General features: G+C 46.5%; 3 non-coding genes across 3 annotated transcripts; all 3 read right to left on the bottom strand.

Annotated features, from left to right (window-relative positions):
• Positions 1-1,301: 1,301 nt before the first annotated feature.
• On the bottom strand, positions 1,302-1,373 carry trnat-ugu (transfer RNA threonine (anticodon UGU)). The gene has a single exon. It is a non-coding gene; the product is annotated as a tRNA-Thr (tRNA).
• A 43,445-nt stretch (positions 1,374-44,818) lies between these two features.
• trnal-uag (transfer RNA leucine (anticodon UAG)) lies at positions 44,819-44,901 on the bottom strand. Its single transcript has one exon. It is a non-coding gene; the product is annotated as a tRNA-Leu (tRNA).
• Positions 44,902-48,617: 3,716 nt separating this feature from the next.
• On the bottom strand, positions 48,618-48,700 carry trnal-uaa (transfer RNA leucine (anticodon UAA)). Its single transcript has one exon. It is a non-coding gene; the product is annotated as a tRNA-Leu (tRNA).
• Positions 48,701-72,089: the final 23,389 nt, after the last annotated feature.

The following is a 72,089-nucleotide window of genomic DNA, read 5'->3' as shown; positions in this document are numbered from 1 at the left end:
ATGCACTGCCAGCGGTGGTAGTAGAAGCAGATACATTAGGGACATTTAAGCGACTCTTGGATTGGTACATGGATGATAGTAGAATGAAGGGTATGTAGGTAGTTTGATCTTAGAGTAGGTTAAATGTTCGGCACAACATCGTGGGCCGACGGGCCTGTACTGTGCTGGACTGTTCTATGTTCGATGTTCCAGATGAAAGGATTGCATTAATCAATGGATTAGAATGTGGAGAGGCAGGAGAAAATGATGCCATTTTAAGTAGGGGGCCGGGGGTTAGTAGAAACAGACCAGGGCTATTTTACTCTCTAACTCACTCCTTTCTTCTATCTGGCTCATTATCACATCCTCTCTCTCTCAGCGCGGTGGGAATCACTGGAACCCACACTTGCTGCTCAGATTGTTTGGTTCCGGGAAAATACAAGGTCCACATCAGATTGACAGGAAGGATAAATGTGATTCAGAGCCAATCATATTCCTGGGTCACTGACCCGAAACGTTAACTCTGCAAAGAAGGGTCACTGACCCGAAACGTTAACTCTGCTTCTCTTTCCACAGATGCTGCCAGCCCTGCTGAGTGAATCCAGCATTTCTTGTAAGAAGGGTCACTGACCCGAAACGTTAACTCTGCTTCTCTGTCCACAGATGCTGCCAGCCCTGCTGAGTGAATCCAGCATTTCTTGTTTTTGTTTCAGATTTACAGCATCCGCAGTATTTTGCTTTTATATTCCTTTTGGTGATGTGTGCTCAGCCTTGTTATATCAGCAAAGGCAGCAGGAAATGCAAATCCTGAAGAGTTTTGAAAGAGTAAAGAAGGAGAAAGTGTTGCCAGTGACAGAAGGGTCAGTAACCAGAGGAAACACATTTAAAGTAATTGACAAAAGAATTCGAGTTGTGATGAGGAGATTGTTTTTTCAGCAGTGTGTTGTTCTGGTCTGGAATGCAATTCTGAAAGGTCAGTGGAAGCAGATTCAATGTTAACTCTGAATGGAATTGGATATGTACCTGACATGGAAAATATAACAGGGCAATGGGGGAAAGGACCGGAGAGCGGGATGTGGGATTAATAGAATAGCTCTGTTAAATATCCAGCAAATGCACAGTAATAAGGTTCAGTGCTTGGACCTCAGATATTTTCACTCTATCAATGGCAGAGAAGGCTCGAGGGACCATGTGGCTACTCCTCATGTTCTTCCCAGTGTCCAGGATAAAGTGTAACATGACACTGATTTCCAGATGGCCGACACAAATGCAACAGACATCTTTTCTGGAAACATCACATTTAAAATGAGAAACTAATCAGAAGGCACGTACGGGGATTGAAGCCGTAATCTTCAGTTTACAAGACTGACGCCTTACCACTTGGCCACCATGCCTTTTCTTAATGGACATCTGAGGCTCCAGAGGAGGATTTGTGATTCTTTTTCAATTTGGTTGAAACAGCATCGAGAAACATGCACAGAAATAAAGAGGGATTGTGGAATGGGAAACAGATCAGCCTCATTTACATCATCAGCATCATGAAATCTTCATTCAGACGTTCCATTCCCATCCTCAGCTTTTCTCACATCTGTACAATAATATAAGAGTGGACATTGGTTTGTTACTGGGCAGATTATATAAATAGACTATGTGCATCATCACAGGAAGTGATGTAATATAATCTGTGCAGCACCTCATGGAGAGTTGTCGATGAAACCTTCAATGCAAGATGTGCAGAGTAAACTCAGGTTATTTTAACCGTCAGATTCTTATAAATTGTGTACTAAGCCTTGACAGATATCAGAATATTATATGGGGGCCACAGTAAACCAAAGCGAAGATGGAGAAATCTTTGCCTGCACCTTTGAAAAGGTCACTGGACTGAACCAAGCCGAGGAGTGGCCGAGATGGTTCCAGAGGTTTGCAAGGTATCGTACTGCATCGGGTCTCGTGCAGAAGCCAGACATGGAGCAGGTCAGTACGCTATTGTCTGCAATGGAGGGAGTGTGCAGGCAACATTCTCATGAAGAACAGAAGGCTACATGTGAAGAAGTTATTAAGGCACTCAAGACCTATTTTAATTGAGGAAAAAAATGTCATCGTGGAGCCAAAGTTAAAACGCTGCATTTGCTGACAACGCAACCACCAGGTGACGCTGTACTAGCACATGCGCAAATGCAGCCTCTTCCACTGAAACGTCACTGTCTGTGACATTCAGGCAGCTGCCAGGATTAAAGATGGAGCTACTCAATTTATCACAGAAAACAACTTCGACCCAAAAATCCCCTCAAAGGTTGCCATCACCGCCTCCGTCCCACTCCAACAGTCCCCCGCTACCTCTTGCTCATTCGCCAGTTATATAGTACCAAGTCATCTTAATTCACCTAAAGTGAATTACTTTAGGAGCAGTGACTGTCGTTTCATAAGCAAATATGGCACATATCTACACAATGGACATGTTTTGGTTGATACTCGGAGAACGTTGCGCTATTTGAAGTCTCATTAGAAGGACAGCACCTCTGACAGTGCTGCACTCCTTCTGTAATTCAGTGAGGTTTCATCGAGTCATAGAGTTATACAGCACAGAAACAGGACCTTCGGCCATCATGTCCGTGCCGGCCATCAAGTACCTATCTATTCTAATTCCATTTTCCAGCACGTGGCCGTAGCCTTGTATTCTGTGGCGTTTTGAGTGCTCATCTAGATACTTCTTAAATGTTGTGAGGGTTCCTGCCTCCACCACTCCTTCAGGCAATGTGTTCCAGATTCCAACCACCCTCGAGGTGAAACATTTTTTCCTCAAATCCCCTCTAAACAGTGCCATCCCATTCTCCGGACGATCATTCCCCGCTTCCCCCCATCCCACTCTCTCACTGCTCACTCCCCGCTTCCCCCACCACCACCCCCATCCTGCTTTATGGCCGCTCACACTCCAGGCCATTGTCTCTGCCACTTCCCTCCTCTCGGCCACTCGCTCCAACATTGCCCCATCTCCCCTCGAGGCTCGCCTTGCTTTATCGGGTGGTGCGGTGAAGAATGATCGAATGTTGGAGCGAGAGGCCGAGAGGAGGGAAGCAGCATGGCTTAGAGCTAGTGTCTGGAGGGACGTGGGGGGGAAGCGGGGCGTGAGTGTACGGAGAGAGGGCAGTGCGGGGGTGGGGGGGTAGCAAGCGGCCGGAGGGCGGGGGAGCGGGGTAGCGAGGAGCGGGCTGTGAGCGGCCTGGAGTGAGTGGCTGAGAGGAGGTAGAGAGTTTTCCCGCGCATGCGCCACTTCGTCCTGGAAGACGTAGGCAGGGCATGCGCAGCATCTCAGAGCGCAGGAGACTGTTTGTGCATGTGCGAGCTTGGAGCACTCTGATGACGTCGGCTGGCTGCTGCATTGTCAGGAATCACTTTGAAATTAATAAGCGTACAAAACAGAGAGTATTCATTCATTTATCAATGACTTGTACAAACTCACGGAGGATTGTGAATACCGCAACTTAAGAGAAGAGCTGAATGGAGACAGGATTGTGTTCGGGGTATTAGACAACACCCTTTTAGATCAGCTGCAGTCCAGGGCTGATCTCACATTAACGAAAGAGTATCAATTGAGCAGACAAACAGAGGTTAGAAAGTTTAACCAATCCGTTGTTCGAGGGGACAGGGAGAGTCTGATCTCGAGAGTAGCAGACTCAATTGAATTTGTTAAGAAAACAAAAGGAAAAATTAGTGGTGAAAGACAAGAAAGACGGGAAGAGCATCTAGTGGTAGCTGCAACCAATTGCAGTAGGTGTGGCCGAGAGAGACACAAGTGGGAAAACTGCCTCGCCAAAGAAGCTGAGTGTTTTTCCTGCAGAAAGATGGGACACTTTCAGTCAGTGTATGGCAGTAAAATACCAGCACTGAATATAATTAAAGGGAAATCCCCAGAGAGCAAAAACATTAATGAAGTACAGGATATCCAAAGTGTGGAAATACATTTTTTAGGTGAAATCCAGGAAATAAAGTGAGAGTTGCTGGACGACAGAAATTCTGAAATATTTTAAGACAGAGGTAGATAGATTCTTGATAAACAAGGGGGTGAAAGGTTATTGGGGGCAGGTGGGAATGTGGAGTTGAGGTTAAAATCAGGTCAGTCATGATCTTATTGAATGGTGGAGCAGGCTCGAGGGGCCGAGTGGTCAACTCCTGCTCCTAATTGGTATGTTTGTATGTAAGAAAACATGTTCTAGATACAATGAGAACTATCATTTGTTTGGAAATGGATTTGAACCCTTTTATCAAAAGGTTATAGAGCTTTATTTTTTCTACAATTAACAGGCAAATCCTTGTGGAGTTGAGATTGAGAGAAACAATGGGCTGGATTCTATAGAGCCCTCGACGTCGAGATCTGTGGTGGGGGTGGGGTGGGGGCCGCCTGAAGATGGCCCCGGATGAGACCCGCCACGGACCTCAACGCCGGCAGGGCCTGGCTCGATATTGCCGGCGACGGCGAGGCCTTGTGGGGGACCTCCACCGCTCGGCAACGGGACCACAAACCTGCATTAATTATTATCCCATCACTTCCTGATGTTCCGCTGCGATCTTCAGCCCAGTGGCCGGCACTACCGTGCCTTCGGAGCCCCACCCGGGAAAATGAGGTGCAACACTGGTGGGGAGGGGGGAGAAGGTAAGTTTCTCAGTGTGGGGGTGGGGGGACGGAGTCAAATTAATGTCATGGGTGTTGGGGATGGTGGGAAGGGTTATAGTTTACAGTTTGTGCAGTTTTGGGCGGAAGGTCAGATGGTAAAGGTAGGTTTTGGGAGGGAAGGGCAAATAATTAATTTAACTGTTATTGGGGGGATGGGAGAGAGGCAAAAGCAATGTATTTATTTCATTTCATTTAATCTTCCTTTAAATATTTTCCAGTAGGACTAACAGCCCTTTAAAAATGGCTGACACTCCAGTTCAGTACTAAGGCAGTGCTGCACTATCAGAAATGCAGTTTTTCAGGTGAGACAGAAAATTGAGGATCCCTCTGCCCTCTCAGGTGGATGTTAAAGGTACCATGACACTATTCCAGAGAATAGAAGGGGAATTATTTCTGGGATGCTGGTCATTGTTTAACCCTGAATCAACATCACTTCAAAACAGATTATCTCGTTTTTATCACGTTGTTGTTTCTGGGAGCTTGCTGTGCGCACATTGGCCACCATGTTTCCTACACGACTACAGTGACTACACTTGGAAAGTCCTTCATTGGCTGTAAAAGGCTTTGCAATGTCCTGTGGTCGTGAAATGCAAGTCTTGCTTTTTCCATTGTCATCAGTGTCATTGTGATCAAAAGATAGGATTCGTGAACACAAAGTTTAAATCAATTTTGATTAAAATAATGTAAAAGCATCTATATTCTTGCACTGTACTTAATAATCTCCATCTTCCTATCCTTACAGAGTGCAATGTCATCGACCCTGAAATTGATTCCAGAATCTCATAGAATCTTAGACTCATAGAAAGTTTAAGGCACAGAAAGAGGCCACTTGGCCCTCAGACAATTTCAGCCCAGTTCTGATGAAAGGTCACAGACCACAAACGTTAACTCTGTTTCTCTCTCCACAGATGCTGCCAGACCTGCTGAGTATTTCCAGCATTTTCTGTTTTTATTTCAGATTTCCAGCATCTGCAGTATTTTGCTTCTGTTTTAATTTGAAAGTTAAAACTGAACCACCTGTTTACAATTCACACTGGGGTCTCCCATGAAATGATTCTGTATAATATTGATATAATGAATACAGATTCTGACACAGAGCTTCCTGTGGGGAATTGGGGATATGAAAACCAGCAGACTCTGCAGGGATTTCCACTGGGAGCACAAATTCACAAAATCTACCTTTTATATATCGATTCATTTTGATTGTCCTTCTGGAAAATTATTTTGCAACAATTTAAACATCAACCCACAGCTCCATGACTGGGTCAATTATGAGGTCATCCTCTGACAGGTCATGTGACAGCTGGAGCCACAAGACATCAGAACCAGATTTGTGACTGGATTAAAACCCGGAATCCTGTCCCAATAGATTTTCAAATAAAGCTGTTGCTGTTTGAAAACACAGCAGTTAAACGTTCTGCCTGACCATGAGGGGAGCTAGGGAGAAATTTACAAAACTCAATCCTTCAACAAAATAGTTCAAAAATCATTCATATCGAAATCATGTGATGATTCATATGCAGTAGAGAAACAAGCAAATACAGAAAGTACAGAGGAGAGCTGAAAAAGGAAATGAGATCAGCAAGAGAATGTATGAGAAAAGATTAGCAGGTCACATAACTGGGAACACTGAAGTCTTTTACCAACATATGGACAGACAGTGAAAGGGGGGATCAATTAGGAGATCCTGTGGAGACAGAGGGTGTGGCTGAGGCACTAATTAAGTATCACAAAATAAGCGGATGCTGCAAATGTCACAGTGAAGGAAGTGAAGAAATTGGACAGGATGAAAATAGATAAAGAGGAGACAATTACAAGGTTGGCAGCTCTCACAGTAGAAAAGTCACCCAGTTTGAATGGGTTGCATCCTGGGTTGCTGAGGGAAGTAAGGGTGGAAATATCAGAGACTCGAACCACAATCTTTCAATCCTCCTTAAATATGGGAATGTTGCCAGAGGACTGGAGGATGCAGGTAAGCTTGGGTAGTTCGGTCTAAGTTTAATTTGACCATTTTTATAATGTATCCATTGCAATAACGAACATGGTCAAGAAAGCCATTTTATAATTAACACATGACCAAAGGAGCCATTTTGTGTTCAGTCCGAACGTGCCGTGCAGAGGACAATATTTGTGCTTAAACATTCGCACAACACGGGAAGAAACGGTTACCGATTATAAGCTCTCACTCAATTGGTGCAGAGTATGAGCGCCAGGGGTTACTTCTGACAGTTGAAGAGATCATCGCATCTCATTGGATAGCTACCACCCACTCCAAGCTGGGCAGCCCCCAATCAGTTAGGTGCTGTCCTGCCACGACCTGCTTGCTTCAATGGGTGCTTGGAGCTTAGAGAGTCATCTCTCAACAGGCGGATCGATAATCAATGCACCAAGAAAAACAAGCTCAACAAAGAAGACACCAGTCCTTCGCATCGCAAGCTGGAATGTGAGGACCATGTGTCCTGGCCTTACTGACACCCTTCTGCAGGTTGATGACACACACAAGACAGCTGTGATGGACAAATAACTCACAAGGCTCAATGTGGACATTGCTGTGCTGCAAGAAACTAGACTCGTCCAAAGTGGATCCCTCAAAGAGAAGCACTACACCTTCTTCTGGCAGGGGAAAGCCCAAGAGGCAACTCGTGAGCATGGAGTGGTTTTCACAGTAAAAAACACGCTACTTGAGATGAGTGAACCACCCACAGTAGGCTCAGAGAGACTTCTTACTCTTCACTTGTCAACAAGCGTGGGCCCAGTTAATCTCATGTGCATCTATGTCCCGACACTCACCTCCACCCCAGATGTCAAGGATCAATTCTATGTGACACTTGATACTGCCATCAGTAGAATTCCCAGCACTGAGGGACTGTACCTTCTAGGAGACTTCAACACAAGCTTGGGTACTGACTACACAGCTTTGCCAATGTGCATAGAGCACCAGGGGATTGGCAAGATGAATGAAAATGGACAGAGTTTGCTGGAGCTATGCTGTCACCATGGATTCTGTGTGATGAACAGCTACTTCCAGGTCAAGCTGTGCCACAAGGTGTCCTGGAGACATCTGAGATCACGCCACTGGCACCAGCTAGACCTTATCATCACCAGTGCAAACACCCTCAGCAGTGTCCTCATCACTCATAGCTATCACAGCGCTGACTGTGACACTGAGCACTCCCTGGTGTGTAACAAGGTCAGGCTTCAGCCAAGGAAGCTTCATCCATCCAAGAAGAACGTCGTCCTCAGATCAACTCTTGACGAACCACTGATCCAGAACGGACCCAGGAGTTCCTCAACATCCTCGATCAGGCTCTTTCAGACAACAATGCTCAAGGTCTCAGTGCGGTGTCAAAGTGGAATCATCTGTTAACAAGCAGATGGAAAGGTGAGTGGAGCATTACCTTAAACTCTACATAACGGAGAATATTGTCATTATAGTGGCTCTCAGTGCCATTCCAGACTTCCCTGTCATGGAGGAGCTGGACAGTGACCCCACCACAGTGGAGCTCAACAAAGCCATTGACCATCTTGCCAGTGGTAAAGCCCCGGGAAATGATGGTATTCCACCTGGAATCATCAAGAGTGGAAAAGCGGTTCTACTGCAGCATCTTCATGAACTTCTGTGTCTCTGTTGGAAGGAAAGATCTGCACCTCAAAACATGCGTGACGCAAACATTGTCACCTTGTGCAACAATAAGGCGGAATCGCAGTGACTGCAGCAATTAGCGAGGCATATCCTTGCTAAGTATTGTGGGGAAGGTCTTTGCTCGCATTGCTCTGACCAGATTGCAGACCCTGGCATCACACATCTATCCTGAGTCTCAGTGCAGCTTCAGAGCTGGTAGATCGACAGTCGACATGATTGTCTCACTTCGGCAGTTACAGGAGAAGTACTGTGAACAGTACAGACCACTCTACATTGTCTTTACATATGAACATACGAATTAGGAGCAGGAGTGGGCCACTCGTCCCTTCGAGCCTGCTTCACCATTCAAATAGCTCATGGCTGAACTGATTACTCTACATTTCCATCTACCTCCGATAACCTTTCACCCCCTTGCAGATAAAGAATCTATCCATCTCTCCCTTAAAAATAGTCAAAGACTCTGCTTCCACCGCCTTTTGAGGAAGAAAATTCCAAAGACTCACGACCCTCCGAGGGGGAAAATTGCTCCTCATCCATGTCTTAAATGGGTGACCCCTTATTTTTAAACAGTGACCCCAAGCTCTAGAGTCTCCCACAAGGGGAAACATCCTTTCCACATCCACCCTGTCAAAACCCCTCAGGATCTTGTATGTTTCAATCATGTCGCCTCTTTCTCTTCTAAACTCTAGTGGATACGAACCTCGCCTGTCCAATCTTTCCTCGTAAGACTGCCCACCCATTCCATGTATTAGTCTAGTAAACCTTCTCTGTACTACCTCCAATGCATTTACATCCTTCCATAAATAAGGAGACCAGTACTGTACTCAGTGTTGCAGAAGAGGTCTCACCAATGCCCTGTATAGCTGAAGCATAACCTCCCTACTATTGTATTCAATTCCCCTGGCGATAAATGATAACATTCTATTAGCTTTCCTAATTACGTGCTGTACCTGCAGACTAACCTTTTGCGATTCGTGCACTAGGACACCCAGATCCCCTGCATCTCAGATCTCTGCAATCTCTCACCATTTAGATAATATGCTTTTTTATTCTTCCTGCCAAAGTGGACAATTTCCCACTTTCCCACATTATTCTCCATTTGCCAGGTCTTTTCCCAGTCACTTAACCTATCTATATCCCTTTGTAGCCCCCTTATGTCCTCTTCACAACCTACTTTCCTACCTATCTTTGTCATCAGCAAATTTAGCAACCATGCTTTTGGTCCCTTCATCAAAGTCATTTCGAGAATTGTAGAATGTTGAGGCCCCAGCACAGATCCCTGTGGAGCACTCGTTACTTCTTGCCAACCAGAAAATGACCCATTAATGCTGACTCTCTGTTTCCTGTCAGCTAGCCAATCCTCTATCCATGCCAATATGTTACCCCTGACACCATGAGCTTTTATTTTCTGCAATAACCTTTGATATGTCACCTTATCCTTCTGGAAATCGAAGAACAATACATCCACCGGTTTCCCTTTATCCACAGCACATGTAACTCCCTCAAAGAACTCCAATAAATTGGTTAAACATGATTTCCCTTTCACAAAACCATGTTGACTCTGCCTGATTACCTTTATTTTTTCTAAATGCCCTGCTATAACATCCTCTGTAATAGCTCCAAACATTTTCCCTAAGACAAATGTTAAGCTAACTGGCCTGTCGTTTCCTGCTTTCTGTCTCCCTCCCTTTTTGAATAAATGAGTTACATTCACTCTTTTCCAATCTAATGGAACCTTCTCGAATCTAGGGAATTTTGGAAAATTAAAACCAGCGCATCAACTATCTCACTAGCCACTTCAGGACCTGGCGACTTGTCAGCCCGCAGCTCCAACAATTTGTTTAGTACCACTTCACTGGTGATTGTAATTTTCTTGAGTTCCTCCCTCCCTTCCATTTCCTGACTTACAGCTAATACTGGGGTGTTATTTGTATCCTCAATAGTGAAGACCAATCCAAAGTATCTGTTCAATTCATCGGCCATCTCTTAATTATCCATTATTAATTCCCCAGACACACTTTCCATAGGACCAACATTCACTTTGTTAACTCTTTTCTTTTTAAAATATCTATCGAAACTCTTACTAGTTGTCTTTATATTTCTCGCGAGCTTTCTCTCGTACTCTAATTTTACCTTCCTTATCAATCTTTTAGTCATTCTTTGCTGTTTTTTATATTCTGTCCAATCTTCTGACCTGCCTCCCATCTTTGCACAATTATAGGCTTTTTCTTTAAGTTTGATAGTATCTTTAACTGTTTTCGTGAACCATGGATGGTGAGTCCCACCTTTGGAATTTTTCTTTCTCGTTGAAATGTATCTATTCTGTGTATTCTGAAATTTTCCTTAAATATCTGCCACTGCATCTCTATTGACTTATCCCTTAACCTAATTTGCCAGTTCACTTTAGCTAGCTCTGCTTTCACGCCCTTATAATTGCCCTTATTTAAATTTAAAATACTCGTTTGGGACCCACTCTTCTCTCCCTCAAACTGAATGTAAAATTCAATCATATTATGATCGCTACTACCTAGGGGCACCTTAACTATGAGGTCATTAATTAATCCTATCTCGTTGCACAATGCCAGGTCTAGTATAGCCTGCTCTCAGGTTGGCTCCAGAACTTATTTTTCCAAGAAATTATCCCAAAAACATTCTATGTACTCCTCATCTAGGCTACCTCTGCCCATCAGAATTTCCAGTCTGTTTGGAGATCAAAATCCCCCATAATTATTGTTGTACCTTTCTGACAAGCTGCCATTATTTCTTTTTTTATACCCCATCCTACAGTGTGGTTAATGTTCGGTGGCCTGTACACCACTCCCACAAGTGACTTCTTGCCTGTATTATTTCTCATCTCAACTCAAACTGCTTCTTCATCGTGATCTCCTGAACTTAGGTCATCCCTCTCTATTGCGCTAATACCATCATTAATTAACAGAGTTACCCACCACCTTTTCCAAGCTTCCTGTCCTTCCTAAATGCCATGTCACCTCCAATATTCTCATCCCAATCTCTGTCGCCCTGCAGCCATGTCTCTGTAATGACTATCAGATCGTACTTATTTATTCTATTTGTGCTCTCTGTTCATCTGTTTTGTTTCGAAAGCTCCATGCATTCAGATACAGAGCACTTAGTTTTGTCCTTTTATTATTTTTGTAACCTCTAGCCTTATCTGTTGATTTACTCTTAGATTTGTACATTCTGTCCCTTCCTGTCACAGTCTGTTTATCATTTCCCATATTTATACCTTTCTCTCTTGCCTTGCCTCTCCTCCTTGATTCACCATATCTTCCCAAATTTGATCCCTTGCCCCCACTATTCAGTTTAAAACCGTCTCTACGTCCCTCGTTATGTGGCTCGCGAGAACACCGGCACCAGCACGGTTCAGGTGTAGACCGTCCCAACGGTACAGCCACCTCTTTCCCCAGTACTGGTGCCAATGCCCCACGAACCAGAACCCACTACTACCACACCAGTCTTTCAGCCGCACATTACTTTCTCTAATCTTATTTGTCCTATGCCAATTTGCACATGGCTCAGGTAATAATCCAGAGATGATTACCTTTGAGGTTCTGCTTCTTAATTTGGTGCCTAGTTCCTCATACTGACTTTACAGAACCTCTATCCTTGTCCTGCCTATGTCGTTGGAAGCGACATGGACCACGACAACTGGATCCTACCCCTCCCATTGTATGTTTCGCTCCAGCCCTGAGCAGACGTCCTGAATCCTGGCACCGGCAGGCAACACAGCCGTCTGGACTCTTGCTCTTTGCTGCAGAGAACAGTGTTAATCCACCTTACTATACTGTCCCCTACTACCACTACATTCCTTTTTTCTCACTCTTTGAGCCGCAAACACATTTTGTATTTTCAAAATATACTTTATTCATACAAATCTGCAAAAATTACATTGCCAAACAGTTTCAAACAGCACCAAAATATACAAACATTGCAAGGGAGATCAGTTTCCTTCTCTCCTATCATGAGTTTCTTCGCAACCCTTCCATTTCACTATTGTCATGCCAATTACAGTTTTACATTGACAGCAAAAGAAAATATCAACGATACAGTTCGAGGGATTTCCCATGGATCCAGCCCCTCAGTTCAGCTTGGTGGGGGGACCTTACACTGTGGTCTTTCCCCATTGAGCCTTTGCTGCGGCTGCTCCAAGTTTAGTGCGTCCCTGAGCACGGAGTTCTGGACCTTGGAATGTGCCAGTCTGCAACATTCGGTGGTGGACAACACTTTGCGCTGGAAGACCAGCAAGTTTCGGGCAGACCAAAGGGCGTCTTTCACCGAATTGATAGTCCTCCAGCAGCAGTTGATGTTTGTCTCGGTGTGCGTCCCTGGGAACAGCCCTGAGAGCACAGACTCCTGTGTTACAGAGCTGCTTGGGATGAACCTCGACAAAAACCACTGCATCTCTTTCCACACCTGCTTTGCAAAGACACATTCCAGGAGGAGGTGGGCGACCGTCTCTTCCCCACCACAGCCAACGCGGGGGCACTGTGCGGAGGGGGCGAGACTTCGGGTGTGCAGGAAGGATCTGACGGGAAGGGCCCGTCTCACCACCAGCCAAGCTACGTCTTGGTGCTTGTTTGAAAGTTCTGGTGATGAGGCATTCCGCCAAATGACTTTGACGGTCTGCTCGGGGAACCATCCGACAGGATCCACCATCTCCTTTTCCCGTAGGCCCTTGAGGACATTCCGTGCAGACCACTGCCTGATGGACCGGTGGTCAAAGGTGTTTTGCTGCAGAAACTAAACACTTACTGCAGACGTGTTTGCCCTGGATCACTCTGGCATCCAGGAGCTCCCACATGCTGCAGCTGTGACACATCACCTGTCCTGTCATCCTTAACGTGTTTCAATTCACTACTTAATTATTTTATTCAATTGTTTATTTTGTTGTATATTTTATTAAGCTTACCACTAGTTTGTTTACTATTTTAAACATTAGGACTAAAATGGACCTTAATCACTTACCAGATACTCATCAAACATGCAGCTTTTTCCAAACCAATCAACTACCTGCTTGCCTGTGATGTCACAGCTCAACATCAAACAGCTCCTTCTGCTGCACCGAAGCAAGAACCAAATCCTGTAAACTCACCCCAGCGGCTCTCTGTTTCCCTACTCTCACTCTCCATTGTTATGTCACCCCTTGATTTTTTTACCACAGCTCTGCTCCTGCTGTGCTCCTCTCTCTCTCACTCTGTCTCTGAGTCGGTGCTTTTGACACACTTGTTAACTCTCTGTTCCGTCGTGCTCTTCTGTCTCTGGTCCAAAATCTGACTCTGGTGGGATGTGAACCCACAACCTTTGAATGCCTTCTTTATCATTATTTAGAAGTTCAACAAGCTATCCATTGCGCCACAGAGCCGCACATACTTTAATAAACATCACCAAGGCCTTTGATCTTGTCAGCAGAGACTGACTCTTCAAACTGCGATGGAAACTCGGCTGCCCTCCTGAACTCTTGGGCATCATCTCTTCTTTCCACGAGAACATGCACAGTTCCATCAGTTACAATGGAGCAACATCAGACACTTTCAAGATCAGCAGTGGGGTAAAGCAAGGCTGCGTGCTGGCGCCAACTCTCTTAGGAACAGAGGAACATAGGAGTAGGCCATTCAGCCCGTCGAGCCTTTTCTGCCATTCAATTCGATCATGGCTGATCATCTACCTCAACGCCCCTTTCCCGTGCTCTCCCCATATCCCTTGATGTCATGAGTATCAAGATTTCTAACAATTTCTGTCTTGAACATGCTCAATGATTGAACAGCCACAGCTCTCTGGGGTAGAGAATTCCAATGATTCACCACCGTCTGAGTCTAGAAATTCAACTCGATCTCAGTTTTAAATGGCCTACTCCTTATTCTGAGACTTGGTCCCCTGATTTTAGACTCACCAACCAGGGCAAACATCCTATCTACATCCACACTGTCACGCCCTATAAGAATTTTATCAGTTTCAATGAGATCACCTCTCATTCTTCGAAACTTTAAGGAATGCAGGCCCAGTTTCCTCACAAGACAATCCCACCATCCCAGGGATTAGTCTGGTGACCCTCTGTTTCACTCCCTCTATGGCAAGTATATCCTTCCTTAGATGAGGAGACCAAACTATACACAATACTCCAGCGCGGTTTCACCAAGGCTCTATACAATTGCAACAAGACATCTTTACTCCTGTACTCATGACCCCTCGTGTGAAGGCCAACATACCATTTGCCTTCCTAATTGATTGCTGCACCTGCACAAGAGCTTTTAGTGTCTCATGAACAAGGACACCCAGGTCCCTTTGGACATCAACACTTCCCAACCTCTCACCATTTAAGAAATACTCTGTCTTTCTGTTTATTCCACCAAAGTGGAGAACTTCACACTTACTCACATTATATTCCATCTGCCATGTTCTTTCCCATTCACTTAGCCTCTCCAGGTTCCCTGGAAGCCTGTCTGCATCCTTCTCACAGCTCACACTTCACCTAGCTTTGTGTCATCTGCAAATTTGGAAATATTACATTTAATCCCTGCATCCAAATCATTTATTTCGGTTGTTCACAGCTGTGGCTCCAACACTGATCCTTGCAGTACCCCAATAGTAACAGCCTGCCATCCTGAGGAGGACCCGTTATTCCTGCTCTCTGTTTTCGGTCTGTTAACCAATTCTCAATCCATACCAGTATATTATCTCCAATCCTATGTGCTCTAATTTTGTTTACTCACCTCCTGTGTGGGACATTACCAAAGCATCCACTGGTTCTCCTTTATCTGTTCTCCAGGTAACATCCTCAAAAAACTCAACGGGTTTTTTCAAACCTGTTTTCCTTTTCATAAATCTATGTTGACTCTGCCCAATCATATCATTATTTTCTAACTGTCTAGTTATCACATCCTTTATAATTGGTGTATTCTTCTCCATGCTGCTATTGTACACTTTCAGTGACTCAGATGGGGGTGTTCACCTGGATATCAGAGCTGACGACAAGCTGTTCATCTTGGCAAGACTCCACTTGGACGTAGACACTTGGACGTAGAGACTCCACTTTCCATCAACATTGACAACATCACTTTGGAGGTTGTCAACAGCTTCACATACCTTGGATCAACAATCACCAGCAATCTGTCCCTTGATGCTGAAATCAGCACCAGGATTGCCAATGCTGCAGCTGTCATGTCAAAGTTGAGAAGACGGGTGTGAACCGACAGCAAACTGACCGTAAATACAAAGCTCCACGTGTACCAGGCTTGTGTTCTCAGCACCCTCCTTTATAGTACTTATGCAAGCCAAGAAAAGCAGCTGAACAGCTTCCACCTCCACTGCCTCAGATGGATATTGGACATCTCCTGGCAGGACAGAGTGCCGAATGAGGAAGTACACCAGCGTGCAGGGATCCACAGCATGTTTGCCCTCTTGAGTCAGAGGCGGCTCTGTTGACTGGGCCAAATGAATGACAGTCACATTGCCAAATACATGCTCTGTGGTGAGCTTGCTATAAGCACAAGCCCAACAGGTCAGGGAAAAAATCAAGTTATTTGGAGAGGTTTGAGTTAATTAAGGAGAGTGGGCATGGATTTATAAATGAAAGTTCATGCTTGATGAATCTAACTGCATTTTTTGATAAACTATCTGAGAAAGTTGATGAAGGGAATGCAGTGGATGTTGTTTATATGGATTTTACAAAAGCATTTTATAAAGTACCACATAAAAGGGTGGTTAACAAAATTGAGGTTCATGGATTAGGAGGGTCAGTGTCCATTTGGTTAGGAAATTGTTTTAAGGACAGAAAACAGCGAGTCATATGAAATGGTTCTTGGTCAGACCGGAGGATAGTCGACAGTGGTGTTCCCCAAGGGTCAGTGCTCGAACCATTGCTTTTTTTTGCTACAGATTAATGACTTGGATCTTGGAATATCGAGTAGAATCTCAAAATATGCCGATGACACCAAACTTGGAGGAGTGGCAAACAGTGAGGATGATATGAACTGCCTGAAACAGGATAGTTGTCGGCTAGCAGGATGGGCAGGCAGGTGGCAGATGGAATTTAATAGTGACAAGTGTGAGGTGATGCATTTTAGCAGAAGGAATAGGGAGAGGCAATATATACTCAATGCTACAGTTCTGAAGAGTGTGCTGGAATAGAGGGGCCTGGAGTACATGTCCATCATTCTTTGAAGTTGGCAAGACATATTGCGAGAGTGGTTAGCAAAGCATGTGGGATCTTGGGCTTTATAAATAGAGACATTGAGTACATAAGCAGGGTTGTTATGCTGAACTCTGGTTAGGCCCCAATTGGAGTGTTGCATTCAGATCTGCTCACCAATCTTTAGAAAGGATGTGCAGATTCTTGAGAGGATGCAGAGGATATTTACCAGAATAGTTCCAGGGATGGAGGGTTTTAGTTTCAAGGTTAGTTTAGAAAAACAGGGTTTTTTCTGCCTGTATCAAAGGAGATTGAGGGGAGAATTGATAGAGGTGTCGAAGGCTATGACAGTTTTAGATAAGTTGGCAAAGAAAAAATGTTCCCATTAATATTGGTACAAGGACTAGGGGATTCAGATTGAAGGTTTTGGACAAGAGATGCAGGGGGAATGTGCGGAAGAGCTTTTTTACACAGTGATTGGTAATGATCTGTAACTCGCTGCCCCCGAGGGCGGAGGAAGTGGAGACAATCGTTGGTTACAAAAGGAATTTCGATGGGCATTTGAAGGAAATAAATTTACAGGGCTACGGGGATCGAGCAGACGAGTGGGACTGCCTGGATCGCTCCATGGAGAGCTGGCCTGTACTCGATGGGGCAAATGGCCTCCTTCCATACCACAAATGACCGAATGACTCGATGAGTCTATGTCACTCTCAGAATCAAGACAACAGAGTGACAGATTTAACACAACATTATAACATATGTTTTGTTTGACAAATTCAATAATAACTCGTCTCCACTCCTAGTATTTCTAAATCCCACACATTCACTATAATGTCAACAATTATTTCCTGTTGTGTCTCTCTCAGATTTGTAAACTTCACTATTTTGGAGTGAGGTGACATCTACTGGCGGGAAGCAAGAACTGCAATCAAGCAGCAGAAACTCCACAGTCTGTCAGGGTTAAAGAAACATTGCAATATGAGGAAATAGTGAAGGGGTTTGATCGGGTTGATGGAAACATGATTCCACTTGTGGTATCGTATGAAGCAAGGGCCGGAAATATAAAATTGTCGTTAATAAAAGAAATGAGGAATTCATGAAAAATGCATTTGCTTAGAGAATGGTTATAGAGATATCCAGCACTGACAAAGGCCCTTTGGCCCACTGAGTCTGCACTGACCATCAACCACCCATTTATACTAATCCTATGTTAACCCAGAATTCCCTACCACATCCCCACATTTCTCCTATCACCTACCCTGGGGCCAATTTACAACAGTCAATTTATCTATCAACCCACAAGTCTTTCGTTGTGGGAGGAAACCAGAGTACCTTGAGGAAGCCCACATAAACAACTTGCAAACTCCACACAGGCAGTATACAGAACTGAATCGGGGTCATTGAAGTTGTGAAGCTACAGTGCTCACCACTGCACAACCCTTAGAATGTGGATAGAGTAAAAAGTGAGATTGGATGGACAGAAGCAGTCTGAAAAGATGGCTCAAACAAAAGGTGAAAACCCTGAAATGTTAACTCTGTTTCTCTCTCCACAGATGCTGTCAGAGGTGCTGAGTATTTCCAGCACTTTCTGTTTTTATTTCAGCTTTGTAGGATATAGTTTTGATCTGAAAAAAATGCATGATCGGCTGTGGGTGCCAGTGAAATTCCACAGGAGCGAATAAAAACCATGCCAACGGTGGCTCGTTGGTCCAGGGGTATGATTCTTGCTTTGGGTACATAAGTGATTAATATGTGAGAGGTCCTGGGTTCAAATCCCAAACGAGCCCTTCTCTGTTGCCATGTTTAGTTTAAGGTCATCGATTGCTTTCAGTTTTCCAGAAAGCGGAATCGATTTCCAAACTGAGCCTGCTTGAGGACCGGGGAACTGGATTCAAAGAGCTTGTCGACAAAATTGAAATGAACAAAATATACATATTGTCAAGTGGGAATATAAGGTTGCAACAGTAACTAAAGGCCTGCTCGGGTCAGCAAATGAAACCCGACCCAAGCCTGACAGCACCACATCCGACCTGGTCCGAGTCCTTTAATTTTTTTCCCGTGCCCGAACTGACCACCAGAATGTTCAGTTAAACTTGCTTCCGTTTTTCACTTTTTAAGCTTGAGCAGGTATGGCAACAAAAACTGTAACTGGACTTGAAAGGTTGTTGAAATGTACATTAAGATTAGAGCTACGTACCGGAGGTGATGAGCTGAAGATTGTTACCATAGAAGTTAGTGATTGTGAGGTCACTAGTTAAAGAGAAACTCATGGAGTTGTGCCCAGACAGATTGTCTCACACTGTATTGATTAAAATATTGCCCGAAGGATAGAAAATATCATTATACATTCCCTAGACTCCTGCTTTACAGGTTGAAATACTTTCTGCAAGTTTATCCAGAGAGCAGCTGAGATGCAGAGACCAGGAAGCTCTTGAGTGATTAATTATTATAAAATATACATTCTTATATTAAAGAGATTGTGCTCTACCTTCGATGGAATCGCTCACTGCAGACTAGTGCGGAGTGTTTCCCGCCTTGACGTCCTGGCTGTCACTGGATCTTGAGTCCAGGCCTCTGGATTACTGGTCCAGTAATCTTTGAAATTTCTCCCTTGATCTAATATTTTAATCTGGTAAGTCAGATTTTACAAAATAAAAATCAATGATTTAAGACTGCTTCATGTTTAGCAGTGCCAAATGAATAAAGAAATTCAAATATATTCAAAATTATATATCAACTATTAAATACTAATGCCCAGCTTTGAATACAAAAAATGCCTCTAATTGTGTTCTGGTCTGGAATGGAATTCTTCAGTGTTTCTGTTTAGCTTGGATTGACTCATCAATTTTCTTGTTTTTCACTTTGTCGATGCCTTTGAATAATTGTGGATCCTTCTTCAGGGTGTCTTCTTTCACCAGGTAGTTCTGACCTCTGATGATGTTGATCGTAACCAGCTTCAATTTGCTGATAGTTTTGGAAGTGAGCAGATTTCCTTTGCTTGAGTTTACAACATGGAATTTAGTCTGACGTATGGACCCATGGGAGGATTTGAAAGCTGCCCTTGCATTGGAGCATACAGTTGCATCCATCCAAACAGAGGTACAGTAGAAGGGACATATTTAGTTCAGTCTGTCGATCATGGGACTTTTAATCTGAAGGTTGTGAGTTTGAGCGCCATTTAGTTTTTCCATTTTTTAGGCTTCATTAGCAGAGAGTACAAGGAGTGTTTGAAATGAAATTCAACAACAGTATGAGAAACGCTCTCTTTCATTCGGGACTCTCGCGAGCGAGGAGTGAACAGCTGGGAAGTCAATTTCATCGGGAGTTTCGGTGGAGCAGGGACTGCTGGGTAAGTAGAAACCTATACATTTGGGCTGTGTAAATTCTCTTACCTTTTCGTTGTGCAGCTTTTCCAGGAACACAGGCATTGCGAGCGAGGAGTGAACAGCTGGGAAGTCAATTTCATCGGGAGTTTCGGTGGAGCAGGGACTGCTGGGTAAGTAGAAACCTACATATTTGGGCTGTGTGAAATCTCTTACCTTTTCGTTGTGCAGCTTTTCCAGGAGCACAGGCATTGCGAGCGAGGAGTGAACAGCTGGGAAGTCAATTTCATCGGGAGTTTCGGTGGAGCAGGGACTGCTGGGTAAGTAGAAACCTATATATTTGGGCTGTGTAAATTCTCTTACCTTTTCGTTGTGCAGCTTTTCCAGGTGCATAGGCATTGCGAGCGAGGAGTGAACAGCTGGGAAGTCAATTTCATCGGGAGTTTCGGTGGAGCAGGGACTGCTGGGTAAGTAGAAACCTATATATTTGGGCTGTGTAAATTCTCTTACCTTTTCGTTGTGCAGCTTTTCCAGGAACACAGGCATTGCGAGCGAAGAGTGAACAGCTGGGAAGTCAATTTCATCGGGAGTTTCGGTGGAGCAGGGACTGCTGGGTAAGCAGAAACCTAAATATTTGGGCTGTGTAAATTCTCTTACCTTTTCGTTGTGCAGCTTTTCCAGGAGCACAGGCATTGCGAGCGAGGAGTGAACAGCTGGGAAGTCAATTTCATCGGGAGTTTCGGTGGAGCAGGGACTGCTGGGTAAGTAGAAACCTATATATTTGGGCTGTGTAAATTCTCTTACCTTTTCGTTGTGCAGCTTTTCCAGGAGCACAGGCATTGCGAGCGAGGAGTGAACTGCTGGGAAGTCAATTTCATCGGGCGTTTCGGTGGAGCAGGGACTGCTGGGAAAGTAGAAACCTATATATTTGGGCTGTGTAAATTCTCTTACCTTTTCGTTGTGCAGCTTTTCCAGGAGCACAGGCATTGCGAGCGAAGAGTGAGCAGCTGGGAAGTCAATTTCATCGGGAGTTTCGGTGGAGCAGGGACTGCTGGGTAAGTAGAAACCTATATATTTGGGCTGTGTAAATTCTCTTACCTTTTCATTGTGCAGCTTTTCCAGGAGCACAGGCATTGCGAGCGAAGAGTGAACAGCTGGGAAGTGAATTTCATCGGGAGTTTCGGTGGAGCAGGGACTGCTGGGTAAGTAGAAACCTATATATTTGGGCTGTGTAAATTCTCTTACCTTTTCGTTGTGCAGCTTTTCCAGGAGCACAGGCATTGCGAGCGAAGAGTGAACAGCTGGGAAGTCAATTTCATCGGGAGTTTCGGTGGAGCAGGGACTGCTGGGTAAGAAGAAACCTATATATTTGGGCTGTGTAAATTCTCTTACCTTTTCGTTGTGCAGCTTTTCCAGGAGCACAGGCATTGCGAGCGAAGAGTGAACAGCTGGGAAGTCAATTTCATCGGGAGTTTCGGTGGAGCAGGGACTGCTGGGTAAGTAGAAACCTATATATTTGGGCTGTGTAAATTCTCTTACCTTTTCGTTGTGCAGCTTTTCCAGGAGCACAGGCATTGCGAGCGAAGAGTGAACAGCTGGGAAGTCAATTTCATCGGGAGTTTCGGTGGAGCAGGGACTGCTGGGTAAGTAGAAACCTATATATTTGGGCTGTGTAAATTCTCTTACCTTTTCGTTGTGTAGCATTTCCAGGAGCACAGGCATTGCGAGCGAGGAGTGAACAGCTGGGAAGTCAATTTCATCGGGAGTTTCGGTAGAGCAGGGACTGCTGGGTAAGTAGAAACCTATATATTTGGGCTGTGTAAATTCTCTTACCTTTTCGTTGTGCAGCCTTTCCAGGAGCACAGGCATTGCGAGCGAGGAGTGAACAGCTGGGAAGTCAATTTCATTGGGGGTTTCGGTGGAGCAGGGACTGCTGGGTAAGTAGAAACCTATATATTTGGGCTGTGTAAGTTCCCTTACGTTTTCGTTGTGCAGCTTTTCCAGGAGCACAGGCATTGCGAGCGAGGAGTGAACAGCTGGGAAGTCAATTTCATCGGGAGTTTCGGTGGAGCAGGGACTGCTGGGTAAGTAGAAACCTATATATTTGGGCTGTGTAAATTCTCTTACCTTTTCGTTGTGTAGCATTTCCAGGAGCACAGGCATTGCGAGCGAGGAGTGAACAGCTGGGAAGTCAATTTCATCGGGAGTTTCGGTAGAGCAGGGACTGCTGGGTAAGTAGAAACCTATATATTTGGGCTGTGTAAATTCTCTTACCTTTTCGTTGTGCAGCTTTTCCAGGAGCACAGGCATTGCGAGCGAGGAGTGAACAGCTGGGAAGTCAATTTCATTGGGGGTTTCGGTGGAGCAGGGACTGCTGGGTAAGTAGAAACCTATATATTTGGGCTGTGTAAATTCCCTTACGTTTTCGTTGTGCAGCTTTTCCAGGAGCACAGGCATTGCGAGCGAGGAGTGAACAGCTGGGAAGTCAATTTCATCGGGAGTTTCGGTGGAGCAGGGACTGCTGGGTAAGTAGAAACCTATATATTTGGGCTGTGTAAATTCTCTTACCTTTTCGTTGTGCAGCTTTTCCAGGAGCACAGGCATTGCGAGCGAAGAGTGAACAGCTGGGAACTCAATTTCATCGGGAGTTTCGGTGGAGCAGGGACTGCTGGGTAAGTAGAAACCTATATATTTGGGCTGTGTAAATTCTCTGACCTTTTCGTTGTGCAGCTTTTCCAGGAGCACAGGCATTGCGAGCGAAGAGTGAACAGCTGGGAAGTCAATTTCATCGGGAGTTTCGGTGGAGCAGGGACTGCTGGGTAAGTAGAAACCGATATATTTGGGCTGTGTAAATTCTCTTACCTTTTCGTTGTGCAGCTTTTCCAGGAGCACAGGCATTGCGAGCGAAGAGTGAACAGCTGGGAAGTCAATTTCATCGGGAGTTTCGGTGGAGCAGGGACTGCTGGGTAAGTAGAAACCTATATATTTGGGCTGTGTAAATTCTCTTACCTTTTCGTTGTGCAGCTTTTCCAGGAGCACAGGCATTGCGAGCGAGGAGTGAACAGCTGGGAAGTCAATTTCATCGGGAGTTTCGGTGGAGCAGGGACTGCTGGGTAAGTAGAAACCTATATATTTGGGCTGTGTAAATTCTCTTACCTTTTCGTTGTGCAGCTTTTCCAGGAGCACAGGCATTGCGAGCGAGGAGTGAACAGCTGGGAAGTCAATTTCATCGGGCGTTTCGGTGGAGCAGGGACTGCTGGGAAAGTAGAAACCTATATATTTGGGCTGTGTAAATTCTCTTACCTTTTCGTTGTGCAGCTTTTCCAGGAGCACAGGCATTGCGAGCGAACAGTGAGCAGCTGGGAAGTCAATTTCGTCGGGAGTTTCGGTGGAGCAGGGACTGCTGGGTAAGTAGAAACCTATATATTTGGGCTGTGTAAATTCTCTTACCTTTTCGTTGTGCAGCTTTTCCAGGAGCACAGGCATTGCGAGCGAGGAGTGAACAGCTGGGAAGTCAATTTCATCGGGAGTTTCGGTGGAGCAGGGACTGCTGGGTAAGTAGAAACCTATATATTTGGGCTGTGTAAATTCTCTTACCTTTTCGTTGTGCAGCTTTTCCAGGAGCACAGGCATTGCGAGCGAGGAGTGAACTGCTGGGAAGTCAATTTCATCGGGCGTTTCGGTGGAGCAGGGACTGCTGGGAAAGTAGAAACCTATATATTTGGGCTGTGTAAATTCTCTTACCTTTTCGTTGTGCAGCTTTTCCAGGAGCACAGGCATTGCGAGCGAAGAGTGAACAGCTGGGAAGTCAATTTCATCGGGAGTTTCGGTGGAGCAGGGACTGCTGGGTAAGTAGAAACCTATATATTTGGGCTGTGTAAATTCTCTTACCTTTTCGTTGTGCAGCTTTTCCAGGAGCACAGGCATTGCGAGCGAGGAGTGAACTGCTGGGAAGTCAATTTCATCGGGCGTTTCGGTGGAGCAGGGACTGCTGGGAAAGTAGAAACCTATATATTTGGGCTGTGTAAATTCTCTTACCTTTTCGTTGTGCAGCTTTTCCAGGAGCACAGGCATTGCGAGCGAAGAGTGAACAGCTGGGAAGTCAATTTCATCGGGAGTTTCGGTGGAGCAGGGACTGCTGGGTAAGTAGAAACCTATATATTTGGGCTGTGTAAATTCTCTTACCTTTTCGTTGTGTAGCATTTCCAGGAGCACAGGCATTGCGAGCGAGGAGTGAACAGCTGGGAAGTAAATTTCATCGGGAGTTTCGGTGGAGCAGGGACTGCTGGGTAAGTAGAAACCTATATATTTGGGCTGTGTAAATTCTCTTACCTTTTCGTTGTGCAGCTTTTCCAGGAGCACAGGCATTGCGAGCGAGGAGTGAACAGCTGGGAAGTCAATTTCATTGGGGGTTTCGGTGGAGTAGGGACTGCTGGGTAAGTAGAAACCTATATATTTGGGCTGTGTAAATTCTCTTACGTTTTCGTTGTGCAGCTTTTCCAGGAGCACAGGCATTGCGAGCGAAGAGTGAACAGCTGGGAAGTCAATTTCATCGGGAGTTTCGGTGGAGCAGGGACTGCTGGGTAAGTAGAAACCTATATATTTGGGCTGTGTAAATTCTCTTACCTTTTCGTTGTGCAGCTTTTCCAGGAGCACAGGCATTGCGAGCGAAGAGTGAACAGCTGGGAAGTCAATTTCATCGGGAGTTTCGGTGGAGCAGGGACTGCTGGGTAAGTAGAAACCTATATATTTGGGCTGTGTAAATTCTCTTACCTTTTCGTTGTGCAGCTTTTCCAGGAGCACAGGCATTGCGAGCGAGGAGTGAACAGCTGGGAAGTCAATTTCATCGGGAGTTTCGGTGGAGCAGGGACTGCTGGGTAAGTAGAAACCTATATATTTGGGCTGTGTAAATTCTCTTACCTTTTCGTTGTGCAGCTTTTCCAGGTGCATAGGCATTGCGAGCGAGGAGTGAACAGCTGGGAAGTCAATTTCATCGGGAGTTTCGGTGGAGCAGGGACTGCTGGGTAAGTAGAAACCTATATATTTGGGCTGTGTAAATTCTCTGACCTTTTCGTTGTGCAGCTTTTCCAGGAGCACAGGCATTGCGAGCGAAGAGTGAACAGCTGGGAAGTCAATTTCATCGGGAGTTTCGGTGGAGCAGGGACTGCTGGGTAAGTAGAAACCTATATATTTGGGCTGTGTAAATTCTCTTACCTTTTCGTTGTGCAGCTTTTCCAGGAGCACAGGCATTGCGAGCGAGGAGTGAACAGCTGGGAAGTCAATTTCATCGGGGGTTTCGGTGGAGCAGGGACTGCTGGGTAAGTAGAAACCTATATATTTGGGCTGTGTAAATTCTCTTACCTTTTCGTTGTGCAGCTTTTCCAGGAGCACAGGCATTGCGAGCGAGGAGTGAACAGCTGGGAAGTCAATTTCATCGGGAGTTTCGGTGGAGCAGGGACTGCTGAGTAAGTAGAAACCTATATATTTGGGCTGTGTAAATTCTCTTACCTTTTCGTTGTGCAGCTTTTCAAGGAGCACAGGCATTGCGAGCGAAGAGTGAACAGCTGGGAAGTCAATTTCATCGGGAGTTTCGGTGGAGCAGGGACTGCTGGGTAAGTAGAAACCTATATATTTGGGCTGTGTAAATTCTCTTACCTTTTCGTTGTGCAGCATTTCCAGGAGCACAGGCATTGCGAGCGAGGAGTGAACAGCTGGGAAGTCAATTTCATCGGGAGTTTCGGTGGAGCAGGGACTGCTGGGTAAGTAGAAACCGATATATTTGGGCTGTGTAAATTCTCTTACCTTTTCGTTGTGCAGCTTTTCCAGGAACACAGGCATTGCGAGCGAAGAGTGAACAGCTGGGATGTCAATTTCATCGGGAGTTTCGGTGGAGCAGGGACTGCTGGGTAAGCAGAAACCTAAATATTTGGGCTGTGTAAATTCTCTTACCTTTTCGTTGTGCAGCTTTTCCAGGAGCACAGGCATTGCGAGCGAGGAGTGAACAGCTGGGAAGTCAATTACATCGGGAGTTTCGGTGGAGCAGGGACTGCTGGGTAAGTAGAAACCTATATATTTGGGCTGTGTAAATTCTCTTACCTTTTCGTTGTGCAGCTTTTCCAGGAGCACAGGCATTGCGAGCGAGGAGTGAACTGCTGGGAAGTCAATTTCTTCGGGCGTTTCGGTGGAGCAGGGACTGCTGGGAAAGTAGAAACCTATATATTTGGGCTGTGTAAATTCTCTTACCTTTTCGTTGTGTAGCTTTTCCAGGAGCACAGGCATTGCGAGCGAAGAGTGAGCAGCTGGGAAGTCAATTTCATCGGGAGTTTCGGTGGAGCAGGGACTGCTGGGTAAGTAGAAACCTATATATTTGGGCTGTGTAAATTCTCTTACCTTTTCGTTGTGCAGCTTTTCCAGGAGCACAGGCATTGCGAGCGAGGAGTGAACAGCTGGGAAGTCAATTTCATCGGGAGTTTCGGTGGAGCAGGGACTGCTGGGTAAGTAGAAACCTATATATTTGGGCTGTGTAAATTCTCTTACCTTTTCGTTGTGCAGCTTTTCCAGGAGCACAGGCATTGCGAGCGAAGAGTGAACAGCTGGGAAGTCAATTTCATCGGGAGTTTCGGTGGAGCAGGGACTGCTGGGTAAGTAGAAACCTATATATTTGGGCTGTGTCAATTCTCTTACCTTTTCGCTGTGCAGCTTTTCCAGGAGCACAGGCATTGCGAGCGAGGAGTGAACAGCTGGGAAGTCAATTTCATCGGGAGTTTCGGTGGAGCAGGGACTGCTGGGTAAGTAGAAACCTATATATTTGGGCTGTGTAAATTCTCTTACCTTTTCGTTGTGCAGCTTTTCCAGGAGCACAGGCATTGCGAGCGAAGAGTGAACAGCTGGGAAGTCAATTTCATCGGGAGTTTCGGTGGAGCAGGGACTGCTGGGTAAGTAGAAACCTATATATTTGGGCTGTGTAAATTCTCTTACCTTTTCGTTGTGCAGCTTTTCCAGGAGCACAGGCATTGCGAGCGAAGAGTGAACAGCTGGGAAGTCAATTTCATCGGGAGTTTCGGTGGAGCAGGGACTGCTGGGTAAGTAGAAACCTATATATTTGGGCTGTGTAAATTCTCTTACCTTTTCGTTGTGCAGCTTTTCCAGGAGCACAGGCATTGCGAGCGAGGAGTGAACAGCTGGGAAGTCAATTTCATCGGGAGTTTCGGTGGAGCAGGGACTGCTGGGTAAGTAGAAACCTATATATTTGGGCTGTGTAAATTCTCTTACCTTTTCGTTGTGCAGCTTTTCCAGGAGCACAGGCATTGCGAGCGAAGAGTGAACAGCTGGGAAGTCAATTTCATCGGGAGTTTCGGTGGAGCAGGGACTGCTGGGTAAGTAGAAACCTATATATTTGGGCTGTGTAAATTCTCTTACCTTTTCGTTGTGTAGCATTTCCAGGAGCACAGGCATTGCGAGCGAGGAGTGAACAGCTGGGAAGTCAATTTCATCGGGAGTTTCGGTGGAGCAGGGACTGCTGGGTAAGTAGAAACCTATATATTTGGGCTGTGTAAATTCTCTTACCTTTTCGTTGTGCAGCTTTTCCAGGAGCACAGGCATTGCGAGCGAGGAGTGAACAGCTGGGAAGTCAATTTCATCGGGAGTTTCGGTGGAGCAGGGACTGCTGGGTAAGTAGAAACCTATATATTTGGGCTGTGTAAATTCTCTTACCTTTTCGTTGTGCAGCTTTTCCAGGAGCACAGGCATTGCGAGCGAAGAGTGAACAGCTGGGAAGTCAATTTCATCGGGAGTTTCGGTGGAGCAGGGACTGCTGGGTAAGTAGAAACCTATATATTTGGGCTGTGTAAATTCTCTTACCTTTTCGTTGTGCAGCTTTTCCAGGAGCACAGGCATTGCGAGCGAGGAGTGAACAGCTGGGAAGTCAATTTCATCGGGAGTTTCGGTGGAGCAGGGACTGCTGGGTAAGTAGAAACCTATATATTTGGGCTGTGTAAATTCTCTTACCTTTTCGTTGTGCAGCTTTTCCAGGAGCACAGGCATTGCGAGCGAGGAGTGAACAGCTGGGAAGTCAATTTCATCGGGAGTTTCGGTGGAGCAGGGACTGCTGGGTAAGTAGAAACCTATATATTTGGGCTGTGTAAATTCTCTTACCTTTTCGTTGTGTAGCATTTCCAGGAGCACAGGCATTGCGAGCGAGGAGTGAACAGCTGGGAAGTCAATTTCATCGGGAGTTTCGGTGGAGCAGGGACTGCTGGGTAAGTAGAAACCTATATATTTGTGCTGTGTAAATTCTCTTACCTTTTCGTTGTGCAGCTTTTCCAGGAGCACAGGCATTGCGAGCGAGGAGTGAACAGATGGGAAGTCAATTTCATTGGGGGTTTCGGTGGAGCAGGGACTGCTGGGTAAGTAGAAACCTATATATTTGGGCTGTGTAAATTCTCTTACGTTTTCGTTGTGCAGCTTTTCCAGGAGCACAGGCATTGCGAGCGAAGAGTGAACAGCTGGGAAGTCAATTTCATCGGGAGTTTCGGTGGAGCAGGGACTGCTGGGTAAGTAGAAACCTATATATTTGGGCTGTGTAAATTCTCTTACCTTTTCGTTGTGCAGCTTTTCCAGGAGCACAGGCATTGCGAGCGAAGAGTGAACAGCTGGGAAGTCAATTTCATCGGGAGTTTCGGTGGAGCAGGGACTGCTGGGTAAGTAGAAACCTATATATTTGGGCTGTGTAAATTCTCTTACCTTTTCGTTGTGCAGCTTTTCCAGGAGCACAGGCATTGCGAGCGAGGAGTGAACAGCTGGGAAGTCAATTTCATCGGGAGTTTCGGTGGAGCAGGGACTGCTGGGTAAGTAGAAACCTATATATTTGGGCTGTGTAAATTCTCTTACCTTTTCGTTGTGCAGCTTTTCCAGGAGCACAGGCATTGCGAGCGAAGAGTGAACAGCTGGGAAGTCAATTTCATCGGGAGTTTCGGTGGAGCAGGGACTGCTGGGTAGGTAGAAACCTATATATTTGGGCTGTGTAAATTCTCTTACCTTTTCGTTGTGCAGCATTTCCAGGAGCACAGGCATTGCGAGCGAGGAGTGAACAGCTGGGAAGTCAATTTCATCGGGAGTTTCGGTGGAGCAGGGACTGCTGGGTAAGTAGAAACCTATATATTTGGGCTGTGTAAATTCTCTTACCTTTTCGTTGTGCAGCTTTTCCAGGAGCACAGGCATTGCGAGCGAGGAGTGAACAGCTGGGAAGTCAATTTCATCGGGAGTTTCGGTGGAGCAGGGACTGCTGGGTAAGTAGAAACCTATATATTTGGGCTGTGTAAATTCTCTTACGTTTTCGTTGTGCAGCTTTTCCAGGAGCACAGGCATTGCGAGCGAAGAGTGAACAGCTGGGAAGTCAATTTCATCGGGAGTTTCGGTGGAGCAGGGACTGCTGGGTAAGTAGAAACCTATATATTTGGGCTGTGTAAATTCTCTTACCTTTTCGTTGTGCAGCTTTTCCAGGAGCACAGGCATTGCGAGCGATGAGTGAACAGCTGGGAAGTCAATTTCATCGGGAGTTTCGGTGGAGCAGGGACTGCTGGGTAAGTAGAAACCTATATATTTGGGCTGTGTAAATTCTCTTACCTTTTCGTTGTGCAGCTTTTCCAGGAGCACAGGCATTGCGAGCGAGGAGTGAACAGCTGGGAAGTCAATTTCATCGGGAGTTTCGGTGGAGCAGGGACTGCTGGGTAAGTAGAAACCTGTATATTTGGGCTGTGTAAATTCTCTTACCTTTTCGTTGTGCAGCTTTTCCAGGAGCACAGGCATTGCGAGCGAAGAGTGAACAGCTGGGAAGTCAATTTCATCGGGAGTTTCGGTGGAGCAGGGACTGCTGGGTAAGTAGAAACCTATATATTTGGGCTGTGTAAATTCTCTTACCTTTTCGTTGTGCAGCTTTTCCAGGAGCACAGGCATTGCGAGCGAAGAGTGAACAGCTGGGAAGTCAATTTCATCGGGCGTTTCGGTGGAGCAGGGACTGCTGGGTAAGTAGAAACCTACATATTTGAGCTGTTTCTGAACCCGAGACACTACTCTTGTAGTGTCTCCCACCCGCCCTCCTCCTCTTACCAAAAAAAAAGGACTCGGTTGTGTGTAGGTAAGGTAAGGCTTTTTCTATTTCTCTTCTTGTTTTATTGTGTGATTGGTTAAAAACTTGGGTATTTAGAATAGTGGGAATGGAGGTTAAGGCAGTTGAATGTTCCTCCTGCAGAATGTGGGAGGTAAGGGTCGCCAAGGGTGTCCCTGCTGACTGCATCTGCAGGAAGTGCACCCAGCTCCAGCTCCTCGAGGACCGCGTTAGGGAACTGGAGCTGGAGCTGGAGCTGGAGGAACTTCGGATCATTCGGGAGGCGGAGGGGATTATTGAGAGGAGTTATCGGGAGGCAGTCACACCTCAGGTAAAAGAAGAAGGTAGATGGGTTACTGTCAGGGGAAGGAGAGGGAACCAGCAGGCAGTGCAGGGATCCCCTGTGGCCGTTTCCCTCAACAACAGGTATACCGTTTTGGATACTGTTGGGGGAGACGACTTACCAGGGGTAGGCAATGGGATACAGGTCTCTGGCGCAGAGTCTGTCCCTGATGCTCAGAAGGGAAGGGGTAAGAGGAGCAGAGCATTAGTCATTGGGGACTCCATAGTTAGGGGAACAGATAGGAGGTTTTGTGGAACGAGAGAGACTCACGGTTGGTGTGTTGCCTCCCAGGTGCCAGGGTACGTGATGTCTCTGATCGTGTTTTTGGGATCCTCAAGGGGGAGGGGGAGCAGCCCCAAGTCGTGGTACAAATAGGCACCAACGACATAGGTAGGAAGACAGATGGGGATTTAAGGCAGAAATTCAGGGAGCTAGGGTGGAAGCTTAGAGCGAGAACAAACAGAGTTGTTATCTCTGGGTTGTTGCCCGTGCCACGTGCTAGCGAAGTGAGGAATAGGGAGAGAGAGGAGTTGAACACGTGGCTGCAGGGATGGTGTAGGAGGGAGGGTTTTGGTTTCCTGGATAATTGGGGCTCTTTCTGGGGTAGATGGGACCTCTACAAACAGGATGGTCTTCACCTGAACCAGAGGGGTACCATTATCCTGGGGGGGAGATTTGCTAGTGCTCTTCGGGGGAGTTTAAACTAATTCAGCAGGGGGATGGGAACCTAAATTGTAGTTCCAGTGTGCAGGATGTTGAGAGTAGTGAGGGCAGAGATAAGCTTATAAGGACACAAGAGGGCACTGGCAAGCAAGAGCTTGGTTTAAAATGTGTCTACTTCAACGCCAGGAGCATCCGGAATAAGGTGGGTGAGTTTGCAGCATGGGTTGGTACCTGGGATCTCGATGTAGTGGCCATTTCAGAGACATGGGGAGAGCAGGGGCAGGAATGGATGTTGCGGGTTCCGGGATTTAGATGTTTCACTAAGAACAGAGAAGAGGGTAAAAGAGGGGGGGGAGGTGGTGTGGCATTGTTAGTCAAGGAAAGTATTACAGCGGCAGAAAGGACGTTTGAGGACTCGTCTACAGAGGTAGTATGGGCCGAGGTTAGAAACAGGAGAGGTGAGGTCACCCTGTTGGGAGTTTTCTATAGACCTCCAAATAGTTCCAGAGATGTAGAGGAAAGGATAGCAAAGATGATTCTTGACAGGAGCGAGAGTAACAGGGTAGTGGTTTTGGGGGACTTTAACATTCCAAATATTGACTGGAAATACTATAGTTCGAGTACTTTAGATGGGTCTGTTTTTGTCCAGTGTGTGCAGGAGGGTTTTCTGACACAGTATGTAGACAGGTCAACCAGGGGCGATGCCACATTGGATTTGGTCCTGGGTAATGAACCCGGCCAGGTGTTAGATTTAGAAGTTGGTGAGCACTTTGGTGATAGTGATCGCAATTCGGTTAGGTTTACCTTCGCGATGGGCAGGGACAGGCATATACAGCAGGGCAAGAATTATAGCTGGGGGAAAGGAAATTATGATGCGATTAGGCAAGATTTAGGATGCGTAGGATGGGGAAGGAAACTGCAGGGGATGGGAACAATCGAAATGTGGAGCTTATTCAAGGAGCAGCTACTGTGTGTCCTTGATAAGTATGTACCTGTCAGGCAGGGAGGAAGTTGTCGAGCGAGGGAGCTGTGGTTTACTAAAGAAGTTGAAGAGCTTGTCAAGAGGAAGAAGAAGGCTTATGTTAGGATGAGACAAGCTAGCCAGGAAGGATCTAAAGGGAGATATAAGAAGAGCAAGGAGAGGACACGAGAAGTCATTGGCGGATAGGATCAAAGAAAACCCTAAGGCTTTCTATAGGTATATCAGGAATAAAAGAATGACGAGAGATAGGTTAGGGCCAAACAAGGATAGTAGTAGGAAGTTGTGTGTGGAATCGGAAGAGATAGGGGAAGTGTTAAATGAATATTTTTCGTCAGTATTTACTGTGGAGAAAGAAAATGTTGTCGAGGAGAATACTGAGATACAGACGACTAGGCTAGATGGGATTGAGGTTCACAAGGAGGAGGTGTTAGCAATTTTGGAGAGTGTGAAAATGGATAAGTCCCCTTGGCCAGATGGGATTTATCCTAGGATTCTCTGGGAAGCCAGGGAGGAGATTGCAGAGCCTTTGTCCTTGATTTTTATGTCGTCATTGTCGACAGGAATAGTGCCGGAAGACTGGAGGATAGCAAATGTTGTCCCCTTGTTCAAGAAGGGGAGTAGAGACAGCCCTGGTAATTATAGACCTGTGAGCCTTACTTTGGTTGTGGGTAAAATGTTGGAAAAGGTTGTAAGAGATAGGATTTATAATCATCTTGAAAAGAATAAGTTCATTAGAGATAGTCAGCACGGTTTTGTGAAGGGTAGGTCGTGCCTCACAAACCTCATTGAGTTTTTTGACAAGGTGACCAAACAGGTGGATGAGGGTAAAGCCGTGTATGTGGTATATATGGATTTCAGTAAGGCGTTTGATAAAGTTCCCCACGGTAGGCTATTGCAGAAAATACGGAAGTATGGGATTGAAGGTGAATTAGTGCTTTGGATCAGAAATTGGCTAGCTGAAAGAAGACAGAGGGTGGTGGTTAATGGGAAATGTTCATCCTGGAGTATAGTTTCTAGTGGTGTACCGCAAGGATCTGTTTTGGGGCCACAGCTGTTTGTCATTTCTATAAATGACCTGGATGAGGGTGCAGAAGGTGGGTTAGTAAATTTGCGGATGACACGAAGGTCGGTGGAGTTGTGGATAGTGCCGAAGGATGTTGTAGGTTGCAGAGGGACATAGATAGGCTGCAGAGCTGGGCTGAGAGATGGCAAATGGAGTTTAATGCGGAAAAGTGTGAGGTGATTCACTTCGGAAGGAGTAACAGGATTGCAGAATACTGGGCTCATGGGAAGATTCTTGGTAGTGTAGATGAGCAGAGAGATCTTGGTGTCCAGGTACATAAATCCCTGAAAGTTGCCACCCAGGTTAATAGAGCTGTTAAGAAGGCATATGGTGTGTTAGCTTTTATTAGTAGGGGGATCGAGTTTAGGAGCCACGAGGTCATGCTGCAGCTGTACAAAACTCTGGTGCGGCCGCACCTGGAGTATTGCGTGCAGTTCTGGTCACCGCATTATCGGAAGGATGTGGAAGCTCTGGAAAAGGTGCAGAGGAGATTTACTAGGATGTTGCCTGGCATGGAGGGAAGGTCTTACGAGGAAAGGCTGAGGGACTTGAGGTTGTTTTCGTTAGAGAGAAGGAGGAGAAGAGGTGACTTCACAGAGACATATAAGATAATCAGAGGGCTGGACAGGGTGGACAGTGAGAGCCTTTTTCCTCGGATGGTGATGGCAAACACGAGGGGACATAGCTGTAAGTTGAGGGGTGATAGATATAGGACAGATGTCAGATGTAGTTTCTTTACACAGAGAGTAGTCGGGGCGTGGAACGCCCTGCCTGCAACAGCAGTAGACTCGCCAACTTTAAGGGCATTTAAGTGGTCATTGGATAGACATATGGATGAAAATGGAATAGTGTAGGTCAGATGGTTTCACAGGTCGGCGCAACATCGAGGGCTGAAGGGCCTGTACTGCGTTGTAATGTTCTATGTTCTATAACTCTCTGCAGCATCTCGCTGTGAAAGATTGAACTTTATCTCATTTCTTTTTCAGCTGGGAGTCAGTGCGGCTCAGTGGGACTACTAGCTGTCTCCCACCTCACAATCCATCAGTGCTGAGAAAGCAATGGGAGATATTACTCATGGCTGAGCAAGCACAGGACACCGATTTAAGGTGAATGGGAAAAGAACCAAAGGCAACATGAGGAAAAACCTTTTTTATGCAGCAAATGGTTAAGATCTGATAAGTACTGCCTGAGAGTGGACGGAGGAAGATTCAACCATAGCTTTCAAAAGGATATATGATAATTATCTGAAGGAAAAAAAAAATCAGGTTTTCATGGAATACATGAGGATGTGGCATGAGCTGAGTTGCTTGTGCAGAGAGGCAGCACAAGCACGATGAGCTGAAACCTCCTTTTGTGCTGTAAGTATTCTGTGATCTATGATTCTATACAAAGTGAAACCAACACTCACATCTGAGAAACTGACAGGTACAGTGTAAACCCCACACTAACAAACCAGCAAATGCCAGGGACAGAGTAAAACCAACAGTCCTCGACAAGAAACTGACAGATACTGTGTGAAACCCAAAAATCACTTATCAGGATTTGGCAGTTAATGTGTAAAAACCTCTCTTCAATATCCATCCTGCAAGGTACAAAGAAAATTAGGTACAAACCCAGGCTCATACTTCGAAGACTGAGAGATAAAGAGCAAAACACAGACTCACCTACAAGAGGCTGACAAGTACAGAGAATAAAATAGAGGGGGTGCAGATTAAAAACACATGCATGTAACGGATACTGATAGGGATAGAATCAAACCCTTTCTCACACATGACACGAAAATTGGTGGTGTCGTAAATAGTGAGGAGGAAAGCCTTAGATTACAGGCCAATATATATCGTCCGAGGCAGAGAATATAAGAGCAGGGAGGTTATGACGGAGCTGTATAAAAAACTAGTTAGGCCACAGCTGGAGTACTGTGTACTGTTCTGGGCACCACACTATAGGAAGGATGTGATTGCACTGGAGAGGGTGCAGAAGAGAGTCACCAGGATGTTGCTTGGGCTGGAGCATTTCAGCTATGAAGAGAGACTGGAAAGGCTAGGGTTGTTTTCCTTAGAGCAGAGAAGGCTGAGGGGAGATAAGATTGAGGTTTACAAAATTATGAGGGGCATTGATGGGTGAGATAGGAAGAAACATTTTACCTTAGCGGAGGGGTCAATAACCAGGTGGCATAGATTTAAGGTAAGGGGCAGGAGGTTTAGATGGGATTTGAGGAAAAAAATTTTACCCAGAGGGTGGTTGGAATCTGGAACGCACTCCCTGAAGAGGTGGTAGAGGCCGGAACCCTCACAACATTTAAGAAGTATTTAGATGAGCACTTGAAATGCTATAGCATACAAGGCTACGGGCCAAATACTGGAAAATGGGATTAGAATAGTTAGGTGCTTAATGGCCAGCACAGACACAATGGGCTGAAGGGCCTGTTTCTGTGCTGTATAACTCTATGACTCTATATCAGAAACTGATAGATCTGGACAAAAGCTGATGTTCACATCAAGTTGTTGACAGATATGTGGTGAAACTCACATTTTTTTTTATTTCCAAAATATACTTTATTCATAAAAATCTGTAAAAATTACATTCCCAAACAGTTTAAAACAGCATCAAGTCAAAGAATACAAACAGTGCAAAGGTGATCAGTTACCTTCTGTACAACCATGAGTTGCCTCACAACCCTTCCATTTCATTGTCATGCCATATACATTTTTACATTTACAGCACACAAAATTTCTCCGATACAGTTCGAGGGGTTTCCCATAGATCCAGCCCCTCAGTTCAGCTTGGTGGGGGGACCTTACACTGTGGTCTTTCCCCATTGAGCCTTTGCTGCGGCTGCCCCAAGCTTTAGTGCGTCCCTCAGCACGTAGTCCTGGACCTTGGAATGTGCCAGTCTGCAACATTCGGTGGTGGACAACTCTTTTCGCTGGAAGACCAGCAAGTTTCGGGCAGACCAAAGGGCGTCTTTCACCGAATTGATAGTCCTCCAGCAGCAGTTGATGTTTGTCTCGGTGTGCGTCCCTGGGAACAGCCCGTAGAGCACAGACTCCTGTGCTACAGAGCTGCTTGGGATGAACATCGACAAAAACCACTGCATCTCTTTCCACAAAGTTAACTCACATAGCAATAGCAGAAACAGTCACAAACCAAAAACTGAAACATACAGAGTAAAAACCCACATTCTCACACCAGAAATTCACGGCTACAAAGTGAAGCTGACTCTCTCCTCCCAGGCACTGACAGGTTCAAAAGAAAACACGCACTAACATACCAGGAAATGAAATGTAGGAAATAAAACCTGATTATCATGTCAGAGATTGGCATTAATGACAGTTGTGGTACCCAGAATGCTCTGCGCTCCAGAATTTGCCTTGTCTCTGAGAAGGAGCAGGCGCGGTAGTGGCTGACCTCCATCTGCAGCTGGAGCGGAATATTCACAAAGTGCAGGGAGACCGCGCCCTTAGTGGGTGCACACAGCTGGAGCAGGGCGTCAAGGCCACAATAGGATGGAACAATCCCGTTTGTGTCCCTGCGGGTGGCGGTGAAGCTTTTCCCTGTGAGGCGTCCCGAAACTGCCCGCCAGCAAGGTCAACTGGTCAGAGAGCGTCTGTAAATGGATAGGAATTGGGGATTGGACAGGGAGCGTCACTAAATGAATAAGATTTGGGGACTGGGCAAGGAGCGTCTGTAAATGGATAAGAATTGGGGATTTGGCAGGGAGCGTTTTTTTATCCGTTCGTGGGATGTGGGCGTCGCTGGCTCGATCTCAGCTGCAGTAATGTGTCCAGTTCTGGGCACCAGGTTTCAGAAAGGACATCAAAGCTTTTGAGACAGTTCGGAGGAGATTTACGAGAATGATACCAGAGATGAGGGGTTTCAGTTCTCTGGACAGGGTGGTGAAGCTGGGATTGTTGGCCAAAAATGTCAAGGGGAGGTGAGGAGAGATCTTTTTACCCAGTAACTGATTCGGATTTGGAATGAATTGTCTGACAGGGTGCTGGAAACAGATTCAATTATAACTTTCATAAAGGAATTGGACAAATATTTAAAAGTGAATTTCTCCAGGACTATGGGGAAATAGGCAGGGGGTTGGACTAATTGCATCATTTTTTTCACAGATTCATCACAGGCACAAAAGACCGATTGGCCTCCTTCTGTGCTGTATGATTCTATGAAATAGTGACAGTCAGGGCAAGTCTGTATAAGAAGGAGAAATGGAGACAGGTCAGGGAGAGCACATCACCAAAACTGGGAGATACTACATTGGACAGGGAGGGTCGGAGGGGGAGAGAGCACGTACATACAGTCAGAATCAGCACCTTCAGGGGAGGAGAGAGAGAGGAACCAGTGAGTGTAGAACTGCACCCAGCCAGAGTCAACCTGCTGAAACACCAGTGAGTTCACACTGGGGAGAGATCATTCACCTGCTCCGTGTGTGGGCAGGGGTTCACTCAGTCATCCAACCTCACTGAACATCAACTTGTTCACACTGATCAGAGACCTTTTCAATGTCCTGACTGTGAGAATAGCTTGAAAAGCAGTAATGATCTGCTGAAACACCAACACATTCACTCTGGGGAGAGGCCGTTCCCCTGCCATGTGTGTGGGAAGGGATTCACTCAGTCATTCAATCTGCTGCAACATCAGCAAGTTCACATGTAACTGCAGGGGTTGGATTCTGCTGTTGTTGCTTCTATTCATCACTTTCAGAGACAAAGTTGGGTCTTACTTTATAACCAGTGTAGTCCAGAGCAAAAGCGTCTTCATAATGTTGAGATAAACGGGAGAAGAAACCGGTAAGTGGCGGCGAGGATGGGGGAGGTGCTGCACCATCACTTTAATGGTGGACCCTCCCTCCCCCGGGGTCCTTGCTGCACGTCCGCCAGGCCCAGTGGCTCTGATTGGGGTCCTGAGAGCCCCTGAGACTCGGTGCAGCTGAGGCTGCGCTCACCCCCGCTCAGCTCTGTTGTGATATTTAAAATACGAAAGGCCTGTCGGACTGAGAGCTGATCTGGAATTTAGAAAGCAGCATTACTGGAGGCTCATTGCTGCTCAGCACAATCTCACCCCCCGCTCCTGGGAATTGTTGATTCTACATCCTGTAGTTCTGTTCTTCACTTAACTAGAGGGGGAGATGTGTGACCAGAAAAACAGAGCAAATTAAAAAACACAGCTGGACAGATGTGCAACAGGTCAATCTACTGTTACAATAACTCCATCACTGACTCCCTCCTGACAGTAACCAGCCCTTTCACAGAGACTGTGGGTGGCTCTGAAAAGAGCCTTTGGTTTATTAGATGTCATTTCGGCCGCTTTCCTTTTTCTGGGAGCTCTGAGCGCTGGTTTTCTTGGGCAGCAGCAAGGCCTGGATATCAGGCAGCACCCCGCCCTGAGCGATGGTCACGTCTCCCAGCAGCTTGATGAGCTCCTCGTTGTTGTGGACGGCCAGCTGCAGGTGTCTGGGGATGATGCGGGTCTTCTTCAACGGTCCAGGGGCGGCACAGTGGCGCAGTGGTTAGCACTGCAGCCTCACAGCTCCAGCGACCCGGGTTCAATCCTGGAACTGCCTGTGTGGAGTTTGCAAGTTCTCCCTGTGTCTGCATGAGTTTTCTCCGGGTGCTCTGGTTTCCTCCCACAAGCCAAAACACTTGTTGGTAGGTAAATTGGCCATTATAAATTGTCACTCGTTTTGGTAGGTGGTAGGGAATGTAGGGACAGGTGGGGATGTTTGGTAGGAATATGGGATTAGTGTAGGATTAGTATAAATGGGTGGTTGATGTTCGGCACAGACTCGGTGGCCCGAAGGGCCTGTTTCAGTGCTGTATCTCGAAAACTAAAAACTTCTTGTTGTCCCGGGCCACGTTACCGGCCAGCTCGAGGATTTCAGCGGTCAGATACTCGAGCACAGCAGCCAGATAGACCGGGGCTCCGGCACCCACACGCTCAGCAGAGTTACCCTTTCTCAGGAGCCTGTGATCATGGCCCACCAGGAACTGCAGTCCAGCCCGTGAGGAGCGAGACTTGGCCTTGGACCGAGCTTTCCTGCCGGTCTTTCCTCTTCCAGATATTTCCACAATCTCACAAATACTTTCACAAAGAATGGATAATTTCTCAGCTTTTGTCATAAGCATGAAGCAGTTCGGATGGCCGAGTGGTATAAGGGGCGGTGTTCAGGTCGTAGTGTTTTCTGGAGGCGTGTGTTCAAATCCCACTTCTGCCAAGTTGTGTTTTGACTGAACTGGAGGGATTTGGGAGCAGCGGTGAAGGGAGAACATGGAAGAATATTGACAAGTAAAATGAAAATGGACCCAAAGATGTTTCTTCAATACATTAGAGTAAGAGGCAACTAAAGAAAGAGGAGTGCACTGAAAAGACCAAAAAATCACAGTGATTTTTGACATCTTGCCAGGATTGAGTGGCGCGTGCACGGGATGATGTCATTTTGCAGCGCCAACGGCATCACATTTCCGCAACAAATCCATCTTCGTGCATGCCTGATAAAGCGTCATTGGGTATCTAGCCACCCGATCCCCCCACCACTTGGCTGGAGGAAGTGGCTGAATGGGAGATTTTGAAGCTGTAGCTCTCCCCCCTCGGCAACTCACTCCAGGCCTCGACGATTCCCCCCCTCAGCCGCTCGCTCCAGACCTCGCTGCTCCCCCACCCCCCCCACTCCCCTGGCCAGTTGTTCCTCGCTTCGCACCACCCCACTCTCTGGCCACTCGCTCCAGGCTGCGCCGCTTCCCTCCTCTCAGCCACTCACTCCTACGTCGCCCCGTCACCCCTTGAGGCCCTCCTGCTTCTACAGGTGGCGCCTGGTGAAGAAATGTGGGAGCGAGTGTCACGGCCAGAGCTAGCAGCTGTGGGCTGGGCTGGGACAGGGTGGGGGGAGGGGGTGCGGAGAGCGAACAGCCAGAGTGCGGAATTTCGCCAGTAGGGAGGAGGGGGAGAAAGCGAGTTGCAGAGGGGGGAGAGCGGTCAGTGAGGTGGGAGCTAGTAGCTGCGTTCGGGTGAAGTCAATCCTGGTCAGTTATATAAACAAATCACAATAACGAATTGGCAGCACATTTTATCCTCTGCCCGATTTTCCTTTCCATCGATCGGGGTGCTAATTCACTATCTTCCAATGGAAATTCAATCATAAAATTCCTTTTGTATTTAATAGGATTACTGAAATGTTAAATGGATCTGAGGATTACAGTTAGTATTAGGAAACGCACCTGAGTGAATTAGCACCCCAATCGATGGAAAGGAAAATCGGGGAAAGTATAAAATGTGCTGCCAATTCGTTATTGAGATTCGTTGAGTAATTCGATTCTGCCCAACACTGAAATTGGCGGCTTTTTTGAATTCAACCTTTCTGCCAGGACGACAATTTAAGCCAATGATTTGCTGTATTTTCTAATTCGAGGCTCGGCAATTGGTTAAGACATGCGAATGGGAAGAGGGTGACCAATCAGAAGTGGGCTCTGGATAGACAAGCAGAGTTAACGTTTCGGGTCAGTGACCCTTCTTCGGAACTGACCCGAAACGTTAACTCTGCTTCTCTTTCCACAGATGCTGCCAGACCTGCTGAGTGAATCCGGCATTTCTTGTTTTTGTTTCAGATTTCCAGCATCCGCAGTATTTTGCTTTTATTTTAGTGGGCTCTGGATAGCGCGGGCTCAAACTGCGGGAATTCCAGGTCCCTGAATGATTGAGCTGAAACTGATCAGTTTCACAAACCCTGTCAGTTTCAGTGCAGGAAACACCGTCTCGGGGGAAATAACATCACAAGTGGGTCTGGTTCCCGTGACCGATTCAACGGCTGCTGCAAAACTCCCGGATTCCCTCATTGCATCGAAATCATTTTGAAATTCTATGAAAACAATGAGTGATTCTGGAGGAGTGATGTGGCTTTTCATTGAGGGCATGTGTGGACGGGGGAAATAACTAAGTGTAGAGCCTCGGGCACTGTTTACACAGCCCGTTTAGAAAATCAAATCCACTGCACATCCTTGCTACAAATGAAATGTCAAATTTGGGGATTCTAGTTTTGTATCTCGAACACAGCACAGATTTATTCCAGACAGTTCGAAACAGCCTATCCCAGCTCCCGTTTCCAGGTCACTGCTCTCTCTGTGAGGCGGTGGGTGGCTCTTAGAAGAGCCTTTGTTGTGTTTGCTGGAAAGGGTCGAGTGTTCAGCCGCTGAAGCCGTAGAGAGTGCGGCCCTGCCGTTTCAGAGCGTACACCACATCCGTGGCAGTGACCGTCTTGCGCTTGGCATGTTCAGTGTAGGTGACCGCATCCCTGATCACATTCTCTAGGAAAACCTTCAACACCCCGCGAGTCTCCTCATAGATCAAACCCGAGATTCGCTTGACCCCGCCACGGCGAGCCAGGCGGCGGATTGCTGGTTCGGTGATGCCCTGGATATTATCACGAAGCACTTTGCGGTGCCGCTTTGCTCCGCCTTTGCCCAGTCCTTTCCCTCCTTTACCTCTGCCAGACTTTCTTTTATTAATTTCCAAAATATACTTTATTCATAAAAATCTGTAAAAAAAAATACATTACAAAACAGTTCCAAAAAGCACCAAGTCAAACAATACAAAGAGTGCAAAGGAGATCAGTTTCCTTCAATGCAGGAGTGAGTTGCCTCACAACCCTTCCATTTCATTGTCATGCCATGTACATTTTACAGCAAACCAATCTTTTCTGGCTACAGTTCGAGTGGTTTCCCATGGATCCAGCCCCTCAGTTCAGCTTGCTGAGGGGACCTTACACAGTGGTATTTCCACATTGAGCCTTTGCTGCTGCTGCCCCAAGTTTTAGTGCGTCCCTCAGCATGTAGTCCTCGACCTTGGAATGTGCCAGCCTGCAACATTCGGTCGTGGACAACTCTTTGCGCTGGAAGACCAGCAAGTTTCGGGCAGACCAAAGAGCGTCTTTCAACGAATTGATAGTCCGCCAGCAACAGTTGATGTTTATCTCGGTGTGCGTCCCTGGGAACAGCCCATAGAGCACAGACTCCTGTGCTACAGAGCTGCTTGGGATGAACCTCGACAAAAACCACTGCATCTCTTCCACACCTGCTTTGCAAAGACACATTCCAGAAAGAGGTGGGCAACGTCTCTTTTCCACCACAGCCACCTCGAGGGCCGCGTGTGGATGGGGTGAGACTTCGGGTGTGCAGGAAGGATCTGACAGGGAGGGCTCTTCTCACCATCAGCCAGGCTACATCTTGGTGCTTGTTTGAAAGTTCTGGTGATGAGGCATTCTGCCAGGGGACCATCCGACAGGATCCACCATCTCCTTTTCCCGTAGGGCCTTGAGGATATTCCGTGCAGACCACTGCCTGATGGATTGGTGGTCAAAGGTGTTTTTCCACAGAAACTTTTCCATGAAGGATAGGCAGTACGGCACAGTCCAACTGGATGGAGCATTCCGCGGCAATATGACCAGGCCCATCCTTTGCAACACTGGGGACAGATGGAACCACAGCACGTAGTGACACTTGAAGTTTGCAAACTGGGGATCTACACACAGCTTGATGCAGCCGCACACAAAGGTAGCCATAAGGATGAAGGCGACTTTGGGTACATTTTTCCCGCCCTTATCCAGAGGTTTGAACATCGTGTACCTCCGGACTCGGACCATTTTGGATCCCCAGATGAAGCGGAAAATGGCTCAGGTGATCGCCACAGCGCAGGAATGCGGTATGGGCCAGACCTGCACCACGTACAGCAATGTGAGCACCTCGCCCTTGATGACCAGGTTCTTACCCATAATGGAGAGAGATCGCTGCTCCCACATGCTCAGCTTATGTTGTACCCTGGCTACTCGCTACTTCCAGGTTTTGGTGCACGTCTCAGCCCTTCCAAACCATATCCCCAGCACCTTCAGGTAATCTGACCTAACGGTGAAGGGGACAAAGGATCGGTCAGCCGAGTTCCCAAAGAACATGGCCTCGCTCTTGCCGTGTTTAACATTGGCTCCCAAGGCCAGTTCGAGCTGGTCGCAGATGCTCATCACTCTGCGCACAGACAGTGGATCCGAGCATAAAACGGCGACGTCATCCATGTACAGGGAGGCTTTAACCTGAGTGCCTCCGCTGCCTGGGATTGTCACCCCTCTGATGCTCGCATTCTTCCTAATAGACTCAGCAAAGGGTTCAATACTGCAAGCAAACAAGACAGGGGAGAGAGGACAGCCCTGTCTGACTCCAGATTGGATCGGGAAACTTTCTGATTCCCACCCATTGATTGAGACTGCACTACTGATGTTTGTGTAGAGTAGTTTGATCCAATTGCAGATTCCATCCCCAAACCCCATTTTGGGCCACCAATTTCTGATTTCTGTCCTCTCCCCCTTCTGCTTGTCGATGAGGGTGATGATGCCTTTCCTCATGGATTCTAACATGCTGCCAGCCTGGAGCATACTCTTGTTTACTGGCAGACATGTTGATTCTTTCCTCAAATCAGTGCACAATAAAAGAGACTGATTCTGTCAGGCTCCTTTTTATACAGGCCACCTGGACCTGGCTGAGAAAGGCAGAGTGAGAGCAGGGAGGGGAGGAGACAAGAGTGAAGATTAAACAGAGAGCTAGATGGAGGAGACACCCAGAGTGACAGACAGAGAGAGAACGGCCCCTCATCTTTCAGCTCCACCTCCAGTTTCCTCCGGGCTGCCAATTTCAAACACTTTATTAACAGTAGAACCAAAACCCAGCTCTCCACACAAACCCTTCCAGACTCGGCCTTCATAGTCAAGGCTTTCCAGAAAGCCGGAGCTTTTAAATATGGTCCCGATGCAATTAACACTCAGTAATATTCCCACCTAAACACAGTCCATTCTATACTAAGAAACCTCCTCAGTAACATCACCATTTCCTCACACATCCGCTTCCAGCAGTTCACAGCAACTTACTGCAGCTGTTTCGGGAATCTCCTGTGTTAGGATTGGAGTTGGAAAGCGGCCTTTACCCGGCAGTGTTATTGTCTCACACTGAATCTGCCAGACATCCTGTTCTCTTTATTGCGAGAGAGAAAGCACGGATTTAGGAAATGTTCATTTGAAATGATCTCTATTGAGAACGAGCCCGGCCGTGGGACAGGTATTCCAGTGCAAAAAGCTTAGAACCTTTGCCTTGGATGGGTCCACGTTGATCCATTACATTCAGAATCACCTCCTTGAAATAACTCCATAGTACAACTACAGTAACCACACAGCATCTGCTTCAAACACTCCTCCACATTTTATCTGTTCAGACCGTCAACACCTCCAGCTCTTTTGTTTAAGTGGAACCCATCAGGTGTGTATAGGCTCCTTCTATTCTGAAAGCTGTAGCACTGGTTCAGGGAATTCAGCCCTGTTTCTCTGCTCGAAAGGATCAGCCATGCTTGATCTGCCTCGTATTTTGCTTTTATTGCAACGTTACAAGACCTTCAATCCTCTGGCACACACCTGTATCCAGTGAGGGATTGGAAAATGATGGTCAGACCTTCCACTATTTCTTCCCTGGCTTCTTTCAACAGCCTGGGGTACATTTCAACTGGTCCTGATGATTTATCCACATTCAACGATGCTCATCCCATTAAGACTTCCTCTCTCCTTAAGTTATCACGTCCAATACTTCACACTCCTCCTCCTTAATAACAATATCGGCATCACCCTCTCATTCGGGAAAACAGTAAAGTATTCATTCAGGATATTGGCAACATCTTCCACCCCGATACAAAGGTTACATTTTTGATCTTTTATGTGCCCTGCTGTTTGCTCAGTTGCCTCTGACTCTCATGTTTTAATGCAACATCTTTGGGTCCATTGTTACTTTGTTGGTCCATGTTCTTTCCTGCTTTCTCTTTGCTCTTCACCGCTGCTCCCAAACGCCTCCAGTGCAGTCAAAACGCAACTTGTCAGAAGTGGGACTCGAACCCACGCCTCCAATGGAGACTGCGACCTAAACGCAGCGCCTTAAACCGCTCGGCCATCCTGACTGCCGGCGATATACTATCAATGCTAAGGAAATTATTCATTCTTTGTGAAAGTATTTGTGAGATTGTGGAAATGTCTGGAAGAGGAAAGACCGGCGGGAAAGCTCGGGCCAAGGCCAAGTCTCGCTCCTCCCGGGCTGGACTGCAGTTCCCGGTGGGCCGTGTTCGCAGGCTCCTGAGAAAGGGTAACTATGCTGAGCGTGTGGGTGCCGGAGCCCCGGTCTTTCTGGCTGCTGTGCTCGAGTATCTGACCGCTGAAATCCTCGAGCTGGCCGGCAACGCGGCCCGGGACAACAAGAAGAACCGCATCATCTCCAGACACCTGCAGCTGGCCGTCCGCAACGACGAGGAGCTCAACAAGCTGCTGGGAGGGGAGACCATCGCTCAGGGCGGGGTGCTGCCTAATATCCAGGCCGTGCTGCTGCCCAAGAAAACCAGCGCTCAGAGCTCCCAGAAAAAGTAAAGCGGCCAAAATGTCATCTAATAAACCAAAGGCTCTTTTCAGAGCCACCCACAGTCTCTGTGAAAGGGCTGGTTACTGTCAGGAGGGAATCAGAGATGGAGTTATTGGAACAGTGGATTGACCTGTTTCACATCTGTCCAGGTGTGTTTTCAGTTCCCTCTCTGGATTTCGCTCTGTTTCTCTGCTCACACATCTCCCCCTCTAGTTAAGTGAAGAAGTGAACTACAGGGTGTCAGAATCAACAATTTAATAAATCCCGCTGCCTTCGATTTGATAAATCCCGAGATTATCCCGGTGCATTAACGGGAACTGGTTCGGAGCTGATGAATTAATTTAATAATGGAAGTGTCCGGGTTAATTCTCTGTTTTTCATTTGGACAGTTTTAATTGTGTTTTTTATTTCTCTCCGGTGATCTGAGCGCCGCTTCTCAATGAGAATCTGCTCCCGGAACAGAGTAAATGCAGGAAGGAAGAGGCCATTCTCGGGCTGTGTGTCTCTCTCCTAACCTGATCTGTTTAGACCGCACTGTTCCCAGAGGACGGAATCAGTGAGAGTTGTGCACACACAGGAGCTGAGTCCATTGCAGCGCTTTAATATGTGCCTTCCCCCCGGCCCTCCCTATTCTCCGGACACAGAGCTGTCTGTTCCCCCCGGCGGCGGGATAGGGTCGGGGATTCTCTCCCCGCAGTGTCAGGGTCTGCAGCCCCGGGGAACTGGCGGTTTCAGTCAGAGTGACCGAGCTAACTTACATATCCTGCGTACTGATCTCCAATGGATTCAAATATTAGTGAACTCATTGGGTAATGTTTGTAAATAACCCTCATGTGAACGGACCCGGCTCCATTAATGCCTTCCAAATAAAACTGGGATCCATTTCTTTTCCCCAAATGCCAGCTAACGGATCCCAGGAGCGGGTTGAGATTGTGCTGAGCAGCAATGAGTCTCCGGTAATGCTGCTTTCTAAATTCCAGACCAGCTCTCAGTCCGACAGGCCTTTCGGGAAAGTGATGTGACAAAACAGAAACCATGTGACCGCCCCTCCAATCTAATGGGTTTGATGATGAACAGAGATGGCAGCTCTTTCCTTTGCTGATTTGGTGGCTCTGAAAAGAGCCCTTGTTACACTTGTTACTGAAGCTGGGTTTAAGGTGCGTTCCCCGCGGATGCGGCGGGCCAGCTGGATGTCTTTGGCCATCATGGACCGGGATCATTCTGGTGAATCTGCTCATTTTCCGACAGAAGCATCAGTCGCTGTTTGAACTGTTTAAAGTCAGGGGTGTATTACCAGCCAGAAAGTGAAGGGCAGTTCATTGCTCCCTGCAGCATTATCCGCCTCTTTCAGGAGAAAGGATCAGAAACCGCTCGTTTCTGTCAGTCCCCGAGAAGCCTGTGAGAAGCGGTTAGTCGCTAATTTGTTCCTTTTACAGAGAGGAAGCTGATATTTGTCCCGTTTTAAATTGCTGAACTGGACCTTCCTCCCGCCGCTTACAGTTAACAGATTGACAAATGAAAACGATTCCTAAAATCGCGTCAGGATTTTGTGACGGTAAACACAGTAAAACAGAACATAAAATGAGAGGTTTTAAAATTGTTGCCTGAAAATTGAAATTTTCCATCACTTCAATTCCTTCCTGCTCTGGAATTGCCAGGCTTTTTCCAATTGGAAAATCTAAGCCAATGAGAACTTTGATTTACTTATATGTGATTCTCCTATTGGTTAAGAATTGGATTGAGAAGCGGGTGACCAATCAGAGACAGAGTCAAACTGCGGGGATTCCAGGCCCCCAGTAACTGAGCTGAAACTGTTCAGATTGACAAACCCTGGCCGTAGCTTCACACATTGGACACTTCACACTGAGTCATTCAAGGGCTGGTGTGAGAGAAGCTTCAGATCCTGTCATTGCTCTCTGACTCATTATTCATCTAGAACCAAACAATTAGTAAATGTGAAGCAGTGAAGAGTCTTTTCACTCTCACTGCAGAATGTGTCATCTGGAGAAATAAGGAACTGTTATTTTCGGAGATTCCAGGTTAATTCCTCCCTGAACAAATCCATTCCTCACATTCCCGATCACAGCCTATCCCAGCTCCTGTTGTCACCCGACTCCAGCTGAATTGGAGAAACTCATGTGTTGGGGTTTGAGTTGTGAGGTGGGGTTTCTCCGCCAGTGTTCCTGTCTTACAGACTCTCCCCCTGAATTTGTGAACTGAGACTGTACCGAACACATCTCCAGTTAGAGTGAGGGCCGGATATCCCTCTGTTTTATTACAGAGAGTGGGGAAAGGGCTGGGTGGAGGGGAGTCACCAGGGATCCTGGATTTACTCCAAATCATTTCCATGTGGAATCTGCAGGCGGGGCCGGGACAGGGATCATTTGATCAGGGGATCAGCTCTTTCCTGAGAGATGTGGGTGGCTCTGAGAAGAGCCTTTGTGTTCAGATGTTTCCAAGTTTCCCGCGCTCTTACACTTCTTTCCAGACCCTGCTTTCTGAGCCTTCGCTGCTTTCGGCTTGACCTTGCTCTTCCATGTCTGCACTTTCTTCAGCGCCTTTCCGCCCGGCGCACTCTTGCCTTTTTTGACCTTCTTCGCAGGAGACTTTTTCTGAAGCGCTGCTTTCTTCACCACCTTATTTGGCGTTGCCGCCGCCTTGCTGCTTGTTTTCTTGGCTGTTACTTTCTTTGTTGTCACTTTCACGTCTGCTGGTTTCTTCACTAAAGATTTCTTGTCTGCTGGTTTCTTCACTGAAGATTTCTTGTGTGCTGGTTTCTTCACCTTCTTTCCCACTTTTCCCTAGGTTTTCCTTCTTGCTGATTTTGAAGGAGGCGGAGGCTCCCTGTCCCTTGCTCTGCACCAGGGAGCCTTTGTTCACATTCCTCTTGATACTTTGCTTGATCTGGGTTTTGAGCTTCTCCTGAGCGGTGGCAGACCTGCAAGGAATCAACTACCAGCTAGCGTATAAAGAGAGACCAAGGCTTAGGGCCTTCAGTTACCTGGAGGGGAGTCGGAGAGGCAGCGGATCCTGTGAGGAACCACAAACCAGGAAGGATGAGAAGGTCATTGTCAGGGGACAGAGGAGATTAAGTTAAAGATTTACCAGTTTATAAGCAAGCGCAGAGCCAAGGAACGGTGCTGGGGCAGATCAAATAATAGGAAGCTGTGATCAGTTGGAAGGCAAGAGTGATTAAATGACAGAAGAGATGATGGTGCAAGGCAAAAGTCAGGGAAAGAAAAAGTAACATTTTGTAAGCACAGATACCAGGAGTGGGGTTTGAACCCACGCAGACACATGTCTATTGGATCTTAAGTCTAACGCCTTAACCACTCGGCCATCCTGGTACATTAGCCAACCACTGAAAATGAAATTTAATGTGATCCGGGTGCCATCTGGCCTTTCACAATATGAAGTTATGACTCCTCTCCCATGCTGAATTGGACCCTTCATTATTTATGAACCTCAATCGGATCACCCCTCAGTCAAGGTTTCTCTAAGGAGTAGGGTCCCAACTCTTTTAGTCTAACTTGATAACCAAGATGTCTTATACTGGGTATTCGTCGAATGTCTCTCCTCTGTACCCTTTCCAAAGCCTCAATATCACCCATCATGTGAGGAGACCAAGACTGGATACAATATTCCAAGTGAGTCCTGACCAAGGTTTCATAAAAGGACAAATTCGGGACATCTCAGATACTGAAGGAGTCCGTGTCCAGAAGCAGCAAGACCTGGACAACATTCAGACTTGGGCTGCTAAGTGGCAAGTAACATTCACACCACGTAAGTACCAGGCAATGACCATCTCCAACAAGAGAGAATGTAACCATCTCCCTTTGACGTTCAACAGCATTACCATCGCTGAATCCCCCCACCATCAACATCCTGGGGGTAACCATTGACAAAAGCTTAACTGGACCATTCAGATACATACTCTGGCTACAAGAGTAAATCAGATAGTGGGAATTCTGTGATGAGTAACTCAGCTCAATGCACGAGGTGAAATGCTCATTAGGAGAGCTGGAGAAATGGACTGGTCATGTGGGCAGAAAAGTGGCAAATGGAACTCAACTTGGAGAAGTGTGAGGTGATGCCTTTGGTGAGGTCAAACACAGCAAAGGAAGACACAATTAATGGGTGAATGCTGAGAGGTGTAGAGGAAGTGAGGGACCTTGAAGTGAATGTCCACAAATCCCTGAAAGTAGCAGGACAGGTTGATAAGTTGGTTGAGAAGGCTTATGGAATCCTTTCCTTTATTAGCCTATGTATAGAATATAAGAGCAGGGAGGTTATGCTGGAACTGTATCAATCATTAGTTAGGCCACAACTTGAGTTCTGTGTGCAGTTCTGGTCACCTCATTCCAGAAAGTATGTAATTGCACTAGAGAGGTTACAGAGGAGATTTACAAGGATGTTGCCAGGACCGGAAAAATGCAGCGATGAGGAAAGATTGGATAGACTGGGGTTTTTCTCCTTGGAATAGAAGAGGCTGAGGGGAGATTTGATTGAAATGTACAAAATTGTGACGGGTCTGGATAGAATGGATGGGAAGGGTCTATTTACATTAGTAGGGAGGTCAGTGACCAGGGGGCATAGATTTAAAGTGATGTGTTGAACAATTAGAGGGGAGATGAGGAAAGGTTTTTTCACCCAGAGGGCTGTGGGAGTCTGGAACTCACTGCCTGTAAGGGTAGCTGAAGCAGAAACCCTCAACTCATTTAAAAGGAGTTTGGATGTGCACCTCAAGTACCTGAATCTGCAGGGCTACGGTCCAAATGCTGGACAATGGGATTCAGCTGGGTGGCTCGTTTTTTGGCCTGCCTTTGCTGGAAACTTTCTATGTTCTATGATTCTATGCAGACACAATGGGCCGATGGCCTCCTTCTGCACTGCAATAATTTTGTGATTTTTGACTCTCCAAAACTTGTCAACCATCTACAAGGCACAAACCAGGATGAGTGCAGCACCAACAATACTCTAGAAACTCGACACTGTTCAGGACAAAGCAGCCACCTTGATTGTCACCCCATTCACCACCTTAAACATTCACTCCCTTCATCACTGACACACAGTGGCAGTAGTGTGTACCATCTACCAGATGCACTGCTGCAACTCACCAAGGCTCCGCAGACAGCACCTTCCAAACCGAAGACCTCCACCACCTTGAAGGACAAGGGCTGCAGATGCATGGAAACACCACCATGTGCAAGCTCCCCTCCAAGTCACACACCATCTGATCTGCAAATATATCGCTGTTCATTCACTGATGCTGGGTCAAAATCCTGGATCTCCCTTCCTAACAGCACTGTGGGTGTACCGACACCATTTGGAGTGCAGCAATTCAAGAAGGGAGCTCACCGCCATCTTGTCAAGGACAATTAGGGATGGGTAACAAATTCTGGACTTGTCAGTGTCGCTCACATCCCATGAAAGAATATGCCTCATCTTGTACTCAATTGTCCTCTGAATGCAGCCCAACCCCCTATTTGCTCCAGCTATCACTTCACAGCATTGCTGCAGTACCTTGAGAGATCTGTGCATTAGAACATCCAGATCTCTGCTCAAAATTATTTTCTTTTTTCCACCTACTTTAATGTTTGTCCCTGAAGGGTGTATGAATGTTGAGCATTCGCCCTGTCCACATGAATAACACTGCACTTACCCAAATTAAACATCATTTACCAGTCATGAACCCAATCTCCCAACACATTAAGATCAGCCTGAAACAGTCGAGTATCGTCTACAGTCTGAACACTCGCACAGATCTTCAAATCATCTGTAAATTTACAGATGGTGCCCCCAACACCTACATCCAGATCATTACTAAAAATAATAAAGAGCAACAGTCCCAACACCGATCCCTGTGAGATACCATTGGTGACTGGTCTCCAAACAGATCCAGATCCATCTGTAACTACTTTCTGCCTACGTCCTGCCAGTCAGTTCCCAATCCAGATCAATATATTACCACTGATACCAGGGACTTTAATCTGATAGAGAAGCCTCTTGTGTGGAACCTTATCAAAATCTTTTGGCTGAGATCTGCTAATTGAACACAGGCCGGGGATGAGGCCTAGGCCTGTCCTGCTTTGTGTGTGGGTCTCAGGACCACACAAGGTGAGATCAGCTCACTGAGCACAGGCCCATCCTGCTCTATATGGTGCTCAGTACCTCACCAAATGAGAATAACTAACACACCACAGGCCATGGAGCCTCGGCCCATCCTTCCCTGATTGCGGTTCAGTGCCAACCAGGTCAGATCAGCTAATTCAGCACAGGCCGGAGATGGAAGTTGGATCTTTCCTGCTCTGGGGACTCCGTACCATACCAGGTGCGATGAAGTAAAATACCACAGGCCGGGGATGGAGCCTGAGATTTCCCTGTTCTGTGTGGGGCTCTGTAGAACAACGTGTGAGAAGAACTATCATCCCTCAGGCTGAGGAAGGAGCCTGGGCCCATTCTGTTCTGTGTGGATCCTACCACACTGAGTGGGATCAGTTAACACAACACAGGCCATGAATACAACCAGGCCATTTCCTGCTCCGTGTGGCTCAGTATCACACCAGGTGGCATCAGCTAACACAGCACAGGCTGGGGCTGGGGCTGGAGCCTGGACCCGCCCTGCTCTGTGGGCTCAGTAACAACCCGTAAGATGAACTTTTTTCAAAAGACTTCAGTGTATTTATCTCTGTCCAACACTCTGAGGCAGCTTTCTGTGTTTATAAAGAGTGTAATTTATTGACTGGTCTCTTGGATCAAACAGGGTAACAGACAGAGGTCTGTGTGCAGAGGGTTTGGGGGTGAGCTCTGATTCCTAACCCTTTCTGGATTGTGAAGAATAAAGAATGAATGAGAGAGAGAGAATGTGGGAGAAGGGATGATGCAAGAATTTGTCCGTGAACCTGATTAAAAGTGGCTCAAACGCAAGATAATATTAAGATATCAAGAGCAGAACATTAACATAATCTGAGTTCCGCGATCTGGTCGGGTCCCATTCCCCTGACGTGAGGAATGAACGGGTGGGGAAATTCCGCCTGGAGTTATATTTGTCTCCAATGAAGATGAGTTCACAGTGAGGCTGGAATAGCTCAGTTGGGAGAACACTAGATTGAAGAACCAGGATACAATCCCTGGTTTCATCAGTTTTAATTTGGTGTCTCCTTCATTTTAAGTAGAGAGAATCAGAGGGGAGATTTTCCACTCGACCCCATGGGCTGAATTTTATACTAACGGTGCGGCTCTCGGCAGAGGCACCGGAAGTGGGTGCCGTCACCACACGAGTGAAATGTGGCCGGCCGACCCCGATCACGGAGCAGCCGACCAATTAATGAAGGGGAGGCGTGGGGCCCATATAAACAAGGACCAGAGGTAGGGAACGAGGCACCGATGGCACCGACATCTGACACAACGGCAGGCGCTGGCACCATATTTAAAGGGCTGCCAGCCCTGCATTCACTGCTGCCTGGTTTAAAGGAGTGTCTTCCTGAGAGCCCTCTGCTGCCCCAGGTCCCGTTCTGCTGCCCCAGGACCCATTCTGCTGCCTCTGCTGTCCCAGAACCCGTTCAGCTGCCTCTGCTGCCCCAGGATCCGTTCTGCTGCCTCTGCTGTCCCAGGACCCGTTCTGCTGCCTCTGCTGCCCCAGGATCCGTTCTGCTGCCTCTGCTGCCCCAGAACCCGTTCTGTTGCGTCTGCTGCCCCAGGACCCGTTCTGCTGCCCCAGGACCCGTTCTGCTGCCTCTGCTGCCCCAGGACCCGTTCTGCTGCCTCTGATGCCCCAGGACCCGTTCTGCTGCCCCAGGACCCGTTCTGCTGCCTCTGCTGCTCCAGGACCCGTTCTGCTGCCCCAGGACCCGTTCTGCTGCATCTCCTGCTCCAGGACCTGTTCTGCTGCATCTGCTGCCCCAGGGCCTGTTCAGCTGCCTCCGCTGCCCCAGGACCTGTTCTGCTGCATCTGCTGCCCCAGGATCTGTTCTGCTGACTCTGCTGCCCCAGGACAAGTTCTGCTGCATCTGCTGCCCCAGGACCTGTTCTGCTGCATCTGCTGCCCCAGGACCTGTTCTGCTGCATCTGCTGCCCAGGACCTGTTCTGCTGCCTCTGCTGCCCCAGGACCAGTTCTGCTGCATCTGCTGCCCCAGGACCCGTTCTGCTGCATCTGCTGCCCCAGGACCTGTTCTGCTGCATCTGCTGCCCCAGGACCTGTTCTGCTGCCTCTGCTGCCCAGGACCCGTTCTGCTGTCACTGATGCCCCAGGACCCGTTCTGCTGTCTCTGCTGCCTGATAGGTAAGGAGCTGAATGTGAGCCTGCAGTGACCATGGTACAATGGTTTGGTGATGCCTTCCTGCAGGTTCGCCTCCAGGTGACAACAGATAGGTGGAAGATCCTCTTCCCCAGGGATGGGAGGTGGAGACCTGTCCACCTGACCAAGCAAAGCTGCTTTGAGATAGTAGGTGAAGTCAGCAGCCGCGGGGTCACCCCCAAGACATGGATCCAGTGCACGAAGTGGGTCAATGACCGGATCCGGGCTGCTCAGGCGCAAACTCAAAACACTTTGGACTCTTTGGACATTGCGCATGGCAGAGTGAGAGGGAGTGTTTGGTGGAAAAGGAGTGACCACCCAGTCATGTGTATTGGGGAAGGGCAGCAGGACATGCTGCCTGAGGCTTGGCTGCATCTCGGTGGGAGGTGCACGTCAGTCATTGTATAAACTCACACAGTGCCTCGAGAGGGGCCACATGCAGGAGGAATACGTGTGTCCCCATCATGGACTGCTGGACTATCACCATCAGAGATATTGGGTTTGTCCCCGCTGGGAGACTAACTTTGTTGATCATAGTGGCTGCAGGAGAAGACAGCCCACAATCGGAAAGAGCATGTCAAGACTGGCAGTGGATGCCTTATCTCCATGTCCTCATCCCGATGGAGGAGGAGGCCATGGAACAGGCCGGGCAGCAAAGCAGCTGCTCCATAGCTGATGGAGAGACAGGGACACCTATCTAAGAGAGTGAGTGAACATCTCCTGGGGCACAAGGGAGAATCCGCTGCAAAGGAGCCACACTGCTCATCTGTTCACCACTGCATCAATGGAGCTGCACAGTAGGGGTGGTTGGAATGTCACGATGGGCAGACCCTAACCCTTCAATGTCCCTGTTTTCACATGTAGGCTAGGATGAACGACAAGAGCGAAGAGCTGGAGAGACTGTGGGACAGCCAGACACCTCTGAGGAGGAGGAGGGAGCCTCAGATGGTGCACCATCACCTCATTCCCCTGCATCCTCCACCAGCACAGAAACCCTCACTCGGTGGGTATCCACTTGCTGTTAGATTTGGGCACACAAGCTGGTGAGCACGTCACAGACAGGCCCGGGCAGCTGACGGAGGCTGTGACAGCCGAGGCCACTGGCAGTTGGAAGTCTGTGGGAGGCCAGGCCCATGCTGAGTCCCAGGCTGATGACGTGCCTCTGGTGTCACCAGCAACACGGGAAATGCTGCAGCTGCAGCAAGAGGTCAGGCAACATCTGGCAGAGTTGCCAGAGGTTATGTGTACCCAAGTTCGGATGATGGAGGAGTCCATCCAGGCCTTGCATGCTGTACTGTCTCTGATGGGGGTGTGTCTGGCTTCCTTCCTTGAGAGATTGGTGACTCTGATGGAGAGACAGATCCAGCCGACCAATCAGTGTCTGCCGGAGATGCGCGCAGACTTGCACTCCATCGCTTTGTCCATGAGCTCCATCCAGTGGTGACAAGGCGAGAGGGGGGATGAGGCACCTGAACTCTTCACCAGGTCCACATCCCTCTCAGGTCAGCAGGGAGGTACAAGTGTGTCTTATAAGGGGGTGGAGCAGCTGGCTGCTACATCTGGGGGCCCCTCTCAGGGTGCTCCTGGTGTGGACAGTAGCTCCAAAGCCCCTCTGCCAGTGACACAAGTGATGCCAATGCCTGCCTCCATCATCCTCGATGACAGAGGGGGGTCCCTGTACCTGTGCAGGAGGCCCTCAGTGTGCCGGGGCCCTCCAGGCCTCAGGCAGCAAGAGGACGGCCACCAATGTCATCCCAAGCCATGAGGCAGCAAGGTCAGCAGCCTGTCTCCAACTCAGCTGACAGAGCAGGGGGAGCACCACGTAGGAGCATGCGGAAAAGATTTAAGAAGAGCACCTAGATTCACTTGGGTTCATGGTGAATGTACATTCCAGATGGATAGGGTTGTGTTTGGTGTCCCACGGAAGAAAGAAATGATGTTCTCTCACTATGTCTCCTTCCTATTGTTGATGCCCTTTGGGACTTCATTTAAACCCTTCCTCCCAAGGGGCTGGAAGTGAGGGACCAAGCCCTGAGTTCACAAAGCTTCGGCCTTGTCACTGTGCGATGTGTACCTGGACACTGCAGTGCAGAAGGAAGGAGGCGACAACAGGGCTGCTTAAAGCTAAGACTTTTTTGCTGTGGTTCCAGAAGGTGGTAAGGCTCAAAGGAAACTTGAATGTATAAGGGTGTCTCATGTCTCCCTTGTGTGTATCTCATGGCCCCTTTCCTACTGTGCCTGAGGTTCTTCATCTGGCACTGCTTGGGCAGCATCCTCCTCCACATCCTCATCATCAGAGGAGACATCACACTCCACGATATCCTCACTAGTCAACACCTCGCCCCTCTGTAATGCCAGATTGTGCTGTGCACAGCAAACCACGACGATATGCGAGACCCTCGCCGGGACATACTGAAGGGCTCCACTGGATCGATCTAGGCACCTGAATCTCATCTTCAGGAGACCAATGGCCTCCTTGATGGTCGCTCGGGTTGACCCGCAGCAGGTGTTGTACCTCTCCTCTGCATCCGTGCGTGGGTTCCTCACAGACGTCAGTAGTCATGTCCTCAGTGGGTAGCCCTTGTCTCCAAGGATCCATCTCTGAAAGCGGATGGGGCCGCGGAAAGGTTCTGGCACCTGGGAGTGCCTTGGTATGCAGGCGTTGTGGCTGCTTCCCGGGATTTGTGCACACACCTATGGGATCCATTTGCAGTGGTCGCAGACCAATTGCACACTGAGCAAGTGGAAGCCCTTCCTGTTGAAGGCTGCTGGCTGGTCTGCAGGAGCCTTGATGGTCACATGGGTGCAGTCAATGACACCCTACACCTGGTGGAATCCAGCGATGGCCCCGAATCCTACAGCTCTCTCAGCTTGACTGTTTGGATCAATGTGCACATAGTCACTGGCCCTCCTGAACAGGACATTGGTGACCTCCTTGATGCACTGATTCACTACAGACTGTGAGATTCCACACATATCTCCAGTGGATCCCCGCAATGATCTGGTGGTGAAGAAGTTCAGTGGCACGGTGACCTTCTTTGACACTGGCATCAGGTGCCCACCAAGTCGCATGGGGCAAAGCTGCATCATGGCAGAGAGATCAGTGACGACCTCCGTGGAGAGGTGCAGTCTGCGGAGTCACTCGGACATCTGCAGGTAGTTGAACCTCGGCTGACGTGTTCCTCTGCCTCCTTCTCCAGCCTCCTGTTCGAGGCTGGCCTTCCTGTGGGCCCCCAAGCTGCTGTGGTGCCCCTGCTGGTGCCTGCGCCTCCCTCCCTTCCTCTCTACTCCTCCTCCTCCTCCTCAATGGGAGCCTCTAATGAGGCCCATGACAGGTTGCCCCTCCCTGAGTGCAAGGCCTTCACAGTAAACAACACCCAGCCACATTTACCTCATTTGTCATCCTCAATAAAGTGGCACTGCCCCAATGGCACCCTGATGTTGTTCCCTCTGCAGAGCTGGCACATTGGCCCCCACTCCTGACAGTGTTTCCCGATGCCCTTTCCCCTCCACCCTTGCTGCCAAGTGACGCTGCCTCACCCGATAGCTTCCCAGTGAAGCCTACACTCAGCTCCCACCTCCCAGTTGCCGCCTTTAACCAGGCGAGGCTCTGAAGCCCCGTGGTTCCCGTGTGCTATTAGTTCAATTGGATCCAGTGAATAAAATTGCTGACAATTGGATTCATAAATACTTTAAATGCCTTCTTGCCGTGTGGATGTGCGAACACTGCCCTCCATTTTAGCCGCAGACAGAAAAATCCGGTCCAATGTCTTCCATCCCTATTTTATACACCCCCCCTCCCCCTCCCCAGCCTCCATTCCCGTCTCCAACGGTCCCTTAAAATTCTGGCATATGTCTCCAAGACTAATGGGAGTGAAACCACATCTGCTCCTTTGACTGAACAGGGAGAGCTGCTCTCTCTGTGTTTAAAGTGAATGAATCTGATCTTTACCTTGTCTTACTGGAACTCTCTGGAAATGTCTGTTTGAAAATATTTTCCTGTTATATTAATGGAGCAGAGGAGCAGATGTGAGGTACTGTTGAACAGAGAGGTTTGGAAGTGGGTGAAGGGGTGGAGTGACGGTGGGAGTGAGAGGTACAGTGAGTTGGCCATTCTCAATAGAGTGTCAGAATGAAGGTCAGAGGAACAGACCAGGCAGGAAACACAGAAAGAGCGAGGAGAAGCTGGTGTGAAAAACAGAGATTAAACAACGGGCTTGTTCATTTGGTTTGGGTCTGGTGTTTAGAATACCCGGAATCTGGGTTCACTTCCCTTCCAACTCAGCGAATTGTACCAACATTATGTTCATAAAACCATGGAATGATACCCAAAGAAGGAGACCATTTGGTCCATTTTGTCAGTGCTGTCTCCTGTAATCTGTCCATTTTTCCTTCCAGTATTTATCCCAATTGCTTTTCAAAGTTACGACTGAATCTGCTTTCAAGTCCTGATCAGACAGTGCATTCCAGATCACAACACATCACTGTATAAAAAATCATACCTCATTTCACCTCTGGTTCTTTTCTCAATCACCTGATAAATACATCCTCTGGTTACTGACCCTTTTGCCACTGGAAACAATTTCTCCTTATTTAACTTATTGAAAACCTTCTTGATGATGTTACACACTAGACTGCCAGTAAAACTGAAGCCCATGGAATAAAAGGGACAATGGCAGCATGCATATGAAGTTTGCAGACTGATAGGAACACAGGAGCAGGAGTCGGCCATTCAGCCCGTCGAGCTCACCCTGCCATTCAATATGATGATGACTGATCATTCACATCAATGCCTTTTTTCCACACTATCTCCATATCCCCTATGTCATTTGTATTTAGAAATCTGTCAATCTCTGCTTTAAACATACTCAATGACTGAGCTTCCACAGCCCTCTGAGGTAGAGAATTCCAAAGATTCACAACCCACTGAGTAAAGAAATTTCTCCTCATCGCTGTCCTAAGTGGCTTTCGCCTTACGTTGAAATTGTGTCCCCTGGTTCTAGACTCCTCTACCGGGGGAAACATCTTAGCTTCATCTAACTGTCTATCCCTTTAAATATTTTGTAAGTTTCAATGAGATCACCTCTCATTCTTCAAAACTCTAGAGAATACAGGCCCAGTTTCCCCAATCTCTCTTCATTTGACAGTCTCGCCATCCCGGGAACAAGTCTGGTGAACCTTCGTTGCACTCCCTCGATGGCAATGATATCCTTCCTTAGGTAAGGGGAACAAAACTTCACACAGTATTCCAAACTGCAGACCAACCAAGGTTATATACAAATGAAGCAAGACTTCACTACTCCTGTACTCAAATCCTCTTGTGATCGAGGCTAACATATCATTAGCCTTCCTAATTGCTTGCTGCACCTGCATGTTAGCTTTCAGTCACTTATTGACAAGGACACCCAGGCCCCTTTGTACATTCACACTCTTACCATTTAACAAATAATCTGCACATCTGTTTCTCCTACCAAAGTGGATAACCTCACATTTTTACACATTATATTTCATGTGCCACTTTCTTGTCCACTCACTAAGTCTGTCCAAATTCCCTTGAAGCCGCTTTGCATCTTCCTCACAACACACATTCCCACCTAGTTTTTGTGTCATCTGCAAACTTGGAAATGCTACATTTGGTCCCCACATCCGAATCATTGATATATATTGTGAACAGCTGGGTCACAGTGTGGTGGTGAACAGTTGTATTTCTGTCTGGAGGAAGGTTTACAGTGGGTTCCCCATGGTTCCTCATAACTTCAGTTATGTGCAGAGACTGGAAAAGCTGAGGTTGTGCTCCTTGGAGCAGAGCAAGTTCAGAACAACTTTGACAGAGTTAGAATCAAGGAATCAAATGGTTACAGGACAGAAGGAGACCATTCAGTCCATCATGTCCATGACAGCTCTTTGCAACAGCAGATCAGCTAATTCCACTCCTCTGCCCATTCATTGTAGCCCTGCAAATTTTCTCTATTCAGTTGTTTATCCAATTCCCTTTTGAAAGCCACGATTGAATCTGCCTCCAGCACACTCTCAGGCAGTATATTCCAGATCCGAACCACTCACTCTGTCCCACACCCCTGGTACCATTGCAGAAAATCTTTTCTGTTCATTTCATCCCTCATAAATAATTGAAATGAAATGTTTGTTCGGAAATGCACAACATAAAAAGGAGAGAGAAATAAATACTGAGTAAAATGGAAGTCAATGTTTGGAAGGTAAAAAGAGCAAAAGATGTAACTTTTATTCTGGATGAGTGAGAGGAATATATCACACTTTGGGGCTTTTGCAAGAGGATTTACTGATGAACCTCGGATTTGAGAGGAAGCTGGTTCATGGTTTACAGAACAAATTCAGCCCCTGGGGTGGAGCCAACAGCTGCACCGTCCAATAACAGACAGGATGGGGCCCAGTGAGCTCAGTCGATGAAAGCATGAAACTCTGAATCTCAAGTTTTTGAGTTTGAGCCCACGGTGGGTGTTTTCTATTTCCTTTTTAGACTGATTTTACAGGCGTTATCCAGCTCTGAATTCCTCGGCAGAGAGTTCAAGGAGTGTTTGAAATGAGATTCAAAAGCAGTATGAGAAAGTCTCTCCTTGATTCAGGGCTCTTACCTCTCTGCAGCAACTCAGGGCTGAAGATTGAACTTTTTCTCATTTCATTCTCAGCTCATGGTCAGTGTGGACCCATGGGACTTCTGGCTGTCTCCCACTTCACAATCCATCAGTGCTGAGAAAGCAATGGGGAATATTACTCACATGTTACAATGTTTTATAAATACTTGAATGTATTTCACACTGTGTCTAACAGTGTGAATCTCCCCTGGTATATCAGCTCACCAACACTTCAACAGAACATTCACATAATGTGAGCTCTGAGATCTGTTCAGATCCCATTCCCAAGACCTGGAAAGTGGGATTGGGCTGGATCACTCTTTGTCAGCTGGCACACACACGATTGCTAAATGGTCTCATTCTGTGCCATACATTTTCTCCATTTTCTATGTTCTATGAAGTGAGGTGTGATTGGGAGGGGCAATTCCACCAGGGTTATATTTTCTACCAAAACAATGACACAAGGGATACTTCACATTTTTATTCATTCATTCATGCGATGTGGGCATCGCTGGCTCGGCCAGCATTTATTGCCCATCCCTAGTTGCCCATGATAAGGTGGTGGTGAACTGCCTTCTTGAACCGCTGCAGTCCATGTGGGGTAGGTACACCCACAGTGCTGTGAGGAAGGGAGTTCCAGGATTTTGACCCAGCGACAGTGAAGGGACGGCGATATAGTTCCAAGTCAGGATGGTGTGTGGCTTGGAGGGGAACTTGCATGTGGTGGTATCCCCTGCATTTGCTGCCCTTGCCCTTCTCGGTGGTATAGGTCGCTGGGTTTGGAAGGTGCTGTCTAAGGAGTCTTGGTGCATTGCTGCAGTGCATCTTGTAGACGGTACACACTGCTGCCACTGTGTGCCGATGGTGGAGGGAGTGAATGTTTGTAGATGGGGTCCCAGTCAAGTGGGCTGCTTTGTCCTGGACGGTGTTGAGATTCTTGAGTTGGAATTGCACCCATCCAGGCAAGTGGAGAGTATTCCATCACACTCTTGACTTGTGAATTGCAGATGGTGGACAGGCTTTGGGGAGTCAGGAGTCATGGATGAGTGAGAGGAATATATCACACTTTGGGGCTTTTGTAAGAGGATTTATTGATAAACCTGGGATTTGAGAGGAAGCTGCTTCATGGTTTACAGAACAAATTCAGCCCCTGGGGTGGAGCCAACAGCTGCACTGTAATTACTCACCTCAGGATTCCAAGCCTCTGACCTGCTCTTGTAGTCACGTTATTTGTATGGCTCCCCATGGTAACCTCCATGATGTTGATGGTGGGGGATTCAGTGATTGTAATGCTATTGAATGTCAAGGGGAGGTAGTTAGATTCTCTCTTGTTGGAGATGGTCATTGCCTGGCACTTGTGTGGTGCGAATGTTACTTGCCACTTATCAGCCCAAGCCTGTGAGACTGAAATAGCTCAGTTGGGAGTGTGTTAGACCGAAGATCCCAGGTTCAATCTGGGGTTTTGGCAGTTTTCCTTTATTCTGCATCGTCCTTTGGTTTTGACTCTTGAGCTGCACAATTTACACTGAAATTATTTACCCAACTCTGAAGGTTGGATTGGAATAGAGAGATATCAAGGATGGGAAATATTTACATTGTCAGCTTTAGCTTATTCTCTATCTCCTTGTGTCCTTTTCCCCAGTTTTTGAATCTTTCGGGGCCGGGTGAACATTTGATTTGCTGCATATGTCCCAAACTGAAGCCTTTTCCACATCTCTGGGCGGTCAGACTTGCTCTGTCTGTTTTTGTTGCTCGTGACCATTAACGAGAACAGGCTACGAGTTCAATGTTTATCAGCAAACGGAAGATAATTGGAAAGAATTCTGTGTTACTCCAGACCAGTGACAAAGATACAATGGATGTTATTCAAAATAAATTCCCTTTGACATTTTATGTAAACTTGTTTGCACCTGAAAGTTGGATTTTTTAAGTGTAACAAAAATGTGTCAAATTAATGACTGACCATGTGACAGCGCACATGGGGATCAAATCCACAGCCTTGTTGTTATCAACACTGCGTCCTAACCAACTGAACTAAGCAGCCTATAGACAGAGCCAGGTATGGGTTTGAGCCGCACGCTGGGCGGTTTGTGTTTTATTTCTCACACTGGGTGACAGAGCGATTGTGCAAAGAATGGACACATCACATCCCTGAAACATTGTTCTGATATAAAACAGTGTGAAATAAGAACTGAGCATGGAAATGGAACGGAACCAGAAATCAGGACTTTAATCTGTTAAAGTTGATCTTGAAATTCAACCATTCACTGAACATTCCAATGGATCGAACTCTCTTCTGATATAAAATCCAGGAACTTGAGCTGCTGTAAAACATAACTGAGCCTGACGCGATTTGAGCACGCAACTTTCTGATCTGGAGTCAGACGCGCTACCGTTGCGCCACAAGCTCACAGATAAAGCAAAGTGTTCCATTCCTGGCAGATTTACTTCTTGTTTAGATTCAGTGATTGAAATTAATTCAATCCTCATCTGACCTCCGCTCTGGAAAGGCCTGCCACCCGACCTGAACCCGACGGGACCCGTGTCGGGTTCGGGTCGTGTCGGGTCGCTCTTCCGGGTCTGGCTTTCGGGCTCGGGTCAGGTCGGGCAGTTTCGGGTCGGGCTGGGTCCAGGTCGGGCTGAGTCCGTGTCGGACACACACAGTCAGTATTACATTTAACTCTGCTGGGAAGTAGAGTTTAATAAGTGTCAAAAGTTGAAAAGCCAACCAAAGCTGGGAGTCCGGGTCATCAAGGAGGGAAACTCTGAGTCTGCTCAGTGAGCAAGTGAGCATCTCTATGACGTCATTGCGCTCATGCTGCAGCTTCCTGTAGATTCGGAATCGGGAGGTAGATAAAGTGAACATTCCGGTGGTCGGGTAAGGCTCGGGTTAGTTTGGGCGTGGGAATAAATGGAGATACTCGGGCCGGATCGGGCTCGGGTCCAATGTGGTTCTGTCGGGTTCGGGTCGGGTTTTTTTTCCTGACCCGAGCAGGCCTTTACCGCTCTGTCAGTTCAGTGCCTTATTTAAAATATTACTTGGAGTTCTGTTTTACAGGGTCTCGGCTGTTTAAGTATTTCCCAGATCCACTACTCTGATTAATCAGACATTTTGCTGCTAACTGCTGCTGCTACAATTGAAATGTAAAAAAGAATTTCCAGTGACCTGCAACCAATGGACAAATACATTTCAGAAAGATAAAGCTCATTCACCAATCCACAAATGTGTCTTTCTGCTTATATTTATAAACAACTCCTTCTCTCCACTATGAGAACTATACAATCACTACAGTTATTTGAAAGTTAGTATAAGATGTTCCAGTTCATCAATTTTAAAACTGCAGCAGGTATTTTCCAGAAAACTTCTCTGTTGGAACCTCAGTCCCATTTAGATTGAAAGTGGACAATTAATGTATTCACTTGTTCATTGTGGACAGGTGTCTGACTTGGAATAAATCTCATTAACTTTCAATGAGGTGGCAGTATTTCTGTGCTCCCATTTTACACAGTCTGTCCTGTTCATGCACCATGTTTTTATTCTCCTCTCCCATTCTCCACAGGATACAGATTACAAGCATCATCAATCTAGCTGTTGAAAAGCATTGGAAGAATCTGGTCACACAGGTATTGAAACATTCATTATCTTCCATTTTACAAGTTGGTTGCTTTAAACACAGTACAATGTGCAATCATCTTGAAAAGAGATTCTATTCAATATCCAATACAAATTGAATTACAAACCTGACAGACAAACACAGGAGAACAAGTGATGAGTGAACACAAACCTCATGGTGCTCATTTTCAGATTTATTGCAGTCATCTTACAAAACAAGTGAAAGAATATTCCAGTGAAATGATTTGGAAAGTAGGTGTGACTTTTGTTGGTGCCTTTCTTTGCTCTGTTGGTGAAACTTTCTTGCACCTGACTCCTGTTCATGTCTCTGTTTCCTCTGTTGAATGAGGAAGGAGGTATTTGATCAGAAATCAACTGGATTGTGTACCTTTGAGAGGGGATTTCTGCACCGTCAGGGCTGGAAACAGTAGTAAGTGAAAGACAATGTGTGGAGTTTGATTTTGTACAGAGGGAGAGCAAATCTTACAGGGCTGTGAGATATTGGCCTGGATTTTGCAGCCCAATAGTGGTGAACTCTGAGACTTTCACTGCTATTGAGGGTCTGAACAGCACTGAAACTGCCAGTACATGCACACACTAACACCAGCATCTGGAAGTTGTGGTGGTGAGAAATGTGCTTAGAAGGAGCCTCTGATCATAATCGCACCAGCCCACTCTTCAAAGTGACAGGGACCTGTAGTTCAGCAATTTGGGCTCATTGCCCACAACGTACCCTGATTTTTACCTGGGTTGGATTAAAGCCGGTACCAACAGGCTCAGGGCCTGCTCGGGAAGGACTTTTCTGTTGACACAACAGCTCCACTATTCCAGGAAGACACCGGCAGCAACAGGGATCAACTTTCAGAGGGAGTTCAGACATTTTAAATGTTGTATTTTGTTTCTTAATTGTATGTAACTTTTTAGCAAGGCCTTATCAGAGTTCTTAAATTTACATCTGACTTTTTATTAACAAGATTGAAGTGCTTTTAAAAGATCTCTAAATATATATGACTTTCTATCGAGATTTACCTTGCTTCTTTGTAAAGACTCGAGTAAGATTGAAATGACTTTTAAAAACTAAATCTTATCCTTTAAAATCTGGCTTACATGTAGATGACATTGGAAGATGGCTTCAGAATAACTTAGACTATCTTTCTAACAGGTACTGCAACAGCTTTAGTCCTACTTTCTGCAAAAGCTGGTGAATTACAAAGAAACAATGTATTGAGCATTTTATAAACTGTTGATGCAGATGGAATTCAAATTCATACTTGAAAAACAGAAGGAATTAATAATCCATCACCTGAACCTCTCAAACACTTCATCACCCAGCTTTGTGCCAGCAACCCATCACATGTCTTTTTTGCCTCTATGAAAATTTGGGCAGGACGGTCACCTTCAGCTCAGATCCTGACTGTGCATCGAGATGTGCAATGATGGAAATGTAGCTACTGTAAGTAAATGACATTTCCATCACATCAGGTCATGGCCTGTTGGGAATGGAGTGGTGTGAAACATTTCCAGACCATGTCCAACACGTTTCTACTCAGTTTGAAAACCCACCACGGAAAGACTGGAACATACAATCATTTGATCACATCATGATTAACATCACTCAGACACCTGAACCATTAGGTCACTGACGAAGTCATGATGACTTCGAATTTCTCATGAAATGACAACTGAACTAACTGACTGGAAGAATTGCTTTAACTCCACGTGATCAGAGAGGCACAGCCTCAGACCGACTTGGCAGATGAATATTGATTGAATAATTTCTGTGTGAGGAATGTTCCAGCATCATAAACCAGGGGAACGTGCCGACTGAGCTGTGTCTTCATCTCTTCTGGGCAGTCGGACAGTTCACCCTTCATTCTGCTCTGATTCACTTTCCCAAAGCGGATCTACAGATTCTCAAATCTGGAGACTGGGTTTTCTTATTTTGTTCCTTTTGATTTTTTTTGCTCCTGAATGATAATATATTCTAAACCTCGGATCAACCCTCCCCTTTGCGTCGTGTTATAATCTTGGTTAAAAGAGACACAAAACGGCACAAACAGTCTGAAACATACAACACGGTCACACTTTCCTTCAGTGAGATTAATGTTGAGCTGTTTTCCAGGTTAAATGCGATTGCAAACACATTGCTCTCAAAGAAATTGTACGGGATTGAGTTGCCGTTGAAATATTAGCACTGGACATCTGTACGAGCAGGAACAGCCATTCCAAACTCACATCCTTCACAAAGGCAACCACTGAGCTGTTTTTTTTCGTGAATGAAATTCATAAGAAAAGTTAAAGTTCACAAGAAAATGGATGTAAATGATTGATAGCTAAACTTTTGAAGCAAGGATATGAATCCAAGATTTTCTGATGATTAGACAAACACTCGAACCAATTAAGCTACTGAGCCAGATCACAAGTGCTGTGACAACTAAGGGCAGAGGAGGGCACTCTTTATTCTCATCCCACTTCTCCACAGGTCACAACATCTATGTGAACTTTTCCCACATACTGATACAGTCAATCATGTACTCTATTTTCCCAGAATAGAAGACACTGACCAGGTTTCTTTAATGAAGAACAAAATTATCCATTTATTGTCAAACAAGTTTTAACTAGTCATGAAGTAAAGCATAAACACACAGGTGGAAATTTTAAAAGTTCCTTTTTCACCTTGACCAACTTTTAAAGTCCTTTTTTTATCTTCGAGCCACACGCACACACACACACACCGGATAGCTGAAAAAATAAAAGGGATTTTTTAAAAAATTCAGCACTCTGTTACAGACAAAAAAAACCTCTTGGGCTGTTTATTTGCTCATTTTTGAAGAAATCATCAGATGAGATATGTTGCTCCAAAACTGGAATACAGTCTAACTTCCGAGTATACGTAGACAGGTCACTCGGGTATTTTAGATCAGTTCTTTTCAGAAGGCATTGAGAATTAATTTTAGCAGGCCTTCTTCAAAGACATGCGACAAGATGAATTAACTCAGTAGACTTCTCAGGGTATTTTAAAGATTTTCTGGAAAACAAACTGGGTTGTGGTCTTCTCTACTTCCTTGACGATTCTTCAGGCTAACTTTCTCAGCTGCTCACTCCAGCAGGTAAAACACACTGACTGCGACAACCAAAGGTTGTGAGTTTTCTGCCTTCTTAGGTTTGCGCTGCTGCTGCCAAGCTTGTCCAATCAAGGGGCATGACTGACTTCACTAACCAGATTTCTCCCTGTTACCAGGGTTTCTGCTCTATATTTAACTTGAATTATGTGACAACCAGGAAACATCGTTGCCAAATTGGTTCTTTTGGTGCCCTCTTGAAAAAGAACTGGTCCTACATTTATTCAGTTTGATTATGACTTCTTCAAAAAATATTTAAAAAGAAACAAAATCCCTTCCATAACATCATGTACTTTCCCTAAGCTGCAGGTAATTGCAAGTCTCTCTGGCTGTGTTTATTTTCGGTGATTTTGTACTCAGGTTCTTTTGGAATCCATGTGTTTGCAGATCTTTGTGAGTGAGAGATGTGGTAATATGTTTAAAAGAGTTCCCTGTAAATTATTCATATCTCCATCTTTCCCCGAACTTTGTACAAACACATTAATATGGGAATCACACACATCAGGCCGTCAAACCTGTCTGCTAAACATTGAAAGGTGACAGTGTTTATTGTGACGGGGTTCCATTTATGAAGACACATCTTGATGATTCACACATGTAAAAATATGTATATTATGTTCATGACATAATGACATAAATAAACATGTCCTTGCACTTGCCATGCTTGGTGAACATTTTCTCTGTTGATGCCCCTTGAATATATTAGAGAACATGGTGACGAGGTTGAGATAAAAGTCTGTAAATATAGGCAGAAAACAGCAGCAGGGACTGCAGTGAAAAAGATTTACGTGACATATTTGTGCTTATGTTGGTGGGTGAAATAAGATACTAAACACACAAAATCCTACATTTGAGCTCGCGTAAAAGATTGCTCTGTCTATGGAGATAGCATCAAAGAATGCTCAGGAATTTTGACCGATGCCAGTGAACGGAACACACTTCAGGGGAACTTAAAAAAAAAAATGGTAAAATGGGCTTTCACAGAACAGATGAAATTTTACACAGAGAAGTGTGAAGTGATACAATTTGGAAGGAAGAATGCCATATAAATGAAAAGTTACAATTCTAAACTGGGTGCAGGAGCAGAGAGACAATGTACACCAATGTTAGAAGGATTGAAAAGGTAGCGAAGAGCAAACAGGACACTTGGCTTTATTAATAGAGGCAAAGAGTAAAAGCATATAAGTTATGCTAAACCTTTATAAAATACTGGGAATGAATGGCCTCCACCTGTACCTCCACAGAAAGCTTCCATTCCAGGTTTACACACACTCATCAGGATCACTCTCCACAGATCCTGCCACTCCAGGCTCGGACACCCACTTCAGGATCACTCTCCATAGATCCCAGCACTATGGGCTCGGAGACCCTCTTCAGAGATCCTAAATCTCCAGACATGGACATCCTTTGAGGACCACTCTCCACAGATTCTGCCCTCCAGGCTCAGACATCCTCTTCAGCGTCACTCTCCATACATCCCGCCGCTCCACGCACGGATATCTCCCTCAGGATCAGATCAAAGAATGTTGCTTGTCACTTATCAGCTCAAGCCTGAATGTTGTTCAGGTCTTGCTGCTTGCAGGCACAGACGGCTTCAGTATCTGAGGAGTTGTGAATTATCAGCGAACATTCCCACTTCTCACTTATGTTGAAGAGAAAGCCATCAATGAAACAGCTGAGGATGGTTGGGCCGAGGGCACTGCCCTGAGAAACTGGGTATCCAGTCATGAATGGTGGTGGACAATTAAATAACGAACCAGATGAGGAGGCTCCAAAAACATCCCTATCCTCAATGTTGGTGGAGCCGAGCACGTCAGTGCAAAAGGTGAAGCTGAAGCATTTGAAACCATCTTCAGCCAGAAATTGCTCAGTGGATGATTCATCTCGGCCTCTTGAGGTCCCCAGCATCACAGCTTCCAGTTTTCAGCCAATTCGCTTCACTCCACATAATGGCAAGAAACAGCTGAAGGCACTTGATACAGCAAAGACTATGGGCCCGAACAACATTCCGGCTCTAGTACTGAAGACTTGTGCTCCAGAACTAGCTGCGCTCTCAGCCAAGCTGTTCCAGTAGAGCTACAACACGGGCATCTACTTGACAATGTGGAAAATTGCCCAAGTGTGCCCTCTCCATAAAAAAAATGCAGGGCAAATCCAATCTGACCAATTGCCACCCCATCAGTCTCCTATCAATCATCAGCAAAGTGATGGAAGATGTCACCAACAGTGCTATCAAGCACCACGCACTAAGCAATAATCTGATCATCGATGCTCAATTTAGATTCTGCCAGGGTCTCTCAGCTCCAGGAAATAATTTGGCAGATAGAGTAGAATGTGGGAAAATGTGAGGTTATCCACTTTGGTAGGAAGAATAGAAAAGGAAAATATTATTTAAATTGTGAGAGATTACAGAATGCTGCGGTGTAGAAGGATCTGGGTGTGCTCGTACATGAATCACAAAAAGTTACCATGCAGGTACAGCAAATAATTAGGAAGGCAAATGGAATATTACCCTTTATTGCAGGGGAATGGAGTATAAAAGTAGAGAAGTCTTGCTGCAAATGTACATGGTGCTGGTGAAACCACACCTAGAGTACTGTGTCCAGTTTTGGTCTCCTTATTTAAGGAGGGATATACTTGCATTGGAGGCAGTTGAGAGAAGGTTCATTGGATTGATTCCTGTGATGAAGGTGTTGTCTTATGAGGAAAGTTGAGCAGGTTGGACCGATACTCATTGGAGTTGAGAAAAATGAAAGGTGAACGTATTGAGACATATAAGATTCTGAGGGGGCTTGACAGGGTAGATGCTGAGAGGATGTTTCCTCTCATGGTGGAATCTAGAACTAGGAGACACAGTTTCAGATTTAGGGGTTTTTCATTTGAGAAGGAATTTCTTCTCTCAGAGGGTCATTAATCTTTGGAATTCTTTACCGCAGAGAGCAGTGGAGGCTGGGTCATTGAATGTCTTCAAGATTTTTATCTACAAGAGAGCCAAGGGTTATGTGGGCAGGCAAGAAAGTGGGGTTGAGGTCATGATCAGGTCATCCATGATCCTATTGAATGGCGGAACAAGCTCGAGGGGCCAAATGGCCTACTCCTGCTACTAGTTCTTCTGATCTTCTGTTTGTATGATCTCATTGCAGCTTGGTCCAAACAGAGACGAAAGAGTGGAATTCCAGAGGAGAGGTGAGAGTGATTGCCCTTGAGTGAGTGTGGCATCAAGGATCCCTAGCAAAATTGAAGTCAATGGGAATCAGGGGGAAAACTCTCCACTTGTTGAAGTCATACCTCGCACAAAACAAGATGTTGTGGTTAGTGGAGGCCAATCATCTCAGCCCAGGACACTGCCTCAGGAGTTTCTCAGGGTTGTGTCGTAGACCCAAACATCCCAGCTGTTTCATTGACGACTTTCTCTTCAACATAAGTCAGAAGTGGGAAGGTTAGATGATGATTCACAACTCTGCAGATACTGAAGCAGTCTGTGCCTGCCAGCAGCAAGACCTGAACAACATTCAGGCTTGAGCTGATAAGTAACAAGCAACCTTCTGGCCACACAAGTGCCAAGCAGTGAACATCTCCAATGAGAGAGAAAAAAAAATCTACCTTTTGATATTCAGAAGCATTATCATAGTTAAATCCCCCACCATCAATATCTTGACCAGAAACGTAACTAGACCAGTCACATCTATGCTGTGGCTATAAGCGCAGGTCAGAGATTACGAATTCTGCAGCAAGTATCTCACCTCCTGACACCCCAAATCCTGTCCACCATCTACAAGGCACAAGTCAGGAGGGATGGAATACATCCCACTCAACAACACTCAAGAAGCTCAACACCATCCAGGACAAAGCAGCGCACTTGATCGGCACCTCACCCGCCACCTTAAACATTCAATCCCTCCACAACCAGTACACAGTGGCTGCAGTGTGTACCATCTCCATATGCACTGCAGCAACTCGCCAAGTATCCTTCAACAGCACCTTCCAAACTCGTGACCACTACCACCTCGAAGGACAAGGGCAGCAGATGCATGGGAACTCACTACCTGCAGGTTCCCCTCCAAGACACTCACCATCCTGACTTGGAACGATATCGCCATTTCTTCACTATTGTTGGGTCACAATCCTGGAACTCCCTCCCCAATAGCACTGTGGGTGTTCCTGCACCATATGGACTGCATCAGTTCAAGAAGGCAGCTCTCCACCACCTTCTCAACGGCAATAGGAATGGGTAATAAATGCTCGCCTTATCAGCGATACTCACACCCAAGAATGAATAAAAACCAAATCACTCTCCACAGATTCCCCACAATCTGGGCTTGGACATTTACTTCAGGAGCACAGAGCTTTATATCACTGCAACATGAGTTCCAATCTTCATATTCTGTTCACTTTTCACATTATTTTCTCCCAGTCCACGAGCTTTTATTAATTCAGTATTCGCATCTTTGCTCCTCCGCCGTTTCTAACATCTCACCTCTTACAAAAAAACACTCTGATCTATCGTAGGTACTAAATGACCCCTCATTTTAAACTCCATCTGCCAAAGCATTGCTCACTCACTTAATCTATCAAGAAGATTTGAAAATAAATTTCTTGCCAAAGGATAATTTTCTGCATCAGCTCCCTCGCCATTTGCTTTTCCCATTTGTCTTTCACTTGGTGCAAATCGAGAGAAAGTAAAGATGGAAGGAAGGAGGGGAGGAAAAATCCTGCTCCGTTTCGTGATCCCTATTTGATCTTCATTCCAGTGCAGTTTGGGTGAAGAATTCCAATTGTCTGTCTCAATTTTAATAAAGTATAACCAATTCTGGAATCACTGTCTGGACATGGACAAGAACAGGTTTCGACGCTGACTTCACACATAAACTCCCCCAACATAAACAATACACTAAACACTTCATAAACTAGCGACAAGTATGGGATCCGAACCCACGTGTGCAGAACACAATGGATCATCAATACATCGCCTTAACCTCTCGGCCACCTTGTCAATTGCATAGTAATAGCTGTCACCTTCAGCACAGTTTCTGGCTGTGCAGCCAGCTGTGTAATGATGGAAATATATCTTCTGTCAGTAAATGAAGTTGGG

Source organism: Heterodontus francisci, unplaced genomic scaffold (assembly GCF_036365525.1).
Source record: "Heterodontus francisci isolate sHetFra1 unplaced genomic scaffold, sHetFra1.hap1 HAP1_SCAFFOLD_61, whole genome shotgun sequence".
NCBI classification, from domain to species: Eukaryota; Metazoa; Chordata; class Chondrichthyes; order Heterodontiformes; family Heterodontidae; genus Heterodontus; species Heterodontus francisci.
This window is presented reverse-complemented; position numbering and strand designations above follow the sequence as displayed.